The 64,820-nt window shown below is 33.9% G+C and overlaps 5 protein-coding genes across 7 annotated transcripts; 3 read left to right on the forward strand and 2 right to left on the reverse strand.

The window, feature by feature from the left end:
* Positions 1-342: 342 nt before the first annotated feature.
* LOC124536865 (tudor and KH domain-containing protein homolog) lies at positions 343-15,740 on the reverse strand. 3 transcript variants are annotated; one of them, XM_047113506.1, is made up of 13 exons: positions 15,572-15,740; positions 15,027-15,213; positions 13,550-13,768; positions 11,755-11,912; positions 11,056-11,197; positions 8,527-8,684; positions 7,742-7,855; positions 6,594-6,692; positions 4,970-5,062; positions 4,465-4,579; positions 3,760-3,877; positions 3,155-3,243; positions 343-1,239 (listed from the first exon to the last, which is right to left on the reverse strand). In XM_047113506.1, exons 2-13 carry the CDS (start codon positions 15,208-15,210, stop codon positions 995-997), a joined length of 1,734 nt encoding a protein of 577 aa, XP_046969462.1. In that variant the 5' UTR covers positions 15,211-15,213; positions 15,572-15,740; the 3' UTR covers positions 343-994. The 3 variants fall into 3 exon arrangements, with proteins under 3 accessions (XP_046969462.1, XP_046969461.1, XP_046969463.1); XM_047113505.1 differs by having other exon boundaries at positions 11,026-11,197; XM_047113507.1 differs by lacking the exon at positions 3,155-3,243 and having other exon boundaries at positions 1,009-1,239; positions 11,026-11,197; positions 15,572-15,739.
* A 1,287-nt stretch (positions 15,741-17,027) lies between these two features.
* LOC124536751 lies at positions 17,028-21,574 on the forward strand. Its single transcript, XM_047113336.1, has 6 exons — positions 17,028-17,117; positions 18,659-18,852; positions 19,301-19,470; positions 20,874-20,964; positions 21,041-21,214; positions 21,315-21,574. Exons 1-6 carry the CDS (start codon positions 17,096-17,098, stop codon positions 21,459-21,461), a joined length of 798 nt encoding a protein of 265 aa, XP_046969292.1. The 5' UTR covers positions 17,028-17,095; the 3' UTR covers positions 21,462-21,574.
* Positions 21,548-22,262, forward strand: LOC124536752. Its single transcript, XM_047113337.1, has one exon. It carries the CDS (start codon positions 21,653-21,655, stop codon positions 22,163-22,165), a length of 513 nt encoding a protein of 170 aa, XP_046969293.1. The 5' UTR covers positions 21,548-21,652; the 3' UTR covers positions 22,166-22,262.
* Positions 22,263-22,297: 35 nt separating this feature from the next.
* On the reverse strand, positions 22,298-25,154 carry LOC124536750 (X-ray repair cross-complementing protein 5-like). Its single transcript, XM_047113335.1, has 3 exons — positions 24,713-25,154; positions 24,485-24,640; positions 22,298-24,384 (listed from the first exon to the last, which is right to left on the reverse strand). The coding sequence occupies exons 1-3, from the start codon at positions 25,004-25,006 to the stop codon at positions 22,711-22,713; spliced, it is 2,124 nt and encodes a 707-aa protein (XP_046969291.1). The 5' UTR covers positions 25,007-25,154; the 3' UTR covers positions 22,298-22,710.
* A 651-nt stretch (positions 25,155-25,805) lies between these two features.
* On the forward strand, positions 25,806-32,293 carry LOC124537018 (2-phosphoxylose phosphatase 1). Its single transcript, XM_047113726.1, has 7 exons — positions 25,806-26,052; positions 26,735-26,881; positions 27,267-27,405; positions 27,699-27,859; positions 28,307-28,381; positions 29,173-29,329; positions 30,340-32,293. Exons 1-7 carry the CDS (start codon positions 25,974-25,976, stop codon positions 31,502-31,504), a joined length of 1,923 nt encoding a protein of 640 aa, XP_046969682.1. The 5' UTR covers positions 25,806-25,973; the 3' UTR covers positions 31,505-32,293.
* The last annotated feature ends 32,527 nt before the right edge of the window (positions 32,294-64,820 follow it).

The raw sequence follows: 64,820 nt of genomic DNA on the forward strand, positions 1-64,820 counted from the left end.
CTACTGACAATCACAGATTAAATATAGTTTCTATTTTAACTTACAGACAAAACACCTTATTATATAAATACACAATAGTGTTAAAAACATCGAAGAATATCCTTTAGGTGGGAGATTAGCCACAGATTATAAATACAAATATAATAAAATAAATATCAAAATTGTTAATTATGAATAAAGTTAAAAATAAGAGATATATTTATATATATTTTATTGTACTTTAAGCTTTTATAGGAACAAACAATAGAAGTTGTATAAAATATACATTCATAACAAAAAAAAAACTTGAAATATAATTCCATACTTTTAGTACCAAGAGTTTATTAATAAATAAACATTATGCTTTACGTTACACAACCACAATTATACATTTATACTACACTACATGTAAACATGTATTCATTTATTGTATAGCTCAGACATATATTAGGTCATATAACATACGAAAATCGAAAATAAATTATTCCTGTCCTAATCCTTATGTGTAACAGTTTTGTCGATCGAAACAGACGGTAAACTTATTTTTTAAACGATTGTTTGAGTTATGACCCTAATGGCACTTATTATTACTCTGTTGGTATATGAAAAGTGATAGCATGATCATGCTATCTCGCTCACATTATTCTCCTGTATCGGTTACGTATACGACGTGAAGAACGTTAACCAATCACGATTAAGAAATCGCTCCTTCATTCGTGAAGTGCGATTTTGGAGTAATTCTATTGGTTGACTATTTCCCATGTAACTAAAGAAAATTCTATAACTGGTCAGTGCGAATTATTGTGCAAGAATACGTATTTCCTGATCCTACTTACGTGTGCCTTATTTTCGTAAATTGGGGATATAATTTGACGAAAAAGATAATTATAGGTAAGGTCGATATTTGAAAAAAAAAATCCTAATTTCATTAAGACTACTAACAAAATGTTTACTTACTAAGTACTATCAATACATCTATAGTAAATACATAGCTTAGATTAAACTTAATTACCTCTTATTGTCGCCCTAACGCTTCTAAGTTACTATGGTGAGAATCGATTCTATTCATATTCGCTTTGAACTCTTCCCTCAGATGAGAGGCTTCGGTTTCGAGGTTCTGTCGTTCGGATGCGATGAAGTCGTCCGACCCGTTGAGGCGACGCGCCTCCGCGTCCGGGAGCGCCAGGTCGAAGTTTGAGATTGACTTTATCTTGTCCGCAGACTCCAGGCCAGAGGCCAGCGACCGCGATGTTGCGTTATCTGCCGATAATACATTTTTAATAAAGACTTAAGAAAACGGTGTATATATTTCAAATAGCAGCCACGGATTAATTGAAATTAATAAACACTAACAGTTAATGTTGTCTTAGATTTTCGCGATTATTACACATTGAAATAAAACTAGTTTTAACGGATTTAAGTTTGATTTAAGACATACGGTTCAGTCTCCCCGTGACCACGAACGCTGTAATGTGCTCGAAACATCGGGATGATAAAAATAATTAATATACGAGACTTAAATCCGTTAAAACTAGTTTTATTTCAACACTAACAGTTTTTGGACAGTGGTAATATGCAACAAATATCGTTTGTTACTACTGTCCATTGACAGGTGTAATAAAAAATTAGAACTAGCGCGCACTGGTAACTTTTGTCACGGTGACTTAAAGTGTTTGTGACTGTCACGTCACGTTTCCAAAGCGGAGTGCGCTCATTAATAGAGACAGTGACAAAACATTTTCGAAATTGAAGTGTCATTTGCCACTATGGATCTCGAAGAGATGGTTGTTCTCTGTGAACTCGTGAGACTCGGCAGAAAAAGACTTTAATTTTCACGTGAATATCTGAATACTCTTTCAATTTTTTATCATAAAGAACTGGGCTCTTTTCCACTTCTTCTATTAGAACAGCGTTATCAGTATCGTCTTCACGAATGATTACGTTTTGAATAGATGGTGACGCCATTTGCGCGTGCCAAAGTCAGCAGTCAAAGTGCAGATAGCGCAAGACTGACGCGAATGACAAATTTGTCGCTAACGGACACAAATGTCACGCAATTGTCACGTCGTAACGTGCGCGCACTTCCATACATATTTATGGACACGACGAAAGTGACAAAACAGTCACCGTGACAAAAGTTACCAGCGCGCGCTAGTTCTTACATACAAACATAAACACACGAAGCAAGTTTTAATTTCATACAGTTTCATTAAATTGTATGTAAATTGAAACTTCTTTGTGTGCGACTGCGGGACATGGGGATAAACACACAGAACAACTAGTTTTAGTGCACGCTGAAGAGTGTCCAATCTGTTCGTACCGTACCGTACTATCGGTACAACACATATTAATAAAGTTGCCCTCAAAACTTAACAATTATAGTTCTTTGGAAGTACTTTCATGTTAGTGTTTATAAGGTGTTTAGTATCAAATATGTACATATATTTTATCTATGGGAAGAGATAGTGAAATTTCTAGAGGATATTATGAATTAAAGTCATCTAGAGATACTTTTCCACCACCAAACATTTTTGAGTAAGATTGTTAATAAATTAAACAGGCGCTATTGATATCTGCAACCGATTTAGGCATTCCAATGAAAGGTTTTTCCGTCATCCCCGAGGCAAAATCTTCCATAGCCAAACATTTGATTGCACTAGTTAAATAAATAAATAATAAAAAAATATAAGACAACATCACATACATTGCTCTGAGCACTTGTGTTATGGAAAATCAGAAGCAGCGACGGTACCACAAACACCCAGATCCAAGACAACATAGAAAAATAATGATAATCTACATTCACTCAACCGGGAACCCAGAACCTCGGAATGGCGTACCCATGTCAACCGGTGTACACACCACTCGACCACAGAGGTCGTCATGAAATCACGCATTGACGAGCGGATCAGTTGCCCGTTTGCACATACGTTCGAGATAGACACTGACAGACGACAGTATTAGAGACGTGAGCGGGGAGCACACCAAGGGTATTAGTACAGTGCGCGGGGTGGGGGTAGTCGGGACGGGCGCCGACAGTATTAGTGAGGTAGTAAGTCATGCTAGACACTAGGCTTATCAGACACGCGGTCGGCACGACGGCGCGGGGTAGGGGGGGGGCATGTGTGCAGGCGAGCGTTACGCGCAGGGGGGGGTAGAAGTGGGCGGGCGTTACCCTTGAAGGCGTCCTGCGGCAGGGGCGTGGCGGGCTGCGCTCGCTCCTTGGGCAGCGACGCCGCGCGCGCTCCCAGCATGCCCAGCACCCTGACACACACACGCGCTCAGCCGAGCCGCGGGACCACACATTCCCACAGACTTCGAGCCAGCGGAACGGATCGAGCTTATTGCAGCTAAGTTGCTCGCTTTACATATACGATAACTTTGTAATGAGTACTAATATGGCGGCCCATGTTTTATGCTGTCGGTATTCGATAAAAATGGCACCCCTTTTTCTCATACTTTTCGTAGGTACGGTTTACCAAGTCTCGAATCCGACACTGACAGTGACGTCATCATTACTATAACGAACGATATAATAGACTATGACAGTATATTTATATCTATGTGACCATTTTTCTACGAGTGTTGTCGCTCGCGTGTATCGGCGGCGCCCGTTACCTTTACCAAGGCCTGAATCCGACACTGATAGTGACGTCATCATTGCTATAATGAACGATATAACAGACTATGATAGTATTTTTAATCTATGTGACCATTTTTCTACGAGTATTTATATTAGAACTGATGTTTCCGCTCGCGTGTAGCGGCGTCGCCCTTTACCTGGAGTGGCTGAGGTCGCCGAAGGGCGTGTGCGGCGTGGCGGGCACGCTGTGCGCCGTCTCGCAGGCCTCCGCCCAGCCCTCGCGCACCAGCACCTCGCCGATGTCCAACGAGCCGGCTACAAATAACACTTAGTTAAAATACAGGCACCCAATCTTTAACCATACATAATAGGAGGATTATGTTAAAGAAAAAAAGACAGAAAGACAGAAAGACAGAAAGAAAGAAAGAAAGAAAGAAAGAAATAAAGAAAGAAAGAAAGAAAGAAAGAAAGAATTTTTTATTTGTAAGCATCGTTTTGAGACATCAGTGACATAAACAAAAAAAAAACTTAAAATAAAAATACAATTAAATAATATCTAAGAAAGATTATAAAAAGAGGCATAAATAAATAAAAACAAAATGCTGCCCACACAGCAGTACGATGCCACAAAAAGGAAAATCACTCAGCATTTGCTGTCGTCCTAGGAATTTCACACAGAGAGAAAAAAAAGTTTTAGATTTCAATTATATAGTTTTTTTTCTCCTATACATAAATTAAAATACGATTCATACTATGTGTGAAATTCGCAAAGACGATATATATTGTTAAGGATATATGTATGTCGATGAAATTTGATTACCCATACATTCAGCATCATTCGCTTTACCTCCACAGATAAGTTAAGAAAGTCTTCTTATTCGTATATAACATATGTAGCTTACCATCACTGACGTCATACAGCTTTATACCGGGCACTTCCTTCCCCCGCTCCCCGACCGCGCCAGATGACTTCTTGTAAGTGCACGTACGAGACACTAGCGGTTTCCATCTCGCTACCTACAATGATATTCCATATTATTAATAAACATAAGATTATAAATTATTTTATAATTAATAATCTTGAAGTGGTCAGTTCTTTAAAAAAAATATTAATTTCCATGATTAATAGTATCTCAATAATAATATATTCTATCTAAAACCTATTAAACTTGCTGTCTCTTTAATTTTATTTGTGTGTTAATTAAGAAGTTCGTTCTTGGTGGTAGGGCTTTGTGCAAGCCCGCCTGGGTAGATCATTAGACCACCCACTCATCAGATATTCTACCACTAAACAACAATACGCAGTGTTGTTGTGTTAAGTTAGGCTCCAATTTTCTAAGTATAGATTTAACTCAAAACAAAAGAAGACTATGCTCTATTGGAAAGCTGAAAAGATAATAAAGGTACCTGCACGAGATCTTCGAACCGTTCAACCGCCTGAGAGTGCCAGCGAGTCTGTTGGTTCACCGGACGTACACCCGCCAGGAAACACTCCATCGCCTGTGATCACACCATGACATAGTACACTACACACCATGAGTCCTAGTCTAACATACAAAATACATACTGAACACCTCAGAAAAAATCACGCGTGGTCTTAGTTGGTGGTAGGGCTTTGTGCTAGCCCGTCTGGGTAGGTACCACCCACTCATCAGTTATTCTACCGCCAAATAACAGTACTCAGTATTGTTGTGTTCCGGTTTGAAGGGTGAGTGAGCCAGTGTAAGTACAGGCACAAGGGACATAACATCTTAGTTCCCAAGGTTGGTGGCACATTGACGATGTAAGGAATAGTTAATATTTCTTACAGCGTCATTGTCTATGTCGTCCTCGTCCGCCAACCTATAACATAAAAAATCGCGTCGTGTTAATCATACCAATTATATTTTTTCGTTAACATCGAAAATACTTTTACATATTTTTAATTTTTTATTTATTAGAATCCTATATTTATCCCACGACTGTACCTAGCATTTGGACACATCGGGATGATTTTAGTATTTATCATACCATGAGGGTTCTGAGTCATATGCATATGTATGAGGAATACACTGTGTAAAAAAACAGTAACATCAGCCTGTCAATTTCCCACAACTAGGCTAAAGCCTCCTCTCCCTTCTGAAGATACGGAACATATTCCGACACGCTGTTCTAATGCGGGTTGGTGGAATACACATGTGGCAGAATTTCTATGAAATTAGACACATGCAAGTTTCCTCACGATGTTTTCCTTCGCCGTCGAGTACGAAATGAATTATAAACATAAACGGGTTTGAACTCGCAAACATCGGTTAAGATGCACGCGTTCTAAAAACTGGGCCACGTCGGCCCTACTATGTATTATACGTCATTATTTAATTTCTGGCATGTGTGCCATTCTCACGGAAGGCTAGCTAACTGCGACAATTTTTGTGCAAAATGGCACATACACTTTCAGACAAATTCGGTTACAATTGACAGATGTCATTACTGACAGCAATGATTTCATTCTTCTCTCTTTTGAGGTCTTCTTTTTGATGAACTTCTCCTTTTTGAAGTCCGTTAAAAATTAAGTAACGACAACCTTTTGTATTTTTTTAAGCGCTTTGGTTATGTTATTTTATAACTTAGTATAGTACGACACAAATTAGATGTAGCATCGGAAAATGCAATGGAATGAAAATAAAACCGCTTACTGCCGATTTACACGACCAATATAAATAGCTCCCTATCCCGCCATTCGACGCTATTCGTCGCTATAGATTCTCACGTCAGAGAAAGCAAGTGCATGTAAATTGACGTGTCAAATTGACGAATATATTATGTCATATGATATTACAAGTTATTACGTTTGTGCAAAGATTATATTCGCGTGAGAAATAAATATTGATAATTTGGGATAGCGTACTCAATTCGGATGTGATCGGTTTTACGAATTTTGCCGACGCGACATCTAAGTTGTGTCGTACTATAACTGTTTACGAAATAGACTGTATTCGTTTATTTCCGCAAACATTTCAAGGCCCAATCATAATGATCATTATAGGAATACCTGAAACCGTAGACGCAGTAAGTCCGCTCGAAGCTCGCACAGTTCGTGCGTCGCTACGTACTCGCTGTCGCCGTAGTCCAAGAAAAACAGATCTGCGACCTGAAAAAAACAACAAGTCGTAAATATGCGGACAACACAATAAAATTTCCTGATGCATATGGAAACCGAAAAGACATACATTTCAGAAATACTAATTGATGTGATTACTGCCTTATATACATGTATATTTAATGTATTACCAATATTACAAAACGAATATGAAATATTGTAAAATAGAAAAAAAAGCGCAAAGATATTTAATATTAGAGTAATGAGTTTCGCTGCTGACTTGACATTCACAAAAAGCATTTCATAAATTTTATTAAGAAATCTAACTTGTGTTTTGTACAGAATTGTGATTATGATTAACATTAAGCATTCTAGTCCAGGAATTTTACATATATCTTGGAAACGGTAAATTTTACGTTAAAACTTACCGTTTCCGAGATATATGCAAAAAAACGTTTTACAAAATGGCGGCTAACGCTCGCGGTTTCGGGCGACAGAAACTCGGTTTTATACTTGAGGGGCACCCTACGACATAATCCAATCGAAAAATCACGTAGAATATGCAGAGCGGATATCTAAAAATCTTGGACATATTGTTATAATTACTTATGTTGCTACGCGATTTTAGTATTAGATTCAAATTACTGATATCCTCTTGTTTGTTGAAACACCGGCTCCCGGTATAAACACATTTTGGCCGCAACTGTTGACATACCGGGAGCCGGTATGGCTAAGTGTGTTCTGTTATTCGCTCTGAAGTACCCTTTGTTAAAAGTTTATACATTAGCTATGATTGAGTATTTATATAGAAATGGTTGAAAGTGAATAAAGATTATTCAATTTACAATAAGATTCATAACTTGAATTGACTTGATTCGTACTAAATACGGAGAAAATCTAGTTACAATAAAAGTCTGTCTCAAAATTGGGCTGTCTGTTGACCATACCGGCTCCCGGTATAACAGGTAACACAAGGTGGGCTAATGTCATTTAACATACGAAAGGATATGTATTAAGTAAACACGCGCACAGTAACCGCGCACGTGCAGTGCGCACGCTGCGTGCTGTGGGCGTGCGTGCGTGCGTGCGTGCGTGCGTACCTGTTGCGTGGCGTCGAACTCGTTGGGGCGCAGGTCCATGACGCGCGCGCGGTACCAGCGCCCGTCGTGGCGGAACACCGCCGCCACCACTTGCCCCACAGACACCTTCGCCAGCTGACACAGAACACAGATCATTACAAATTCAACATTATCCTAAAATTATCGTCAAAAACTATCTGACCGTCAAGTACATTGATCATTTTAAGTCTCTAAATACGTATATATCTATTCGTAAATTTAATTATACAACAGGCTATTTGACAATGCGAAAAATAAATTGTGAATTATTGTAATCATTGTATATTATGAGTTTATAAATGGTTACTAACTAACGAAACTTGAAAATAATACTTAATTTATTAAAAAATCAATAAATAAAAATGCATTTTTTTCAAACGTTTGTCACGTGACACAAAACGCTCCTGATTGGCTGGGCTTATGATGAAGTCACTTTGTTGTAAACATTGTTTTTCTACTATATGTACCACAGATTAAAATACAGCAAAGTGACGTCACCGACCCCATTGCAGCGTCATATTTTCCAAGTATCGTTTTCGCGTGTTATTTAAATATGCAATTTTTAATATGATATTTTTCGGCAAATATTTGCTAGAAATAAAAAAAATCAACTTTTACTGGGTTCCTTAACCTCTACTTAATAATATTAAATAGATTTTAAAAACCACTCCAATAGCTTATTATTACACTTTTTAAAATATATGGCGTTTATCGAAACGATATTGTAAACGGCATAGTTGAATATGTTTATGTTCCACGATACTCACGGCATGACTAGCGCGATTCTCTTTGTTTCCATAGTAATCCGTCATGTGGGCAACTAAGTCGTCGAGTTGAGCAACTTGCGGTCCGACGAATTGGACCCAGAAACGAGACGGCGACGACGACGCCGACACGTACACTTCAATCGACGCACTCGACGGCTCTGATGGGGACACTCAATATGCTTTAAATAGTTTATGACACTCTATTTTCAATTGATATTAGTCTACCAAAAAAAAAAAATTACTCCTTTGCAGTGGTATGGCGGCCATTGGGAACTGTCGGAAAAGTATGGCAAGGTGATTTTCGTGAATTGCCTGGTACAAATGATCGAATTGTTCCATTAAAATTAATGTATTCGCGGCGGTATTGCGGGCTGTAAGCCACACCCGAGAAGTATGGCAACTATTTTGACCAAATATTTTGTCATTATCATCTCCCGGTCTATGAATATTCGTTCGGAAACTTTCAATAGGCTATTTGACAGTGTAAAAATAAAGCGTCAATTATTGTAATCAGTGTATATTATGAGTTTAAAAATGAAAAACTTAATTTATTCAAAAACCTATAAACAAAAATGCATTTTTTCAAACGTTTGTCACGTGACACAAAACGCTCCTGATTGGCCGGGCTTATGATGAAGTCACTTACTTGTTAACCTTGCTTTTCTACTATATGTACCACAGATTATAATACAGGAAAGTGACGTCACCGACCCTATTGCAGCGCCATATTGTTTTTATATCGCCATAGCGTTTTCGCGCGTTATTTAAATATGGAATTTTTAATATGATATTTTTCGGCAAATTTATACTAGAAATAAAAGACTACTTTTACTGGGTTCCTTAACCTCTACTAAATAATATAAAATAGATTTTAAAAACCAGTCAAACAGCCTATTCGATATTGAGCTAAGTGTTTTATATTATTTAGGTGTCTCGCTTTCTGTGACTAATATTAAAGTTCTCTGATTCGTGGGTCATGATGTGATGTAAGTTCTATGGTTTGTAAACTCTGTCAATAGATGAGTTCATAAACTTTCTTAATATGTTGGTTCAAAAATTTCTCAATAGGTGGGTTATCTAAGCAGTTTTTTTATCGAATTCGCAGAATCAAATTAGCACGTTCAAACAAATGTCTTCCCGGATAAATTCCAATCTTTCAGGATACATTTTTTAATGGTCATTCGAAAAGTATTCATAAGACAACCACTGATTATGAAAAAAACCAGTACAACATACCTTAATATGTCTGAAATTGATAATGCCGAAAATTGCTAAAAAAATGTATTTGTATTTACTGCGCATCACACACATGAACACAAACAAAGACAACGCACTCAGACATTCAAAAAAACTACCGTCACCACAAAACTCCAATACAAATCAGCATTTCATAAATTATTATTCATATATTTATAATTTTGTATCTAAATCATCTATGATATCATAAATGAGATAATCATTTTAATTCAAATAGTTTATTATTTAATTCCACGTTTTTTTTTCTAAACATAAATCTAACCACTTATAACCACACACACACACACACACCCATAAATAAGAAAACAACACACAAATAATATTATAAATATCGATCTAATATAGTACAATTATTTGTAAAGTTCGTTAGTATACAAAAATCAAACCAACTATATTTCAAACTTGTGTTAGCAGTACTGGTACTAGCATTTTACATTCCAAAAAGTTATTTTTGGTCATCTTTTCACTGCACAGTTAAATAGTGAGAGAACTGCGGTATAAAAAAAACTTTATAAACGGATTACGGACGCCATATTGGCAAATTAAATAATATTTACAAAGCAAAAAAATGTCCTTATTTAAAATAGTATTTCAAAGTTTTTCTCGAATTAGCTCATCACAAACAACCATTATTTAATATTATATTCAAACTGTTTACTATAAAATAATGAAAGTAATAATCTTCACCTAGAAAACAAATAGCAAGTCTTGCCACGATTATGTCTGAACATACCTGTTTTATACATATTAAGGATTTTTTTCTAACGACATTAAATAAGATCAAACATTATCTTAGGTAGTTTTATGAATTTGTTTAATAAAATCAGTTCAAAGTTTTAGTTAATTTTCATAATATTGTATTTGTATTGTTGCATAAAGAATTATGTATACCCCGATCTATTTAAAGTAGCAGGTTCGATGTTGCACCTCTGAGTTTATTTTTTACTCAATTCTAGCGTAATATTTTATATTTTCACATGTTAACATCTATACTATCATCATCATCACTAGTTATAACGGATTTGAATCGCGTATATTAATTATTTTTAGCATCCCGACGTTTCGAGCACTTTACAGCGTTCGTGGTCACGGGTAGACTCAACTACTACTACTAGAACTATTTCATAAGGCTGTTTAAAAAAACCTTTTTATCGATAGTAAAAACGAGCTAGCTAGGTAATGATTAAAATGAATGTGTGCTATCGCAACGAGTACTCCTAAGCGTGCATGCTGTTAGCTTACCAGTCCTGCGCTTGGCATGCGTGACGTCACCTGTGGCGTCCGGCGTCTGCGGGGCGGGGGGCGTGAGGGGCGCGAGGGGAACGTGAGGGGGCGTGGCCATGTGTGGGGGCGTGGCCACGCGCGGACTGCGCTTGGCCTGTTCCACTTCACGGCGACACCTCTCTTGTTCCACCTGGGACAGTCAATCAAAAAAAGTATAGTACGACACAAATTAGATGTAGCATCGGAAAATGGAATGGAATGAAAATAAAACCGATTACAGCCGATTTACACGACCAATGGAAATAGCTCCCTATCGCGCGATTCGACGCTATTCGTCGCTATAGATTCACGCGTCAGAGAAAGCAAGTGCATGTAAATCGACGCGTCAAATTGACGAATATATTATGTCATATGATATTACAAGTTATTACGTTTGTGCAAAGATCATATTCGCGTGAGAAATAAATATTGATAATTTGGGATAGCGTACTCAATTCGGATGTGATCGGTTTTACGAATTTTGCCGATGCGACATCTAAGTTGTGTCGTACTATAAATAGATAACCTTAGCGTTAAAATAACAAGGATAAGGAAAGTACAATAAAACATTCTAAATCATGACATATCTTTGTACGATCTGAATCAAATCAATGAAAAATATTGGTAGCGCTTATAAATTAAATGGGCCAAACAGAGAAAGCGAGTGAAGAGAAGAAGAGGTATAAAATAAAAATATGTGAAACTCACGCATTCCTCAATGAGTCCTTTAGCGATATGTATCTGCTCTGCAGTTCCACGGAAGATAACCTTCCTCTGTGTGCTCAAATCTGCTCCCCTCTCACCTTCTAACTTAACTCTTGCGCCACTGCGGTGACTTATATCGTTTATATTCTCCCCACCGACACCTGAAAAAATATTTAAAGTATATCTAATTAAATTGAACTTAAATTAATTCAATGTTTCTCTCATTGTAAAGCGGATGAACACGAAACTAACCTTATAGTACTATAAGAAACACAAATCATATTTTTTAATATATATGTCGGCGCAGAGCCACGAATTTAAGAAAAACACGTGTTCAGAAATGATTATTTTAATAATTTAAAACTGTTTCATTGTTAAATGAATAATTTTTAGTGAATTTGGAAATGTTAAATTACTCTGAAATATTTTAATGTTTGTAAACAACTGTTATCTTGAGTGAATAAGTCTACCCACCTATTTTTGTTATAAAAGATCAAGCGCCCGTCGGTATCGACAGACTTGGTCGAGCCGTCGGAGCGATCGGACCGTCTCATATTGGAATAAATCAGAGAGGATTATTTCCTGAGTTTTATTTCATACCAACGGAGATGGTTAAAGATCGAAACTCTGACACTCGTGACGTCAGCTATGCTGACGTCATGTTTTTTAAAAACCTGCCCGGACGTGCTGCTCCATTATATAAATTTTAACTATATATTTGTAAACCTTCTCATTAATACACATTTTTTATTTAGATTTGTTACAATAACATGGATATTTTAAAATAATTCAACTTTCTTCTGAGAAATTTCGGCTACAGTGTCTAATCGGTGGTAGCTTCACTTAATTGTTAAATGACGATTCAAAAGTGCTTGTAAAAGCCCACTTGAATAAAGTTTATTTTGATTTTGATTTTTTGAATCTCAAAGTCTGCAAAACTAGTCAATTATGAAGTACAGTCAGGGTAACAAAAGGTCACCTTAAGATTTATTTTCGTGTGCTCAGTATGTGCGATAATCTGCTTTACCGATCGAGAATAACATATTGGGTCGCAATAATTTGATGTTTACATTCAAAAGGTACTAATATTGTTGTGTTGTTTTAGGTTATGGGTCTCCAATTCGTCTAGTGCTATTATGCCTTCAAAATTAATTTGAGCATGTAATCTCGACCGAACCGATCAATCTCCATCGTGTCTTCTCCATCGCACGTGACATTGGCGAACTAATCTGTGCCTTTTTGGCACAGATAAAAGCCACAAAAAAAAATAAAAAGGTACTAAGAGTTTAAGAATTAATAAAGGAATTAATTTGAAAACTGACAAAGGTTATCTTTCCCTGACTGTACATATAAGTGTGCGCATGAATACTAGGACAACAACAAACACAGAAACACGACACTAACGGAAAGAGTTCAGGCGTAAACGGCTTCATCTGCGCAATGAATAAACACTGCCGACTTACAGCCAGCAGACTGCTATTAAGAACTTTTGAAAAAAAAAGTTCAGTAATCGATCAGGATTCAGGATCGTTGTGTGAATGAAGGGCCTCAGTATTTATACCCTTATGCCTTAGCTTATACCTTAGGAGTTCGTGGCTAGGAATTTCGAGTCTGAGTAGTATTTCTAGTCAGTAGACTAACAAGTCACACAAAACTATGCAAAACAACCCATTTTGTAGGTTATCCTTTTAATATTTTGCAACTTATATTCTCATGTTTATAAATGAGGTTATTATCATTATAAGTTAAATTAGTAATTAGTAGTAATAAATATGAATGAAACTAAAAAATATCTCACCAATAATTCTGCCACAAGCCCATCCCGGCACAGATATAGAATTCTCCACAATGACTGGCTGCTGGTTTATGAAATCATGCACCATTGTCTCTGCAATCTGTGAAGCATTACTCGGACCTCGAATAATACAAACATCATAATCTTCTTCACTAAATTTCTTGAAGTGAATCGATGCACCAGATTTATCTTCTATTTGCTTTATATTTGATCCATTTCGACCTGTAAAACAAATATAAAATTAAAAAAAAAATACTATTATAAAAATAACACATATGTTTACAACAACAACAGCAGCCTGTAAATTCCCACTGCTGGGCTAAAGGCCTCCTCTCCTTTTGAGGAGAAACATTTAGGTTGCATTATACAATATGTACTCATAAGTGCATATGCTTTGTTAAAGATCTTGAATAGACAAATAACTATAACAGTCACTGTTAAGGTACCTAATTAATCTATTTTGTTTTGCTTATGTTACCATTGATTTAATTTTAAAGTATAGAGATATAAAATGTTTTAATTTATGTAATAACAATATAATTCAAAATTTATTTCCTTGTACACATAAAGCTTAAGCATAATAACATTTCATCAATGTTAGTGAATACTTAAATACATTAAATATATTTTGAAATCATGCTTAGTTACAGGTAAGATTGACACATTCAATTTACACTGATATTTAATATGGAAGGCCAACATAGAGTAGCATAAACAAATCAAATATAGAATAACATACAGTGACAGGTAAAATAGATACAGCCTTGGCATAATTTAAAAAAATAATTGTGTAAACATAATCTCGGATTTTAAGATGCTTTAAGATTATTTACACTAAATACTTTAAAATTATTCAAAATTTTAACTGATTTTATGTTCACTCACACACACAAAGGTGTGTCCTAACAAAATAAATTATTATAGGTGTGCGTTTATAGGAGAAAATGAAACTTGTGCTTACAAGATGTGTGAGACGAAAATTGCAAATAAAATTATAATTGTTAAGTTTATTTAAATAAATCACCCATAATTTCATGTGGCAGGCAAACACCTTCAAGAGCAAATAGATCTATGAATACTGTTACATAAATAGTAATACAAAATTATGCAAAATTTACATATATACATAGGCATGATGAATATGATATATTTATTCTTACAACATACCAAACACACATAAAACTTTTTATATTTAATAAAAGTGACAGCTTAAAATCAAGTTATGTCTAGGTATTGGAACAGTAAATTAAAACAAAGCCAATTTCAATGATGATTAATTAACTGAAATATTCATTATTGAGATATAAACAAAAAAGGTGGTGAAGTCTATCCCATCAATTCCGACCATGGTTTCCTTTTTTTAAGATAGGTCAATTTTGTAAGAGGTGTTATAAGTGTGTGCAAAAATACAGTTCTAGCCTATAATTCACTCTATAAAAATATATAAAACAATATGGAAAAAAAAAGTAAAGTATCTCACCAATTAAAGCTGGAACAATGCTCTTTGGTACTTGAACCTCAATCAAATTAAATTTTGTTGATCTCACTGGTTTGCTGTCATTTTCTTCCTCTTTCTTAAATACATAATACACCACAAATGCTGTAACAGTCACCAGAGAGAACCCGAGTGCCACCGGTACCAGCAACTTGTTATTGAATGGCATCTTCTGAAAATATTTTTGATATTTTAATAATTATTAAAAAAAATATTTTAATAATTTTATAATACACGTAATTTTTTTTTTAACATAGTTAAGGGATTAATTAGTACCTTAAGATCAGATTCAGAGTTCAAAGTTTAAATTTATAACAGAAAAGTCCTAGAAAAATTGGAAGAGACTATTCTCGCATAGAAATCCTAATAAAAATAATAGTAAAAATATCTTTTTATCGAATAATAGCAAATGTAAATAAATACAGTGAGTAAATGATATAATGATCTATTACCAGATATGACATAATGAAAGTTACTTCACATGTAATATGACACCTGCTATGTACAAAATATAACAAAATACAACTTACTTGAACCTTTAGTTGGTAAGCACTATGAAATAAAATAATTCGATATCGGTTAATTCAATTTTAAATATTTTTTTAAAAACAAAATATTATTTGCAATTCCGTATCTATTCAAAGATCACCACAATTTTTTAAAGCACAGATAATATTAAATGTCAAAGTGGACAGACAGCGGCGGTGTAAGTTGCAAGCTTGATCTGAATCTAAATACCTCGTCTACCTCCTGCTTTATAAACATTTAAAATTAATAATTTATAGAAAGGTAAATATCTTGCACGCTTACATAAAAAATAAATATCTCATTACTATTTTATTGTACTCCAACACAAATAGATAAAATTTTATTGTTTTATATATTCATTAGGTTACCTTTCTTTTGTCTACTTTTTTATTTTACCCGTGACCATGTACGCCTTTGAATATAACAAAAAAACATTATTGTACCCTAAGTTACTCCCTATTATTATATCAGTTGTCTGCCAGTGTCAAATCGAAATCCCGTCAAAATCGATCCAGCCGTTCCAGAGATTAGCCGGAACAAACAGACAGCCAACAAAAATTGTAAAAAATGTTATTTTGGTATATGTAGCATATGCATTGAGTAAAAAAGGGCTATAGTATAGATAAATAAGTTTAGTTCTTAAACCTGTCGTCATTGATCTTTTAATTATTACTATACTGACTACTGTACATATTTCTATTTTCGAATTTTATTTTTATTTTTTGTCAAATAAAGACATTTCTTGTATTTGTTACTACCCGTCCCAGCTTTGCATTGGTACATTTTTTTATGAAGAAAATGATATAAAATTCGTACAATTTAAAGTATACACACACACGTAAAAAATAAAATTATGTATAGCTGTTATTTACTTTTTATGTAGATAAAATAGTTCATTGGGGTACCTGTGTTTTATTTGATGTCACAAAGGTTGTACTTATTATAATAAATATTCATAGATTTAATGACAACTACTTTTTTCTTTTGATATGTAAATGTCAAAATAAAATCATAAAATAGTTACTGAGTTACTTTACGAGGTTTAAATGAAACTATTGATCTTTATTACTTTATTATTTACAAAACCCTTTCTAGAAAAAAAATTATAATATGGAAGGTATGTAATGGAAAAGTTACTTTTTTAACGGAACGGGACTAAATAGTGTTAATTTATGTTTTAATTTTCTTCCAAATTAGATAATTATATGTTTAATATTTTTAATTGAAATTCATTCAATTAAATCAATGTCTAAAGGATATAAGCAATGTGTGGTAGTCAATGAATTTGCCTTTCTACTATAAATTAAAGTTCGATTCTCACTTGTACTAGTTAATAACTTTTATTTTGCTTAATTATTTATAATTATTTCGAAACAGATGAATAATATGCTTCATAAAGCAGAATTAATTTTAAAACATGTAATTATATGAATTAAGACAAACGTAATTTATTTTTCAGATCTTTATTTCTTTTAATTCAAATCCTCAAATACTTTGATTGATTTACCGAAAAAAAAATAAGCAAAATGACCTGGGACGTAACGTTGGGTAAGGTCCCTTGTTTCGATTATTTTTCTTGACCTTCTATTTATTTTCATGACCTTCGCTGTTATTGATTTCATCCAATTAAATGTCATAACAAAAATTGTGAACTAAGTACATCTACACGGATTTGCGTTACATTAACCACACACAAAAATAAACAAGGACAACAAGTGGTGACTGTCAATGTACCACATAAATCGTTGGATCTAGTAGCATGAAAGAATAATGGTATTTCCGTAATTATTAAATAGGTACTTAGTCTTCTGTTTATAAATGAAAGGTAATTGGATCAATAACACGTGTGAAGCGGATGAAAATCCACTATGTGTATCCACCACCACCCATTTAAGTATACTCTAAACCTTCTCCTCAAAAACAAGAGTAAGACTTAGCACAACAAAACATCAACAGATTCTAAATGGTATTGATACTGCTGGAACAAATAACAATATATATATTTTTTAAATCTTACTTTCATTTTACAAAAGACGTAGAGCAGGTCATCAAACAAGATAGATATTAGAATAGAATTAGTTAGTATAGTTTCCGGGTTATATATAAATATGTGTATGATAATCTTTTACGGAAAATCATGAATGTCTTGAATGAAATTCTATCACATCTGTATCCACCGATCATTCTCAAAGGGAGAGTTTTGCCTAGTAATGGAAAATTTACTGGCTTTACTTAATTTTCGTTCATCTTTACCAAAATAAATTAAATAATAATATATAAATAAATATGATACAACATCACATACATTACTCTGATCACAATGTAAGTAGCTAAAGCACTTGTGTTATGGAAAATCAGAAGTAACGACGGTACCACAAACACCCAGACCCATGACAACATAGAAAACAAATGATAATCTACATTGACTCGGCTGGGAATCGAACCCAGGACCTCATGAATACCGTACACACCAATCGACCACGGTAGTCGTCAAGATTTTAGAAATTAGATGATTATTAACGTATAAAACCATATTGAATATTTTTGTCCTGGTCGAAAAAGCATACATCCTATTGAAACGAGCGTGCGACCCAATAAACCGTAATAGTCAGATTTGTCATATTTTTTTATTGTCGCTAACATCACGAAAGCCTTTACCGATTCATTCGACTGTCAGTTGTTCAGTGAACTTTAAGCGATCATGCAGCGACCTTACCGACGTCGGTATCTGCGACCGAATAATATGCACGAAGCTTTTCATGGCGGTAAAAAATATACCAATTATTTAAATGATTATATGATTAAAAATTCATAATTTTGAAATTTATATTTTTCTATATCAACTATTTTATGACCTATTTAGATATATTCGTTACTATAAGGAAGGTCTTGTAGTTTATGAAAATCGCATTCATACGAGCATACAGAGAATTACTTTCTTCTAGTCAATATGCCTCATATTTGGACTACTTATGTAGAAATAAACAATTTAAAATACAAACTTTAAATATGTATGTGTGTTATATCTAAAACTTAATTACATTATGATTTCTGGATATAAAACTTTCTGAACTTGAATTTATTAATAGATTTTGAGTATGTGGTAACTAAGAAGATACCACCTCGTATATGTTTTGGCACGGGGCTCGATCGTGAAGTGTTACCAATAAAAGGACCTTTGATGAGTCCTTTTATGAGGCGTAATGCGCCCGAAGTGAAACCGAACTTGGGTCCTGGCACTTACGACAATAAACGTGACGCCTTCTACGACCTCACGCACAGGGTAGGGTTAATAAATCAAATCAATTTTCTTATCATTTAAAATAACAAAACCAATAGTCCAAGAGCCAGTAATCGGTAGACTTACGTTATAGTAGCAAGCTCCATATTACTGCCAGGCATACTGCTTGCACCTGCTGTTGGTGAAATGGAACCTCCATTAAATTAATACATTTTAAGATATCAAAAGGGCAGACTTGCTGCGAACACGTTTTGGAAGTCGATTTGCTTTTCGACTCCATGTTACTCTCAGAGGAACCCACGATGGCAATAGTAAACCCCCATTTCACCTGCTGCTATAGAGCTTGCTACTATAACGTAAGTCTGCCGATCACAGTCTATACGTAGTAGTTATAGTGTGTTGCTAGACATATTCATACAAATTGGTCTTTTACTTTTTGTGTAAGGTAATCTCTTAAGATTAAGTAATTTTCCTTTGTTCATTTATATAGATTTACAGCAAATGTTATTATGGACCTAAATCACCCAGATGGAAGGTTAAACATGAGTATCAGCCACCTCCACGGGAACCTGAGAAATTGAAGGCTGTACCTCTAAATTGTGCACCTTTTAATTCCACTTCAAGAAGGAAACCGTTGTTTAAAGCTGGCGAGTTTCCGGCGTAAGTTATGTTATATGTTACTCATGTAACAAAGTCCATCAGCAATAAAAATTATAATTATTGAATATATATAGTAGCCATCAAAAAATATTCAATTTATAATACATATATGTAGTAGATATTGATTTCCTCCACTTTTTTTTTGGTAGTAGGGCTTTGTGCAAGCCCGCGTGGTATGGTAGGTACCTGGTAGTATATTCTACCGCTAAACAACAATACGCAGTATTGTTGTGTTCCGGTTTGAAGGGTGAGTGAGCCAGTGTAAGATTCACCATTAATATTATTCTCCCGTATGTAATGCAAAATGGACAGGCGTTAGGAATAAAAAGTACTATATTGCTATTTAAAACTGTAATCTATCTCTATGCCATCAATAATTATAATTCCATTAAGATATTTAGATACGTTCAACCTTTCTTTCGTGATTCAGTTACAAACATCCATCCATCGAATGTAAGTAAATTTAAAACCCTACCCTTTGGAACTAATTTGAATCAATTCTTAATTTCCTTCAATCCTTCATCATTTTCATAGCTTTGTAAAGAAATGTGTGGGTTGAATGACTCACTTTGCCCCTCGGCGATTTTTTCTCTAAAGACGAGATGATGGTTTGGGTGAAGCAATTTTATAAAGATGTAAATTGTAAACTGATCATAATAAGAAAATAAAATTATGGTATTAGTTGGCGAAGTGGTCACAACGTCGATTGAATTGTCGTTACGAGAAATATTAACCAATCCTTGAATCGTCAACGCCAACCAACATTAGCTAAAATGTTATGTCTTCTGAGACTGGAGTTGCACTCACCCTTCAAACTGAAACGAAAGTGCTAAGTATTACTTATTGGCGGAAGAATGTCTGGGTAAGTAGACCCATTTGTTCGTACCTACCCAGACAAGTCTGCACATAGTCCTACCACTAATAAAATTAAATTTGTTTTCATAGTCGTAACAGTAGTAGTAGTGACAGTCCTTATAAACTCACGATTACTATACTACGGACATTTATAGATTTGCCAGTATGTATCTTGGTATGTCAAACTATTAATATAAAATTACATTATACTCTTCTGTAGTTGGGGATTAACCTATGATAGAGCTTTGTGCAAGCTTGCAAAAACCTATACATTACACTTTGTCTTAGGCTTTTACGGTTTTTATACCAGGTTGGCGGCCCGTTGACTGTGTATGTCATTATCACTAATGAAGAATATATTTGCACATTAGCTTGAAAACCAAAAACAATATAAAAAATCCTTATTTTACCATACCCACATATTCGATAATATTTACAATGCTGGCTTTCACATTGGGGCTTCTATAGACAGATAATATATGACACTAAATATTTACCAACTACATGAAGTCATACTTAATAAAAACTAACTAGATATTTATTTATAGCCCATGTGACTATTGTCCAGAATATAAAAAGAGACAGATGAAATTCGCCTATAGCTTTACTGGTAAAAAGGTTTTAAGATGCGCCGTCGAGGTAAGGATCAAGATTATAGAGAATGACTTAAAATAAAACTGGGTAAATCTTTAATATTTTATTCACTTTTTCACAGATAAAATGTGTTCCGTATAATCTGGATGCCTGTGGTTATTGCGGGTGCTCCTGTTCGGCACAGGGAGACTATTGGCATTACGAAAACAGAATATTCCTGTGTAGAAAACACTATACAAGATTGTTTAAGAATTGTTTAACTAAATTTCAAGGCGCAAAATTAGCTGAATTTAAGGTAATTTTAATAATGATTCAATAAAGTATGTATTTATTTTTTATGTATATAATATTATACACCAGAGATATCTAATAATATAAATTATAATTTATTTCAGTCGGTGAGAGATTGTTTCTTTGCACATGCGCACAATAGTTGCAAAGCTGCTTTGAAAATTATGAAAGTTGAAGAAATCGAAAAGAAACTTCGAAAGGAAGCCTATCTTGACTTATATTTTCCACAACGCAGATTTTGTAACAATTAATTATTTTAATACATTTTTAGATTATGATACATTTTTTGTACTAGCAATTGTATTGTTTTCTTTTCTATTTCAATTTTGATATTAGCTTGCAACATTGTAATCATCAATCATCTGACTGCGACAACAAGTGCCCTCTGTCCTTATTTATTATTTATTTTGATAACGAATCAATATTTTCATAAATTGCAATCATGAAACTAGATTCGAACAATAAGATGATTAACGGTGATAGTGGTGCTGAAACGCCCGACGATGTTGTCGATCCGCGGCAAAACGCTGAAGATATTATTGATGAGATACTCGCAGAGTTCACAGATTCAAGATCACCTGATGCTATCCGGAACGGGATGAATGGAAACGGTATACCAGAGAATCTTTTTAACATAATACAGCCGCCACGGACTCGAACACCGGCGAACTCTTTCTCGGAAAACGCTACGATCGACGACATCGATCCGTCGTCGGACCTCGGTACTTCCATCCGCAATAAATGCCTAGAGCTTGAGGAAATCCTTCAAAGCCTCAAATCACGGCTCAACCACGTCGTACTTGATGAAAATATCGTGCTTAGCCCGGAAGCAAACTCGATGGAAGCCGAACTCGAACATGATCTAGATACAGACTGCCAGGAGGATCTTTCTTTGCAAGAGTTCCTCGAACTTTTACATTCACAAAACAAAATAGCCCCCAGTGGCGTACAATGATTATTGAGACCATTTTTAACTGTAAGATAAAAAGAATTTATTGTGTGCAAATTTGAGATTAGACCATATTATGAAATTATTAAATGTTTAGACTTAATTGGTTGTTTTGTTTTTAAAACAATAAAAAAACAGTAAAAGTAGTATAAATTATTTATTTAAACTTAACAGTACTTAGTGTCTAGCAAGGTTAATTATGTATTGGGTTATACCTGTTACATCAATAACAAATACTTTATTAAGTTGTGTCAGACTAATAATCATAAATGAGCATAACAGAAGAATATATAATAATTAAAATATTAAACAGTAATTCCTTTATTTATAAAAAAAAATTTATCAATACTTTGAAATATTTCGAAGTATTGTTTAGATGCTTTTGTTTCACCACTTGCTAATCAGAGTGATGATAGGTTTACAGATGAAAACATGAATTTATTGGACAATGTTATCATTTTTTATTTGAGATTAAATACACCATGAAGTTTAATATGATAATAAAAATAAAAAACTCACAAAGAAAACAAATTATAAAAATAATAACAACTTTACATATTATCAAAAAGATCGTTAACTTCTGAACTTATAGTGACTTCAGTTAAATCTGGTACTGTATCATTTTCATACAGTTGACTGTCATCAAATGTATCAGTATCCATATTACTCAAACTATTCTCACTTTTTACAATATAATTAAGTTTCTTTTCATTTATCATATTGATAATATCATTTCTATTACGATCTATTAATTCCACTCGGAAATTTTTAAGCCAGTTATTGTAATGTGAAGGTTCTGTATTGACACACTTGTGTCTAAAATGAGATATTACATCCAATGCCTTTGAATAGTTACCATCAATGTTACCATATATCATACTTTCAATAGCTTCTATCATTTGAGGAACAAGATCTTTTATATCAATGCCTTCTCTTTTAAGGGCATTAAAATCATTTATTGCATTCTGAGTCCCAATTCGTGGTATCGGACTAGATTTCTTTAAACTATTTATATCTATTATTGGAAGATTGTCCATAGCTGCATCAGTTGTTGTAGATGTGGAAGGTTTATCAGAGTGATCTATATCCATTGCTTGATAATTTTTCTTTTTTTCTCTCTTCTTAATTTCAACTTTATTTAAGACAAATAAGCTTTTTAATTTCTCTAATTGATTTTTCCTTCTCTTTTCTATCAATGGAGGTACTTTGAAGAGCATTGTTATATCGTCTCTTGGTGGTGGTAGAGGTTTGTCTGGGTTCATGGCTCTAAAGGCAATGCAATCTAAAACATATTGTGCAGATGGACTGACCATCTTAGCAATTGGAAATGCCTCGGTATCATCAAATTCTGTGTCCTCATATGCTTTGGTCAGATCCATATTTCTAATTAATTCTTTAAAGGCATTAACTTGTTCATCAGTGCATGTATACTTTTTTAATTCCGTATTTGGGAATGCCATATTTTTTATTTCCTCTTTAAAACAAATTCCAATCATGGAAAGACAAACATAGTTGTCAGAATCAATAACAGGCATGAGAGCATACATTTTAGGTGCATTTCCATTATTATAAACTCTTCTTACTATACCTACTAGTTTCAATTCCAATAGACACTCAACTAAACATCTGACGGCATATTGTGCTTTTTTATCACCTTTACGTCCAAAAACATATGACAAACCATCACCATTTAAACATTGCCAAGTTATATTTGACGCATTTGTGAATCCATATACTGTTAAAGATTTTGGTCCAGAATCGTAGAGCATACCCTTATCAAAATCAGAGAATGGAATAACTTGTTGCCCATATTGATAGCCTTTGATGTTTTTGTCTGAATCAACTACCATTTGGTTTTCTGTGTTTATGAAAACCTTGCTTTTGTCTACATACTCTGTATTGCTTATTGAATTTGTAACTGGATCTTTTACAGCAGTATTCCATTTTTTAATGACTGATTCATCTTTGATTCTTATGTATGCGGAGACTGGAATTTTTATATTCGATCCAATACTTAAATCCACATTCCATGGAGTAGCATTGACAGCTTTTTTTTTGTGAAAAAGTAAGTACCTCATAGTGAATTCGAATGTAGCTGTGACCCCATTAGTACCTTCTACAAATTGTTTTGCTAATTCAAATTCACTGTTTTTGCTTTCATCATCATATATATCTGGGCCAATGATGTCAACTTGAAATCCCTCCTCTCGAAAACCACTTACAGCCTGTAAACAGTTTCTTATTAGAATAAGTAATTTATAATTCAATTATATTTAGTATTAATAGGTTTTGCATGTATGAATTATAAATTAAGAATTATTGTACCTGTTCCACTTCACCCATTTCAACGTCAGATGGTTCCAGGAAGTTAGTCATTAACATTATCTGTTTATTAACAATTTTGAGAGCGGTAACGGCATTTTTAAAATGATCGACAGCTACTAATAGTGCATCAAACCAGTTTCCCTTAGATTTGGACGGCTGTAAATGATAGAAAAAGATAAAAGTAGTATTAAATGTTAGTAGTGAATGTGATGGTCAGCAATAGCAAACCTTATCTGGTAAGTCTCGTATCATTTGCCAAGTTGGATGCTGTAAATCTGAATGCACTTCTATATGTCGACAACTTCCTGACTCTGATAAATTATTTTTCGTTTTCTTCGATCCTAATAAGATAATACCAAGCAAATTCTTCCCTTGGCTTATTACTTTTCTTTCTATAATACGTATGGCACATTCTCTCGCTTTTTCAAAGAAACTTTTCCCGTTCTTCTCTTCTGGATCAGAAACATTTTTACCTATGTCTATAATAATCACTGTGCCATTATCTATTTTTGAAGGAGCCATTATTTATTCATGTGTATCCTTATCTTATTCAATAAAACAAAACAAATAACAATAACAATATACTCTTAAACAAGTTCGAACAAGTTTTGAATTTATGACGTTCGACGCGGTAAGAAGTGAGTCAACTGTCAAAAAGATATATTTTTTTCCAATGTCCTAAAGGACAGCCTAAGTATTAGTCATAGAAAATTTTTGTTGTACGCTTTTTATAATATTATTTTTTTTAATTGTAATTGCGTTTTACCTGTTTTTTTGATTAATAATTAAATTGGACCTGGGAAACAAACTTTTCCTTCTATATATTTCGTAATTCATAGTCTAAAATTGCAGAAAATCTAAAAATATAAATATTAAAAAATTAAATTATTTTGCCATTGTTTAAAATAAAAAGTTTACATCACTTATATTATAATAGTTCAGTACTCTTTTAGTGTGCTATTTAATTTATCTATTAGTACATTAAAATTATATTGTATGACCTATACGACACACTTTTTTTCAGTATTCATCAGAAAAAGTGACTAAGAAATATAAAAAGTAAGGTAGCGCCGCTGTGGCTAAAGAGTATTTTTTTTAAATTAATATTTCGATTTATTTCAATAAAATTTAAGGGCGAATACCTAACATTGCCTATTTAGCTACAGTTTAGTCTATTAAGTTTAGACGTATTCCGTTGAAATTTCTAGCTTCGCCAGAGCTATTTTATTTCATACATTTTGAGGGCCCCTTTTCTACATGTAGATAATACTAATCTCAATTACCTCGCATCTATACAGTAACAGTACCATTTTTGACAGTGACATAGTGACAAATGACAGTATGACAACGATTTGTTGATCAATATTGCCGTGAAATGTTTTATAAAGCTTAAATTAAAATGTTCAATTATAAAACTCTAAGTATTTGCTATCTCCGAATAAAATAGAAATGTTTCTTTGTCATATGAGGACTGAGCTCTATATATGAAATGATGAAGTTTTCATTTCAACACAGAGCCTTTTATTGTTACCTTGGTATGAGTGTGTGGATCTTTTTCCTGATAACTGGTAAGTAGAATCAAATAAGATTTTTTTAAAAAGTTATTTCCATTTTAAATTTAGAATGGAATATATTTAAAAGAAGTCTCATTTATTAACGACTCCCTATACTCTGCGAAAATTAAACTTTAATAAGGATATTTTTGGAATATAAATTAATTGAAAAAATATGCATATAGCATATATTCGCAATTGTGCTATTGTTTATTTATATTACTGTGTTTTTTTGTACGTATCTATAATAAAATTGGGGCATCTGTTGTTATAAAAAATAACCACTTTTTAATAAAATCGTGAACCAAAATTTTGTACAATTTTCGTCAGTCTGTTTGTTCCTGCTAATCTTTGAAATGGCTGAACCGATTTTAATGGGACCTTTACTGGCAGATACTTTTATTTTAAAATGATTAATAAAATAATAAAAAAGTCACACTGCAATGACTAAATACTATTCACACACAGCCCCTGCATCTGCCACCACTCTGCTATCATGCAGATGTCCCAATGACTTAATATCACAAAAGCTGCCTAGCACAGAATGAATAAGTTATAGTAAAATCTGTGAACTAAACAATAACTTTTTTGTTAACTTCAAATGCCTACAAATGGTCACAGCTAGTGCTGTTATAAAAGAGTATAGTACAACTAGCTTTTATATGACTTTACATTAATTTGCTTATTTTCATTGCAGTTGTTTACAAGTATATGTCAGTGGGGGAAGAAACTGTTGCATTGAAGGTTACACAAAACGAGTATGTGTCAAAAACTGACTCAAAATATAGGAAACTATTTCTCCGTGCATGCAATCCACCAGACAGCATTGTTAGAGGCTCAGAAGGTAAGTTGTATATATGCCTTTAATAGACCATTTCCTCTGCCCCAAGGTTGCCTGGAAGAGATCGCTCTTCAGCGATAAGGCCGCCTTTTGTGCCATGCTTTATTTTGTTATATTTATTTCCTGTGTGTTATACTTATCTTGGTGTACAATAAAGAATATATATATTATTATTATTGTATATTCTGTTTTCAGAATACTTTAAATATGTTACTGTTTTTATTATATCTTGAACTCCAGTCATCTATTCATTTAGTTATATGATCTACAAAATAAAACAATAAGGCATATTTTTGGTGTAATCTGCCTCGGTCTCTAGTTGTGTCGGCATTATTATTATTGTTTTTTTAAGAAATTGCAATGTGTAATTTTATAAATATATTTTTAGCTGCTGTGGATACTGACACATGGTTATTACAAGGTGTGCTGGTTGTGACCAGACATGGAGACCGAGGTCCCCTCACACATCTCAGGGGAGGTGATAAATTACCTTGTGATATGGTCCCTGTGTCTCCAATGCTCAAAAGGTATTTTTTTTTAAGAATCAATACATTTTTTTCCTAAATCATAAATGTGTTACATCATGGATTCTATATTCAATTCAATGTGTCCATTGTTTAATACTGTTGTTACTTATTGGATTTTATCGGGAAAGAGAAAATAGCATTGTTATATGTGCACAAATTTATAATTTTCTCCTGTGCAGTTGTTAATTTTTCATTGAGATGGACGACTAGGAATGAAATCATTTAGAAAGACAATAGTATAACAATTATAACAACCTGTGTACCAATATATGTCTGGTTAATGTATATTTCAGTTACGAAGAGTTTGTGTTGAATGCAAGTGCGTCTGGTCGAGCGTGGTGGGTCGCGGGCCCGGGGCCCTTCCATAACTTCCCCTCGCTGCCGCGAGCCGCCGCCACGCACTGCGCTCTCGGTCAGCTCACTCCGACTGGTGTACTGCAGATGATCACCGTTGGTAAGAAAAAGAATAAATGTAAAATAGATTGATAAAATATTTTAACAATTAAATACCTAATAGACTTTAAATACTCATACAAACATAAATTTATTTTCCTTATGTGTAAATTAATACTCAAATACGGGGATCTGAGGTAACATCATAGAAAAAATTGGTAACCTCCTTTTTGGAGAACTCTTTAAAAAAGATGCTTATGAAACGATTTTGCGATAAACAATATGAACGTATTCTTACACATAAAAATGTCGCTTGAGCCCAATAGTTAAAGAAGTATCTAAAGTACACTATCTCATATTCTGACTGCACTCTCAACGTATTAGGTATGGTAATAAGAAATTACGAACAAATATAACATACCATATCTGTGCATTTATGTCCTTGTGAATTAATACCAATCAAAATTTGTTTAGGTTTAAATTGTAAGAAAATTATAATTATTTATAGGTAATATACTCAGAGAGGCGTATGGTGATAAATTAGGCTCGGAATACATGGATTTGACAGGAAAACGTGACACAGGTGAGTTAGGATTAGTTAATATATAACATGTATAAGTTTCCTTAATATTTTAAAAATAAATTATCCTGAATCAGTTTTCTCTGTTAGTCTGTTAGTCTGGATTGCCTGTTATACATTTACGAATACAAAAATAAATAAATAGGTACACTAACATTTGTATCACTATACATTATTAAGAGTTTGTTTTAAAGCAGAGACTACGATTCCCTTTTACGAATTGTAACGATTATTATATAATCGAAGCTTCTTATTCCCTTCTGTTGTAAGTTAAGATGAGAAGCATATTGTTATTAAAAGTAAACTCAGATAACTAGAAAAAAAATGTGACCAAAACATTGACAAAAATACAAATTCGATTATATTTGTATTTTGCTTGATTTCAAAATCAAAATCAAAATAAACTTTATTCAAGTAGGCTTTTATAACTTTTGAATCGTCATTTTACAATTAAGTGAAGCTACCACCGGTTCGGAAAGTAGATTCTATCGATTTAGTTGATTATTATCAAAACGTCGATAATTTAAAATGGATCGGTGCTCGCGAGTTACTAGATTTTTTTTTTTTTGTGTTTGTGTATTGCTGTTGGCCCTACTGGCCTTCACAGCGTCACCTGACTTTCGGGCGAGAACTAATGTCCCCTGCCCTGAGGTTGAGCGCGGGGCTCTAAATTAAAACTAAAGTTCGTCCTGAGGGTCTCCTATGAGATCGCACCTCGGCTCAGAACGAAATCGGTGGGGGGGGGGGGGTGACTAGATCGATAGGAACGTTGTATAAGGCCCCGTATGGCGCAGGCGGGTTAGTGCTGAGCACGCGCTACCGGCGCACGTTCCAGTCGGCGCAGGCGCTGGCTTGGGGTGCCACGCGCGCGGCGGGCGCGGCCCGCGAGGCGCACAGCGTGGCCTTCTGCTTCCGCCACTGCGCATGCGCAGCGCTGCACAAGCTCGACAAGTACGCCTCACGCATGCCCCGTACCTAGCCAGACGAACCGATCTGTATAGTACGACACAAATTAGATGTAGCATCGGAAAATGCAATGGAATGAAAATAAAAACGATTCCTGCCGATTAACACAACTAATAGAAATAGCTCCCTATCGCGCCATTCGACGCTATTCGTCGCTATAGCTTCACGCGTCAGAGAAAGCAAGTGCATGTAAATCGACGTGTCAAATTGACGAATATATTATGTCGTATGATATTAGAAGTTATAACGATCGTGTAAAGATCATATTCGTATGAGAAGTAAATATTGATAATTTGGGATAGCGTACTCAATTCGGATGCGATCGGTTTTACGAATTTTGCCGATGCGACATCTAAGTTGTGTCGTACTATACGCCAGTGGTATACAAAATTGGAACGAAGTTAATTTTCGCAAAAATTCGCAAAAGCAAAAAGCGCTATGCCTCAAGGCGAACTCTCCGCCCCTTTCCATCTATTGTTATTATGCTTTTGTTATTGTTTTATTTAGTACATAATATATAGCGAAAACAACTTCATTCCAACCGAAACGAAACCTCTGTGAAACTGCTCTCATAATTCCATCTAAAGCAAAAATATTGTCTGTGTTGGATTTTTACACCAAACAACAAATCATACGATTCTTATGCGGTACAGCTATAGGCACTTCCTTTGACTTGACACGCACGACCTCGTACATTTTGTCTTTATTCTTATATCATAGCCCTAATTCCTGGCATCTTTTGACCCTCTTGTTTTCCTGGATAATCAAAACTAAAAGTAATTCTGTAATTTTGAGTATATCTATATGTATAAAACTACACTTGATACTACGATGCAAGACTGACCGCAAATGTAGGCGTAGCAGAGACCAGAGACTAAGAGAGGAAAAAAAGATGAAAAGACAAACGAAGATATACCTTTTTTTAACTAGTTTAACTACCAAAATCTTGATTAATTCGAGCTTCATTCATAAATAATATATTTTTTTATTTACAGAAAAATAAGTTTGCAAGCGAAAAGTCGCCTGGAATCTCATCCAGCCGTGAAGGAATTGATCAATAAATTATCCAAAGTTTTATTCGAATCTCAAGAGTACATAGACGCCGACGTCGTCAGGGACGCGCTTTTGGCGTACATGTGCCACGACGCGCCTTTGCCGTGCACCGAGAAGGTTAACAGATTGAAACCCAAGCGATCACTTACGAGGGGAAAGAGGAAACTGCGGTCCGAAACTCTCCCTAACAGACACCTATTAGACGTCGATATAGATACGCTGAATATGGAACTGGACTACATAAACAACCAACTCGATTTCAACAACGAGATCGGGAGGAAAGCAAGAGATATTATTGGGAGGTACGATAAACAAAAGGCGCCCCTAGATTTCGACGCCCAAATGGAAAGAGAGAAGCTACTTTACTATCAACAGAGATACATGGACAATGCAGACTCATACGATGACGTTGTTATAGTCAAGAAGAATTTAGACGCTGATTTCAATTTCCCAAACGACGCTCGAGAAACTGACTTCGATGAGGATTACAAGGAACCGACGGCCGAAAGCAAGGAGGAATTTTGCATAAAGAAGGAACACGTTATGTCCGTATTCGCTTACCTCGAATGGAGTTACAAGCAAGAAGTTAAGAACATACATAACAGACGACGAGGCCTCCTGATAGCGTACGGCTTGATACACAACGTCGTTCAGAACATGATAAGGATAATATCAGAGAATCGGCCGAAGTTCGTACTGTACTCCGGTCACGATAAGACGTTGCAAGCGTTAATACTAGCGCTGGGCCTCAATAGCTACCAGCACTACAACGTACAGTACGCCTCGAGGATGATATTCGAAGTGTACAGGAAGAAGGATTTGCGCGATGAGTTCAAGTTCACAAAGAGAAAAGCCGTCGCCCAAGACTTTTACTTCCGCGTTGTCTACAACGGCGATGACGTCACGAATAAACTTAGTTTCTGCAGGAGCCGGCAGAACGTTGTGATGAAAGTCAACGATCCCATCGATGACGTCAAAACGTACAATACATATCTGTGTCCAATCGAAAATATCGTACGTTTTATACACGATGATTTTTTTTCAGGTTTCAATGTTAGTAATTTTAAAGACGCATGCGCAACGTACGGCAGTTCGAAGCACGTTTGATGACGCGTAGATTTTGTAACGGTTTTTATTTATCTACAAGTATTCATATCATCTAAAATTTATATAGATAATAGTGTAAAAAAACCAGCTGAAACTTAGATATTATTTATTATAATCTGTAAATCATAGCAAAGATCTGATTCGGGGATATAAGAACCAAAGAGTACTTAATATGAATATTTTAGGCTGAATCAATAATCCCTTTACATCCCAAGAAATGTCAGTCATTCCGTATCCACATCGTTAGGGCGCCATCAAACTTTATGAATTAAGATGTTACGTCCCTTGCGACTCTAGACACACTAAACGCACTCTGTTACACTGGCTCACTCACCATTCAAACGAGAACGTAACGATACTAATTATTGCGGTTTGATGGTAAAATAAGTGATCAGTTTGTGGTATTTACAGGTGACTTTGCATAAGGTCGTACAACTTTTTAACTTAACTTTAAGGGCTATTACTAGGGATGGGCTTTCGATTTACTGACCTCACAATCGGCCCATTGACCAACGAGGTAATTAAATATTATATCACATTTACAATTAATATTAATATGATTTAAAATATTTTAGTTTCGTAAATAATAATTTTATTGAGAAATAATTTTTAAAATACATATCGAATTAAAAAAAAAAGAATCGTAATTAGCTACATTTTGGATCGTACTTATGTATTCTTTATTGAGATTGTATAGACTGATCGTGTTTTGAAATTTCATTTCAATATTTAATTTTTTAACTAGAGATAATACTACAGACATATCTATCAAAAATTTTTCTTTATTCACTTAATTTTTTGGGTGAAAAAATGTTGCCATTTAAAAATATCATCAGCTATTTAGAATAGGATTTACAAGAAGCAACTTTAAATTTTTAATAATTAAATTAATTTATTTATTATGTACTTAAGTGGTCTACTGATTTTTGATAACGACTAGATCTCAAATCTTGATGTATTTTATTTATTTAAACGTACAAATATATTTTATTTTGATATGAAAAATGTATTTCGTTTGTTCCGTCGGCAGGAGAAGATAAAAAAATGTCAGATATATATTTGTTGATAGCTCATTATATTATACACTACAAATAAGTCTTGCTGAATTATTAAAGTTTTTTTTTTTAAATTCAAACGCGAAGTCGCGCGCACATCTTGTGTGTGTAATATAAGTCCAAGGTCAAAATTGTTTAACTTTATTTCTGCCATTGGAATGGGCCATACAATGGTATTTAATGAAAAATATTGACAATGCAACTTGACATAGCTATATACCTCTTTTGATCTCAAATACCATTTATTGTTTTTATGTAATTTATTTTATATGTATTATGTAACATACTGAGTTTATAATAATGTATTTATGTTACTTATAAATTCAGGAAATTTTGTAAGTAAATATAATCATAATTGTAACTTACTATTAATGTGAAAATGAGTTTATTTGTTACAGTTTAACGTTTTAACTATTCAATCGAACATCATGAAATTTTGCACATTGTCAGTTGAATGAGAAAAGGTTATAACTTAACTTGCCCCGACCATATACTCTTGCAGGTGAAAGCTATTTAAAAAAAATAGAATGTAAATCCCACCGATGGGCTTTGAAACCCACTCGATTTTCAAGAGAAGGCTTATTGCAATCCAATTCCACAGTGCTCTTATATCAGTTGGTACAGTCAGCGTAAGAAAAGGTTCGTCACCTTAAGATCGATCGAGATTTTCGTATGCTCGTTATGAGCGACAATCTGCTTTACCGATAGAGAATGACATATCGCCCGCTGGAGTTTAAGACTTGATAAAGGAATTACTTTGAAAACTGACAGAGATTTTCTTACTCTGACTGTACATGAGTCAGCTTTACATCCGACACGTGTAATTTTAAGTCGAGATGTGTTTATAATAACACAAATTTAGCACGTGAATTCCGAATGGAACATAATCTGTTAAGATTTATGTAAAGGGGCATGTGTGGTTTAAAAATACGTATTTTTTGGCATTATTAATTTTTTGTATTAATTTGTCATTAATAGGTTAATAAAATTATATTAAAAGACTGCACGAAAGTATTTTCTCACAAATGTTATAAAATGTGTTAGACTAAGATAAGTAATAAGTAGTTTTATATTCAGTTTATTTATTGGAGCGATTTTTTTTGGCGCGAAGAGATTAAAATTTAAATTTCAAATTTTAAATTTCGAATTCAAGTGCATTGTTGTTATATGGAAACTTTCTGATGTAAAGAGGTTTCAGGTAAAGAGGTTTGGGTCATGTGTTTTGAGTTACTCGCCCTGATATTTGTATCTGTTTACATATCATTGTATTCATGTATTAATAAATAACGCACATTGTACATTCATTCGACATATCATTTTTTTTTAAATTAACGAGTTTATAATAATTTATTGTATTAAAACCTCATTTTAAATGTAACTCTTAATAAATCGTTGACTTTAATGGTTGTTTTTTTTTTCAATAAGTAGTTTACATTTTTCGTTTTCAATTCGCGTCGCATTTTTCTTACGGACGGAAACAAACATAATAATAATACATAATTTGTTTTTACATTTATCATTAGTCATAGACGCCATTAAAGTATCCACTTATACTTAATATGTTATTTGAAATTGCATTGTTATCACACTTAAGATGTTTGTTGGGATTTCTATTTATTCTTTATTCTATTGTTAATCGAATAAGTAATGGAGATAAACAAACCTTTTTTTATTTTGTACGTATTTTGCGATTTGCAGATGCAATGAATAGTTCTTGATTAATGTATAATTATGTATATTGTGTCTTCAATTTTACATTTTCGCCAAAGTTGAAAACGCCATTTTTATTTGCTTCGTAAATTCAGGCTCTTGATCAAAGATATCGCGTCATTTTTATGTTAAATGGATTTTATTTGGATTTTGTCCTGTGGTTGCAATATACCATGCATTACTATATTATTGTTTATTTAATTAGGTTAGTTGTCGAATAAAGTACTTAAAAAATACTTTTTTTAGGAACATAACAATTACTAAAAAGTAGAAAAAATTTCTATAATTAAGTCTATAGGTATTCCTATTTCTTTTGATGTTAATAAAGTCATATTGTATTTTCGTCTAATTCATAAAAAAACTAAAATAATTATTGTATAAATGGGTATATTCTAAGGTAGTAAAAGTCAATTTTCCTAAAAGTGCAACAATAACTCTAATCTAATAATCTATATATAATAGGTTGGGGAAAAAGTTTCTTCGTATTTTATATGAAAATTCAAAAAGTTTTTTTTTATAGTTTATTTACATTTGACTAAAGTATGTAGGTGCCATTTTGTTCCATAACTTTTTGCCATCTTGTTGGTAGTGACATGATCCCATTGCTGTAAAAATTTTGGGGCTTCTGATCGAAAAACTGCGACAAGTGGTTTTGGCAGTCCTCTCGTGATGTTAACCTGACACTGCCTAAGGAATTCTGCAGAGACCGAAACAGATGAAAATCTGAAGGTGCAAGGTCAGGACTATACGGCGGATGCATTAATACCTCCCAGCCAAACTCTCGTAATTTTTGTTGAGTGGCTAAAGATGTGTGAGGTCTAGCGTTGTCATGGTGAATTCTGGCCGCTTTCTCTCAATTTCTTGCTTCAATCTCATCAATTTTTCGCAATACAGTTCTGAATCGATGGTCCTGCCGGGCGGTAACAGCTCATAATGAATGAAATGATGCCCTTCCAATCCCACCATACACACAGCAATACCTTGTTGCGAGTTAATCCAAGTTTTGCCACAGTCTGTGAAGCTTGACCGGCCTTTGACCACGATCTTGTTCGCACGTTCTTGTCGTATGTGATCCACTTTTCATCACCAGTTATCAGCTTCTTCAAAAATGGTTCGGTTTCATTACGTCGTAATAAAGAATCACAAATGAGTACACGGTTCATTAGGTTTCTTTCAGTGAGTTCATGAGGCACCCATATATCGAGCTTTTTTGTGTACCCAGCTTTATTCAAATGAGTCAAAACCGTTTTGTGGTCCATTGCCAGTTCTTCAGCTACATCGTAACTACTAATATGCCGATCTTGCTCCACTTTTTCAAAAATGGCATCAATTTTGTCCGTAACAGGGCGACCAGAGCGAGATGCATCTTTGATATCAAAACTTCCGGCTTGAAAATGCTTAAACCAAACTTGCGCTACTCTCACAGATACTGCATTAGGTCCATAAACATCACATTCGCAACATCATTTTTTTCGCGGCTTGAGTTGCATTTTTACCTTTTTATAGTAAAATTTTAAAAATGTATCGAATTTCTTCTTTAGATTCACTCATTTTAACAACAACAAAAACAAATGAAAATCATACAAATTCCTAATTTGAATTTGGAAGTGCCTTCTTTAAAATTAAAACTTTTTAATGATACCAAAACCAGCCAGGTACAAATGGTATAGCCAAAGAGATTTTATTACAAGTTCATACATACTATATGCGAAAAGACTTTTTCCCCAACCTAATACATAAAAGTTCACTTTTACCTACTTTTAAGTTTGTGATAAATCAGTGAGTGTTATCGAAATATCACTCAATGATTTATCACAACATTTCAGAAACTATAATATCTACAAACTTGAAACATGGCAGGTACATAGGTTTCTTATAGGGAGTCGACACTCGTTAAGGATTTTATGAAACTCCCCCCTAAAGGGGCAGAAGTTTGTTTACTTAAAAGCCGCAGGAGCAGCTAGTTAAACTATAAAATTAACACAACATAGCTTTATTGATCTCACTTTAAACGTACCGAAACAAAACAATTATAATCATATGAAATATTATTCCGTAATACGCGGGCAAGTCGGTGGTATTTTTAAAGATTGTTATTGTGTCTTAGTAGTAACCTTGGCAGTGACCAAGTTTGTGATCATTCGCCCCGCATTGCTGATGCGTCATGCATTAACCGTGAATTGATAACATTGAAAGTATGTGGTTACCGTGATATTTTGTCACATGTTCGATGTAATTTGATGGCAATTTTTTTCTTATTTAACTACATCACATACTGTGATCCCTAATTAAGCTAAAACACTTGTGTTATGGACAATCAGAAGTAATTACGGTACCACAAACACACAGACACAAGACAACATAGAAAACGAATGAACTTTTTGAATGACTCGGCCGGGAAACGAATCCAGAAGCCGGAGCGGGGTGCCCATTTAAACTGGTGTATACACTAGTCTGTTAAATTATTTAAAAGTAATAAAGTAATATTTTGGAAATGGTTGAATTTTATTTGGTAAATATGTAGTCTTTTCCAATCTAAGAAGGAACGAAGATAAAAAAAAAAACCTTAAATTAACATATTCCACGCGATTTTCTAATAGCTCAGTTATATTGTGCACTGAAAACAATTATTTTCTAATATATATTTACTTATAATACTTCAATAATTATGTTAACTTTTCCAAACAGAATTGTTGTTGTTAAAACGCCATAATGAATATCTTAGATTATTCAAGCTTTGGAAAATGATGTTGTGTTAATGCGTTATCAAATGTTGTTTATTTGCCTTTTGTTCTCTTTTTGTTATAATTGGTAAACTATAGGTAGGTATTTATTTTTATTAGAAATTAACGGTAATTATGTTTGGCAGGAGAATCCTTTTTGTGTTTATGTAAATTCTTTAGGTTTAAGCTTTAGAAAAATGTAGGCTCTGTGATTGGCGGAAAAAAATCGACAAATGAGCATTCAACTCGGGTCTTAATGTAAAAATTAAATTAAACATCTTCTTGTTTATAAAAAGAAAGATTTGATGATCAGTTTCTGCGAAAATAAACATGAACACGGTATTTATATTAAAGTAAGCTATTAAATAAATTATAGTAAGTAATACAAGTACTTTTGGATATTCATTTTACAAGAAAAGTTAAGTGTCAACTGTCAAGTTACAGCAGGTTCGAATTATAAATTAAGTATATTAAAAAAACAAAAATACCAATCCTGCATGAAAAGAAACAAATAGTCACTTTACATTTTTTATGATTTATACAATTTCGTAAAGAATAACCTCTAATCGCTGCGTCGTACTGGTCTTTTACTGGTTAAATACTTATTTGTTACGAAAATATTTTTGTATACAAAACGTAACTGTATAAAATAAATCTTCCACAATAGCATTGAGTTAGTAGAGTTAGAACACGTGCATCGGAACCAATGATTATGGGGCAAGTCCATTCAAGCACTGTTGAATTTAACAGTTCATAATTTATCTCGTACTCCATGAAGGAAAGCATCACGAGGAAATTGGCATGTGTCCAATTTAAATGAAATTCTACCTCAAGAATATTCATCAATTTATTTTGAAGTAACTTGGTGGTATGAGGTCTTTACCCAGCTTTGGTACATTTTCAGAATCGATTCTTAAAGGCTGACTAAGCACGTAAGACCTTGGTGATGCAGCTGGTTTGTAAAGACACTTTCCATCAAGTCAGCTTGTCGCTCTTATAATAAAAATGCCATAAAAAAACTTAAAATAAAGTTTGTACCGTATTTTTTTTTATACTATTTATCTGATGGAACTGAAACTTTGTACGATCATTGTTGACATTTGCTTGAACATTTCTAGCATAGACTACAAGTTTCTATCATTAACGTAAAAAGGTTAGGGCGTGTCTAATAATCATAACTTCAAAAAAAAAAATACCAATCGAATATTAGATATTTTATAATAAATATAATTAATTACCAGTTAATATCATGTGCGTGTCTTATATATAACGGTTCTCGTAACTAATATACGTACATACATTGATTAATAGCCTTGTTTACGCAAGAGGTGTGACTGACTTGCGCTGGCGCATCTGAATACCTACATATTAATAGATAGAAAATGTAAACAGGTAGATCACGCCACTCGTTCTATCTCGTTTTAAATATGTTTGTGCCTTGTCATTCTTGACTTACAATACTGTTTTGAAATCATAATCAACGTCTGTTAATTGTGAGTTTAATAACTCTACTTAATAGCTTATTGTTATTAGGAATATATTGTTAACTATTACTATTTAGTTCTTATACAAATTTAAATATATGTGTATTCTATCTGAAACTGTATGTAATTATTAGAAATATTCAATAAAATACTTTACTCTTACATTGATATCGCCGTAAAAAAGGCACATTATTCGATACAAGATTTTGTAGATGATAAAAAAGCGTGGAATTAATACCTGTTGGCTTCCAGGCAGAATACATTACATATACATATAATTGTATTTAACTATTATGATTGTATGTTTTAAATGTTGAAAAAGAGTAACTACTGAGATATTTGCCAGTGCTTCTCGTGGTAGCTTCACATAATTGTTAAATGACGATTCAAAAGTGCTTGTAAAGGCCCACTTGAATAAAGTTTATTTTGATTTAGATTTTTTTGATTTTGGTATACATACAAACGAAGGTCAAAATCGGGATACATTTTAATAAGACAATCTGATGTATTTATAGCGTAAGACGATCATTGTGCCAGTGATTATGGGACATAAAATATCGGTTATGGTCCTTTGAATATTCAGTAGGTGAGCAAATCTTTTAGAGGATTCTTGATTGCAATACGATTACAACAATTGAGTTGTTACAATATAACAAATAATTAAATTTATAAAGGAAAGGAGGTACGAAATTCCAAAAAAATCTTTTGAATATTTTATTATTAAATAACTATTTTTTTACGCTTACGTATACTAAAAGTTAACTACTTTTCCAACCAACCCCTAAAACACGAGTATAGCCACGGGACATCTAGTTATAATAAATGGCGTCATGTATTGTTCTTCACACATTCATTAATGCCAGCAAATGTATTGAAATATCCATTAAAGGGCATGAAATACAATTAGCATTTAATTAGCGTATACGTTACATAGATAAAATAATTCTCGTTGTTTGCTGAGTCGGTTTCGTAATAATAATGTTCGCTTAGAAAACGTGTTTTCAAATTGGAGGTGTGTCGGCTGCGTATGCGTTGAGTCAGAGCGCCGTCAGTAAAAGTAAACACATTCAAGGTTAAAGTATAATTAATGGTTTAATTATTGTTACAGAAACGTGACCGTTTGAATAAAGCTTTGTAGTTATAATATATATTCTTTACTCGTAATAAATGGTAAAGAAAATCGGGATCTAAGGGAATATAGCCTCTCTCTTTCTCTATATCTCTGTCTCTATCATATGTAGTTTTATGTTTTATATCTACAGGATACTTTTAATAAAAGGTTTATTCCTTGTCATTTAATAAACAAACGTCAATTTCTTTCATTTTTTCTGTAGCTTAAAACATAATAGGTACCTATATCTCGAAAATAGGTAACAATTAAACAATGTACTTATGTAAATTGTTATATGAAGTATAAGTGAATGATTTTAAATTAATATGTTTATATTTATTACTACAAGTTTTATAAAATCACCAAATAATAATAAGAAAACATGGTAAATACCTCTTTTCAAATCGTTGTATTTGTAATAGAATGAGTATGTATTTACCTACTTAACTATTCGTTATTTTAATTCTGTTTTTTTTTTATTAATTCTAATTATAGTAAATATAAAAGCAACAAACGCACGAGTAATTAGATAAGTATCTACATCTAACATGGTAATAAAAAAAAACTAATAATAGGTACACATGCATCAACGACTTTATTGTCTTTTTACTCTCGAGTTTTAACAAACGCGATTCGATACGTGGAACTTGTTTTGAATTCAACAAATCTAAATACGGAGAACAATTGACATAATGTATTATGAATATAAAATGGGCGAACGCTTGGTATTGCTGCGATGTATACAAATTGTTGTAGACTTCCCGGAATTTATTAGGGACACATAATACAATACAAATATGCTTTAATGTCAACCAATATAACTACGTATTGGACTTATCGCTATAACAGAGCGAGACAACCTTTCAAAGGACATAATTATATTGTATATGTATTAAATATAATTATAGAATTTATCTACTATTATCGTATTGGTATTATATAATAACATCAAATAGACAAAATGTATAGACGCTGTACTTAAAACGTTTTAAAATTATTAAATAAATACTAATCCATTCAAATTTACTACAGATTAAATATAAAATAACGTGATCATTTTTTAATAAATAATTTTAGGCTTGAGAAGAACAGCCAAAACTGAAATAATTGAAAAAAAATAACATTTTAATTCGTAGTACTATGCTAAATAAAATACGTCGGTTTTTATTGTTTTATTCATCAAATCAGACAAAGAAAAACAACAATATAATATTTTGTTGTTTTTATTTATTATGTCAAAATAGGTACCTATTATCGGCTGTAATTGTGTTACTATGAGTGACATAACATTACACACGGTACTTTATTACTATGTATATAAATATGAATACAATATATGCGTCTCTAGCGGAATAATACACGACATGGCGATGATAAAATACCCACCAGGTTCGATTCGGAACCTTTGGGTCACCACAAGCTTAAGGTAAATTGATGAGGTTAATAGGATTACTTATTCCTTAAAAAGGTCATTGGTACTATTCTGAAAAGATTTAGATTAATTTGTAAGACAAAGAAATTTTAGAAACAATCGTATAACTACCTAATTCTTAATATTATTGCTAATCCAATTGTTATCTTGTTTTATCGTCGATATACGTTTAATTATCGATGACTTTTCGCTACAGACAAAGAAAATCCAATAATAATACGATTCTTATTCTTATTAAATACATTTTCCGTATTTCTTTTCTATAAGATAGTAGATTTTTTACTTGTTTTGTTTATATATTAGGTATAGGCTCACTACCGCCCCCAGACTTTATTTTTATTGTGCTCTAAGGTTTGGGTAAAAAGGAGAGGTTCGCTTCTTAAAAAAAAAATCGACAATTAAATACTTTAAGAGACTATCATAGAAAATACTAAATTGACAATCAAGTGATATTACTGGCCAGTAGTAAGCAACTCTTTTTTAAGTAAAAGTGATATAAAAAAACTATTTACAAGAGGTTAAATTTTGTATACAAAAAATAATTAATAATTCGACATGCTCAGTTTTTGACTGTGGACTATATCGTGTTATATTTTAAATATGAATAATATATGATGCAACATCACATACATTACTCTAATCCTAATGTAAGTAGCTAAAGCACTTGTGTTATGGAAAATCAGAAGTAACGACGGTACCACAGACACCCAGACCCAAGACAACATAGAATACTAATTATAATCTATATCGACTCGGCCGGAAATCGAACCCGGGACCTCTGAGTGGCGTACCCATGAAAACCAGTGTACACACTACTCGACCACGGAGGTCGTCAAAATCAAATTTTGGTCTTTGTTGACTCAATATTAATTCAGAGGATAGATAATAAACGAGCAAAGATGTTATGTCTCTTGTCTGTAATTACACTGATTAACTCACCCTTACACCGAACCACAACAATAAAAAACTGTCTGGCTCTTGAATAACTCATGAGTGGGAATAACCTATCCAGACGAGCTTCCACAAAGGCATAGAGGGAGACACACGACAACTGTATACATCGAATACGATTTCATAAACAATTCCACTGATTAATTTTATGAAGTTACATTTCATTCAATACTAGTTTGGATTTGATTTAAAATAATACACACACAGTCATACATACTCTTAGTTTTAGTCAAATCTGTTTGTACTTATTTTAATTCTTAAAGTATTTTAATATATAATATATACATACTACGGCTAAGGAGAAGATTTGGAACATATTCCACCACGCTGCTCCAGTGCGGGTAGGTGGAATATATACATAATTTTCTTTTTTTTTAATTTGGAATCTGGGTACTTGACACAGTATTAGTAACCGGTTTTAGTCCTAAACAGTTATAGATTGAACGCTTGTTATGTAGTTATGTAACACATTTTATTATTAATTATTTTTAAATATTTCATTTCAAATAGTCTATGTAGTCGAAAGGGAGTTCGGTTCAGTAGTTTCGCCATGTAAGCGTAACAGACAGAGAATTTGGCATTTATTAATATAGATAGCTGATATCTGTTCTATAATTTAGAAAAATATTATTATATAGAAACATTTTTGTATTCATATTTAATTTAAAATATGAAAAACTTTAATTATTTAATTAAATTCAAACATGCTTAATTATATAATTATATAGTATATTTTACTTTTTAGGAATATATTATTTTTGAATGTAGCGTCACATTGCTATAATGGCTTGTTTTCGTAAAGTCAAGGGCGACTCAGTCTACTGAATTACGAATGTTATGAATTAAGATATGAACACACGGCATGAAAAGATCGCGCGGTTTAGATCATATTTGAAATGTACGGCATGTGTTATGTTTGCTTTGATATTTTAGTGCTAATAAGTTTATATAGACATTTGTATAGACGATAAAAAAAAGTAAAGTAACAGCCTATAAATTTCCCACTGCTGGGTTAATGGCCTCCTTTCATTAAGGAGAGGGCTTGGAACATATTCCACCACGCTGTTCCAATGCGGGTTGGTGGAATGCACATGTGGCTTTCAATGAAATTAGACACATGCAGGTTTCCTCACGATGTTTTCCTTCACCGCCGAGCACGAGATGAATTATAAACACAAATTAAGCATACATATAGAGGTGCTTGGGTTTGAACCCGAAATCATCGGTTAAGATGCACGTGTTCTAACCACTGGGCCATCTCGGTTATGTATATACGATATAGACGATATTGCGGATAAAAACAGGTTAGGCATCACGGAATTATAGCGGTTTTTAATTCACGTCAGGCTCATTGGAAAGTTAGGAACATGTTGAGGAAACCTGCATGAGGTTGCCAGATATCCAGATGCTCTTCTTCAAAAATAAAACATGCTTAAGCCCATAAGTGGACATTTTGGAACGAAGTTTTTTTTTTTCGGTTTATAGCACAGTGAACTGGCAGACATTGTCATGTAAGGAAAACCATTAAGCCCTCTGTAGGCAAGCTATCCTACTCTTTCTAATTTATGCGATTTAATACGTAAATGATAATTTAATCTTATGTTGGTCATGATTTGTTAATAAAGTTTTGTAGTTAGAAGGAAAGTCATAAGTGATTTGGAACGTAGTTCTTTTATGCGCATTACATTGCAATAGAATGAAATGGCAGATATTATTATATAGAGGAAAATAATCTCTGTCTTTCTCTTTCTCTCTGTCCCTTTCTAATATATGTGGCTTTATGTAACTCTGTTAATTTTTTACATTTTGTTATTTTTTTAATCCACGTGATATTTTTAAATACAATTTTAACTCACTATCAAATGTTGAATTATTTAATTTTTTCTGTTATTTAATACAACCTCGCTCCGACTGGGGCTGCCACGATACATATATTACTAATTATTATATTTGAATACAAACAGTGTGTCCTCATGTTTAATATAATTATATGTATACAGCTTACATTGCCGCGCCGCGCCGGTGACTGGGCGCTAAGAAAGTGATAATAATAAAATTTTAATAGCTTCATACTTTGATAAAAATAATTTTGACTATGAGACTCTTGTTTTAGTCTTGAATATTCCTAACGGTATGAACAATCTCCCCTCATGTAAATTTGGATTTGGATACATAGTACGTGACTAAGACTGAGGCAAGTTGAGCCATTTGAAGTTGTACGAAAAAATAGAAATATTATGTATAGAATGTATATGTACATACTCGAATAGGTTATTTGACTGGTTTTTAAAATCCATTTTAAATTATTAAAGTAGAAGTTAAGGAACCCAGTAAAAGTTGATTTTTTTTTATTTCTAGTACATATTTGCTGAAAAACATCAAATTAAAAGTTCCATATTTAAATAGTGCGCAAAAACGCTACTTGGACAATATGGCGCTGCAATGGGGTCGGTGACGTCACTTTCTTGTATTTTAATCTATGGTACATATAGTAGAAAAGCAAGGTTAACAAGATAGTGACTTCATCATAAGCCCGGCCAATCAGGAGCGTTTTGTGTCACGTGACAAACGTTTGAAAAAATGCATTTTTATTGATAGAATTTTGAATAAATTAAGTATTCTTTTCAATTTTCGTTACTAAATAACCATTTTTAAACTCATAATATACCTACACTGGTTACAATAATTCACAATTTATTTTTCGCATTGTCAAATAGCCTATTGTATTAAAACTATTACGGCCAGTCAGTACATAATATCGCTCTGTTCCACGTGACAATGGGTGTGTCTGCGTTTTTAAATTCATGTTTACTCGTTTCTTTACATTACAATCGTGTGGTATTTAATTGGCAAACGGAAATTTAAAGTAAAGCCGAATACACTAGGAATTTAAGACGTGTACTATACCAACGCATAATATATCCGTATCATAGCCATCGTCAATAAATTTGGTTATTTTAAACGACTAGCTTGTAGAAATTTAGACCTTATTTGATAACTTCATATGGTCCAAAATTAATTTTCTGACAAAAACTATCAACGCTTTATGAGTTGACATCTCCATAATATATTTTGGTACAGCCAGGTTATCGTAGCACTCGCCAATGTTATCATAATACAGAGAAACATTGATAATATCAGAGATATTATAATCTGTTAGGACCGTTTCGGAGACCGCTAAACATTGGATGAAGAATACAATAAAACTCAGCATAATTATCAGTAATAATTAGCGTCGCAGTGTACAGTTGTAAATAGTTTTCTTTTACACGTGCAATAATTAATAAGCCAGTAATATACAATAATAAAAAATATTTTTAAATTTCAGACACCTCATTTCATTAATTTAATGACTATGTTTAAAACATAAAAGAAATTATAAGGATTAAATATATTATCAGTTAAAAATGAATGCATCGTATTTTAAATATAATATTATTAACAAAACAAAATTACTTTTATAACAAATTTATTGCAAGGATATAAAATAATAATAAGTAACAACAAAATACTTCAATCAATTTCTGGTTTTCTAATAATATTACAAAACAGTAAAACAATGATACGCCTGACCGTATTTCGCGCCACCTCTCGCCAGTCCCGCCAAAAAGAGAAAGAATTTTAAAAGACATCTGTCAGCTTGACGCGTGACGTTCGGAAAGTCACACTAATTCTCCTTATACGGCCTCTCCTGACGTCCTGGCGTCCTCGCCAGTCTGAAGTCCATCTTCTTTATTAACTCCATCATTTTTGCTCGAAGGGGTCAGTTCATCTATTTGGTCTACACCTGTGAAATGTATTATTAGAGCATGTAAATGTCAATAAGGTCTAGTAGACATTTTAGCCAGTCTAGACATAGCAACTTGAAGTTCTACAATTCATATATGACTAGACATACAAAAGTAGGGTCCAGTAAGTATTCACATAAGACTAGACATAACACAGCAAGGTCTAGTAGGTATTCACATAAGACTAGACATAACACAGCAAGGTCTAGTAGGTATTCACATAAGACTAGACATAACACAGCAAGGTCTAGTAGTTATTCACATAAGACTAGACATAACACAGCAAGGTCTAGTAGGTATTTACATAAGACTAGACATAACACAGTAAGGTCTAGTAGGTATTCACATAAGACTAGACATAACACAGCAAGGTCTAGTAGTTATTCACATAAGACTAGACATAACACAGCAAGGTCTAGTAGGTATTTACATAAGACTAGACATAACACAGCAAGGTCTAGTAGTTATTCACATAAGACTAGACATAACACAGCAAGGTCTAGTAGGTATTTACATAAGACTAGACATAACACAGTAAGGTCTAGTAGGTATTCACATAAGACTAGACATACAAAAGCAAGGTCTAGTAGTTATTCACATAAGACTAGACAACACAGCAAGGTCTAGTAGGTATTTACATAAGACTAGACATACAAAAGCAAGGTCTAGTATCAAAAAGAAGGAATAACTTACTATCAAAGAAAGCGGCACACTCATCAGGTGTCCATTCTCCTCTCCAAGGCACCATATACTGAGCAGCAGCATAAGTCAGCTTGCCATAGTCTCCAGCCACAAGTCTTAACTCATATCGTCCATTTTCAAGAACCCTTGTCACCTTGTAAGGACCACGCATTCCGGGATCTAATTTTCCTTTAGATTGAGAGTACTTAATGACAAATACGAAATCATTAACTTGAAATGCGCGAGTTGATTCACGTCCCTTATTGATATATTCATTTTGTTGCTTTTCATTTTCTTTGAGACGTTCGGCCGTCCTTTGCCTAGCTAACTCCCGTAAAGACTGGCGATTTGATCCCGAATAATCAGTAGCCACATCACGAACTAAAGCTTGTATCACAGGAGTAGTCCCTTCAGAACCAATTAAAAGATTCAATGGAGACATTTGTGTCGTCTTTTGCTTAGTAATGTTGAGCACCAACTGCAGGCGCCATAACTCTTCAGACCACTTATTCTTTTTATGACTGACCTCTATGCGTAGCATATTAAGTACAGTACGCACGTATCGCTCCACCTGACCGTTAGCGTGGTGCATCTCGGGTGTTATATGATGTATGTTACACCCGGAACTATTCATCCACTTTATGAACTCTGAGGACTCAAACATTCGACCCCTATCAGTGACGACAAGACGTGGCGTACCAAATAACGAAATAACATTTTTAAACACACGCTTTAGTTCATCTAGATCTTGTTTGTAGAGAGCGTACATAAGACAATACTTAGAAAAAGCGTCGATCACTATCATTACATGTTTATAGCGATTTGATTCTGGCAAAGGCTAGGGCCTTATAATCTAAAAAATATCTACATGAAGCGTGTGGAAAACAGTATCCGGCTTAGGCCATGATGAGATAGGTTGTAATGGTGCTCGCGGGATTCTCTTATGGGATATACAAGTTAGACAATGACTTATGTATTTCTTCACGAATGTGTAAAGACCAGGGAACCAGAAGTGATTTAAAATTAACCCAATCGTTTTCTCAACGCCTACATGACAATTTTCGTCATGAAAAATTCTAAGCAAACTTAATCGATAACCTTTGGGTATGTAGCACAATAAACGCGGTTGTTCACCCACAGGCGTATATTTGTAATAAAGGATGTCATTCTTTATTTGATATCGACTAGCATCTAACTGACCTTCACCTAACTGTTCCATAAGTTTTTGCGTCTCTTCATCACCTGATTGCGCTATCCGTGCCCAGTTGCGTGGCCTATCGATGCTATTTACTACACGGATGGGATTGCGACTCAAGTAGTCGGCATGAGGCATTAAAACACCTTTTCGATAAACAATCGTAAAAGAAAAATCCTGTAAGTAAACCCACCATCTTGCGACGCGGGGTAGGAGATCCTTTTTATTTTGTGTTGCTTTTAGAGCGTTACAGTCAGTAATAACCTTAAATTCAATACCTATGAGATAATGACGAAAATGACGAAGAGCTTTGAATACCGCTAAGGTTTCTAATTCATAGCAGGGCCGCCGTAAGCGGGGGTGCACCGCACGCGGGCGGCACGTCCAGGGGGCGGCAAATTGAGCATACATCACGTACCTAATTCAAGTTATTATTATAATTCCCACAAATCCTTAAGTAGGATAAATTATTCAAAGCATCGAAAAATATCGCACTCAGTAAAGTTTAAAGTACGTCGTCTGTTATCCTCTGAAAAACAATACTGTCGAAGTTAGGAGAATCCCCTTTAGCTTCCTTATCAATCGGTAGATTAGGTATCCGTTACTTGTAGTAGGGCGTTGTCGTAGGGCGGCTTGAAGGGTATCACGCCGTAAGTTATATTGGTGGTCGCTCGAAATAGCAGAGCTATGGGCACCGTTAAACCGGGCGCGGAGGGCATACGTTCGCTGTCGCAGGCGCAACGTGCTCAACGCAAACTTAGAGGTACACCTGTAGGCTGCACATCGTCAGTTGTAAAAAGAGTTAGAAAAGGCGTTAAGTAAACAGAGAGCAAAGGGGCGCCCTATCGTGGTTTGCGAGAGAAGCTCCGAACATACGGCGCTCCTGTTACGGAATAACTACCGCCAGATCTCCTGCGACTGATCGGGGAGCTATTTCCGGGGAAAAGGGCGGGTCATTCAACCATCGATGCCCTAAACGCCCTGAAGACCCGGACAATGGAGGCGGTGGTCCAAGGGAACGTAGTCCTAACGGTATCACCGGACGTGGCGAACGACTTCAATAGTCTTCCTTTCTTTTTTTCTTAATTTAATTTACGGCATCCACGGGCTCATAGGCTCATGCCTTTTTTATATTTTACATTTATACACTTTGGCGTTTTATACTTTATATTTTTACTTAACATTAGCAGATATTCGCTAGACTTCAAGCTCGCCGTCTTCCTTTCGAGACCATAGGACCATTTCGATATCACGAGTGATCCTTTGGGAGGGGGCGATGGACGACTTGTCCAGCGTTTGAAGTTGGTTTGACTGGCTCCTGCGGGCACCGACCTCACCCGGGATTGGTGTGTTGTGTCACGGTGACGGGGCGAACCTTTCAGATGGCGGCCCTAACGTCGGAGTGTCGCTCACGGTGGATCAAATCGAGATTCTGGTCTTGATGGTTTCTCTAACTAAAACGGAGGGCCTCCTAATCCATGGTCCTTGCTGAGGTCTCCTCGAGGAGCGTCTACCGCCCTCCAAGAGACGGCAATTAAGGCGCAGACACATATGAAGGATCAGGGCCTCATCCTGGATGGAGCTTCCTACAACATTTTGTCCAACTCAGCTTAAAGCTCATCAATGCCAACATAGGAGGACCTCCTAAACCAAACACCTTGCCTGCGTGCGCTCTATGGCATTGTATTTTTTTATTTATTGTAAATAAATAATTAATCTAATCCAATCCAGCCCATTTCCGGTCACTGCTGGATATGTCCAGTCCTATCCAATTGTACGCTACTGAGATCGTTCTTGGGCTCCTCGCATCCAGCTCCTACCAGCCGTCTTGCGTAAGTCGTCACTCCACCGTACCCGAGGACGTCCTACAGTACGTTTGCCGAGACGCGGTCTCCACTCTAGAACACGTTTTCCCCAACGGTTATCGGTTCTGCGACAAATATGGCCCGCCCACTGCCACTTCAGCTTATTAATCCGGTGGGCTATGTCGATGACTTTGGTTCTCTGGCGGGTCGCCTCATTTCTTCTGATGCGATCCCGCAGAGAAACGCCGAGCATAGCCCTTGCCATAGCACGCTGAGCGACTTTAAACTGGTGGACCAGCCTTGCCGTGAGTTTCCACGTTTTGGCTCCGTATGTCATGACGGGTAGGACGCACTGGTTGAAGACTTTCGTCTTAAGGCACTGTGGGATCGACAATGTAAAGATTCGACATAATTTTCCAAAATGCCCAACCCAGCTGAATTATTTTATTCACCTCGTCCTCAAGGTTGTTTCTACCTAATCGCAAAGTCTGCCCATGGTAGATATATTTTTGAACAACTTCGAGGACGGTACCGTGTATCGCAATCGGTTCCGGTAGAACATGTTCATTGAACATGACCTTGATTTTATCCAAGTTCATCCGTAGGCCGATACGCACAGAAGAATCAGCAAGCGTCTGCAAATCTTAAATGAGAGTTGTATTCGCCATTGATGTTGATGCCATGTCCTTTCCAGTTCAGCGTCTTGAACATATCCTCCATTGAATTAGTAAACAATTTGGGGGAAGTAACGACCCCTCGTCTCACACCTTGATGCAATGGTATGGGATTTGTTTGCTGATTCTGTACTTGGACGGAAAATACACCTATTTGGTTGGACTCCCTTAATGCTCGTAACAAGGTTCTTATCTTACGGGACCGTGGGAACAGTGCTGCTGACCCGCTTCGCCGAAGAAGACCAGTGGAAGGGGTCTTCGCTATGGATGTCTTCTCCTCCCGCCATAAGTGTCCCGGGGTTAAGGGTTTCTGTACCCTGAGAACTCCCTAGGATGTGGAACTCCGCAGAGGTGAGCCTACCGTTAGGACGTCACGGTAGTATGCACAAAAGATTTCGTAACATCCTCCAAAAAGACAGAGTGGGTCGCTAACGTTGGTTTTTTAGCAGGTATACACCCCGCCCCCCACCTCATGTGGAGGAATAGTGGTATGCGTTTTTGCAGCGAAAAAAGGGCGGCATAATAGGTATTGCACGCGGGCGACAAAACAGCTAGCGGCGGGCCTGATTCATAGGAATGATAACGTATCTCTGCCCCCTGCGTGACCTGACTATAATATGCGACTACGGACTTGCTGCCATTTTCACGAATCTGAAGTAAAACAGCACCATATCCAAGACTGCTAGCGTCTGTGTGAACTTCAGTTACTCGCTTAGGGTCAAAGATAGTGAGCACTGGTTCACTTGTCAAACATTTAATAAGATTTTGTCGTACTTGTTCCTGTTCTATACCCCATTTAAATTCAACATTTTTCTTTGTTAAACGAGCTATACACGCTGTTTTAAGGGCGTAGTTTTCTATGTATTTTCGAAAATATCCAGCTAATCCTAGAAACTGTCTAACCTGTCGTACATTTTCAGGCACCGGAGATTTGACTAAAGCAGTTATTTTTGACTTTGATGGTCGTACTTCACCATTCGATATAACACGACCTAAATATTCAATTTGAGTGCTTAAAAACGAACACTTTAATAAATTTAAAGAAAACCCAGCATTAGTTAAGGTACGCAAAACGTCGTGCAAAAGCTTTAACCCTTCTTCAATGGTATCACTTACTAATAAAATATCGTCGATATATACCATCACCTTATTATCGTTAATAAATGAACGCAGCGTGTTATTAATAATACGCTGAAAAACTACTGGTGCATTAGCAAGTCCGAAAGGCATTTTTAAGTACTCATAATGGCCCTCGGGCGTGACAAAACCTGTTAACGGAATTGACGCATCATCTAAACGAATCTGGTGAAAGCCAGACGCCATATCTAAAGTTGTAAAATAACGTCCTTTACCTAAACGATCTATATGATCCTCGATTAACGGTAGAGGATACCTATCCTTAATCGTCACCCTATTTAATGCGCGGAAGTCTACACACATTCGATCTGTTCCGTCTTTTTTCTTAATTAAAAGAATTGGGCTGGCATACGCAGATTCGGATTCACGAATTATACCTTTTGATAAAAGGTCTTGTATTATTTCTCGGACTTTGAGTTTTTCATTAATTGACAATTTATAAGGTCTATAATATACAGGCGTATCACTGTTCAAGCGAATGTGCATGCTACCTGTAGTTACAGTAGAAGTAGCAGTTCCAACAATCATAAATTTTGAAAATTCCTTTAAAATTTTATTAAGATTTTCATAATCTTTACCAACCAACGGAGTTTTAATAGATTGCTCATTCGCTTTTACATTTGAAACATTTGTGGAGGCAGGACTGTAAGATAAGCGCTGAAAATATTTTGTACGCACGTATGTTACGCCTTCACGGTTGAGGACATCGGTACCAATTATAATAGGTGCGTTCATACTGTCACTTGGCACAACCAATAAATCAACTTCAAGAGTGATGTCTTCAAATTCAATAAAGAGAGTAACATAAGAATACACTCTAGTGATACCTTGTCCGACACCTTTCAATTCAAGATAAATCGGCTTCATAGCGCATGCTAAATGACTAACCACGGAGGACGAAATAAGTGACACGTCTAAAGCACCGCTGTCTATGAGGATATCAATAGGTATACCTTGAACCACTCCAACCATTACATCCCTAGAATTATTTAATTTAGGCAAAGAACAAAAATTAACGTGACCTTTTCTCTGATCGGAACGTTGCTTAGCAAAACAAATACTAATATGATGACCGAGTTTCTTACAATATGCACAAGTTATTTTTGTATTCGGTTTTACATCGTTATTGTTTATTGGTGACTTTTTATTCGTCGGACAAACGGCTTGTTTGTGGCCCGTTTGACCACATGTAAAACACTTATATGATGTAATAAGGGGCATACGCTTAGTTGAATGTGATTTTATTATGTGTTTGCGCGTTGAAGAGTTGTTTGACAAGAAATTCTCATTTTTAACTAATACTGGTTTAACGAAAGTTGACAAGAAATTAACTAAATCACAGGGCATAAGTTTTCCATTGCTAGCTGAGGCTTTTACATGTGGTTCATTAATTCCCCGTATCACAATTGCGCTAATAAGTTCCTCGCTTAAACCTTTTACCATACGCAAACGTAGTAAAGATCGACGAGCATATTCGGCATATGTAGGATAATCATCCGAATTTGTACTCATGACGTCATACAATATATTAGCCACATCAACATTTTTAACACATAAGGATTTAAAATCATTTTTAAAATTACTCCATGAACGATCCGTGGTGACCCAATCGTCTAACCAAGACTTTGCGTCACCTTTTAGACAGTTCCCTACGCGTGACAAACGTTCTATATCACTCCATTTATTAATACTTTGTGCACGATCGACTTCATCAAACCAAGAATCAATATTGTGCACATTTGGATCAAAATTAGAAACGTAATAGTCGCGAGAACTACTTTTTAAATTATGAATAGCTTCAACTATCTTAGTAGCAGTATCACTTGCCGTATTATTATTTTCAACATTAAAATTAGATGATACGGGCACTGAGGATCTATCCTCTAGCGCATTAAGTCGAGTAATAATTGTATTCAATGACTCACGTAATTCCGAGTTATTAGAAATACTTCTAGATCGTGAACGGTGCGTAGAACGACTACGGGAACGATGACGACGCTTCGGAACGTTATAATCTTTAGAACGGCTACACTTGCGTTTTCCCATAGTTACAATTTAAATAAATACAACAAAACAAAAACTCAAATTATGTTTAAAAATAAAAGCTATTAAGAATTATTAGAACCAGAAATCAATTAAAGAAAAAGTGAGTTTGAAATCCCACTTCTGATATTAACAAAACAAAATTACTTTTATAACAAATTTATTGCAAGGATATAAAATAATAATAAGTAACAACAAAATACTTCAATCAATTTCTGGTTTTCTAATAATATTACAAAACAGTAAAACAATGATACGCCTGACCGTATTTCGCGCCACCTCTCGCCAGTCCCGCCAAAAAGAGAAAGAATTTTAAAAGACATCTGTCAGCTTGACGCGTGACGTTCGGAAAGTCACACTAATTCTCCTTATAATATTTTTATTTTCCACGTGACGTTTGTTCGATTTTTAAATATCTACATCTCTTTTTGCTGATGACGGAAATGACACGACGCATAGCATTTAGAATATTAATTATAATAATGTACATAGATTACAGATTATACAAAATGTCACGAATTATAATACGAAAGCGCTATTAGTTTAAATATTAGTAATTGGCATTTTAACAAAAAAAGACACGCTTTAATTCTGTATAAGAAATTTTGTTTTCGCTTTCGTACTTCAACGTCCAAGCATGTTATGTATTATGTAAACACTATTACTATTCTTAATTCATTACTGTCTGACATTTCTTGCTATAAACAAAAAACAAAGGAAGTAGGTTAGACCTTGACTTGAATGACATCATAATTTGTACAACGCCGTCGTCCGTAGTTACGTGTAGTAAAATTGGTATCCAAACATTAGTTTGGATTCCAATTTTAATATTTTTCCAAGAGTAACCCGCGTTACTGTTTTATCTTTAAGTGGTCGAAATAAGTCATAATCACTATTGATTTATTAATTAATCAACAGGAAATGAAATTATTCAAAATTAGTAAAATGAAATTGAGTAAATAATAAATATGGATCTTTCGACCATTTTTTCTACTCTTGTCTCCTTATTTTTCTTTATCCTATAGATAAAAGTAAAAAGAGTAAGTAAACAAACTTTGTTCATTATAAATATATAGATTATTACATAGGCTATTTCAAATGTTATAAGTCATTCATTGAAACGATTGTTAAACCATTAAATTTAATTAACTAATTTTTGATTGTAACTGTCAGTACAATTTCATTTCTTTGTTTTTTTTTTGTAAACCTGAAAGTTCTGAAACTCCGATCAAGGTCGGATTAGCTATTTTGACTTTAATTTGTACGCTTATTGGTCGCCCTTTTCTGATTCCGGTTGCTACCGACCAATGGCTAATCAGATTCAATGTAAATTATTTAATCTGACTTTGATCAGTAGTTTAACTAGACAGCATATAGATTATCTTTGTAAGTCGTAATGCTACCTAACAGTATAAACTGTACATTTGAAGATTTTTTACGTCTTATAATATATTAAGCTTTATATATTCAAACAGACAAGTTTCAAAAGTATTTTAATGTAGAGGAAAAGAAATATTAAATGCTAGCACGTGGCAAAGCCGGCACACTGGCACCGAAAATTGTCCCAATTTTTTTAATGAGTTTTTGCTATGATTCTTTATGGTGATGGAATTTTTAATAAGCAGCATTTTCCTCTACGTACCGAAAAATATATTATAAAACAAATTATTGTCATAAAGATGTTTGTATGTATGATATGTGTATGTTTCAAATGTAAAAACCTTTATTACTAGTAGTCGCGTTTTAGGGTGTTGGTTGTCATTTGTTAGGAGGAGGTTATCAATTCGTCTGTATTTTTTTGGAGTACTAGTTTGCTTCATACCAAATTTTATCAAATTCAGTTCAGCGGTTTGGTCAGACAGACAGACAGAGTTACTTTCACTTTTATAATATTAATATAGATTAACATTGCATTCATCTAGAACGATTTTTACGATTTTTTTTTGTCTGTAACAAATATTAATTTTTTTTTTTACATAAAACCTTTTTTTAGACTATCTATTTTTAAGGACTTTACACGTTACACTCTTGCTAGTAATTACACTTAATTTGTCGCCTGATACGATAATCATCTTTCGCTCAAAAACTAGTTCTTAAGGCAGACAGTGTAAACCGGAAAATTATCTTTTTCATCGCTAGACTCACTTGTATGTTTTTCATTTACTGCGCAATTGAATTAAGTGGTATGTAAAATAAATATCAAAACAGGACGCAACATTGAGATTAAAGCGTTTTAGCAATAATAAAAATAGCCACTAACAATGTATGCAGTATCACCAATAAATAAAGCTGAAAGGTCAAGTGAAGAGTAGTATACAAACCTTAATAAAAAGGTTATTGGGAATAGAAGGTTTATATAATACATTTATTTCATTATTTTATGACGTCCCCTTGACCGATTTTGCCATCTCGAAGGATACTATCCATTTACATTAAATATATTGAATTATATTTGCACCAGTGTGTACGTGAAACTCCAGAAGCTACCTGCCAAAAATAACCTACCTTCTTTCAAAGGCACGCGTGTCACTACAAACTAAGAAAGTCTTAGCTGTTATTGATGTATCGATGACACTATTACTTTCTACTGGGCCGGATTAAGAGCGGGGGCAACTGCCTTCAGGATCTCACGAAAAATCCGAAGAGTTAATAGTTTTAATGTAATTTATATTTAGATAATTAAATATGGTCAAATTATAAGAATATTAAGTATGACTGTTTTACAAGTTACTGACATAATGAGCAAATAAATTATTGAGAAAACTCAATAACAGAAATGACGTCACTTCTGTTTTGCCCCAGGGCCTCCCCTCCTTCGTGGTTCCACTTTTAAATCCGATCCTGAATTTGTACGTACGTACTATATACGTACACTTTATAAGATAGTCCTCCGGCAGACCATACTTCTATGTAGGTGTGCTGTATGAGCGCACTGTTAAAAATTATAAAAACGATATGGACTAATCAAATAACGAGATTAACAAAAAGATATACTCATAAATGTTTTGTAGTTCCGCCATAGAACCTCGGCATTTTATCTCATTAGGTAGTCATTATATCAACGAGGCAGTCGCGTTTGTTAATTAATAAACAAAATAAAAACATTGACGAAATATCATAAAAAATATACATTAATATTATTTAGAAAGTGTTGTATTAATTGTATACATTTACCTATACAAATATTATTTATTTTTGTATATTAGTGCAAGATAAATCGGCGACATATGTCTATACTCCTTTTAAATTAAATATTTATATTGGTTGGTTCGAGTGATTGTTAACAGAAAATAAGCAAAAAAATTCAACCTCGCGTAGTTGTATTTTTTTTTTAATTTCGCTATAATCTTGTTTACGCCAATGTTCAACTGCGTAGTTGCAGATGAAAATAAAAACAATACAACGTAATGCATTGATCGTTTGTGAACAGTTTTTTTTTAATTTACATGCGATTAACGTTTATAATTTTTATTTTTCGCGAATCTTGATTCTCATAATGTTTTGAAACAAAAGACAAATAACTTTAATTTGATACACCATTTAGTTTTAATTTCCTTTTTTTTTAAAGATTGCCTGTGTCCAGTGGTACGTCAAAGTTTTGACGAATAAAAACAATTAGATATGGTTATAAAAAAAAACATGAAATTATAATCTATTATTTATTTTTTTAATTTATTATCTAAAATAAACTCTACTTTAAATAATGTTAATTAGATTAACGCTAGTGCTTGTGGTCTAGACTCTAGATTGGAAATAAACTGTAATCTACATTATCAGACGTCGCGCAAGACACGTGACTAACAAGATAAAAATATATACTATGACACCCTGACATACATATATTACGTGTACCAAAACACGTTTAGCTTGTTACAGCAACTTATATTATGGAAATGAACAGCGATACTTTTAGGTTAAGAGTCGCATGCCTATTTACACACGTGGTGTTAATGGAATGAAAATAAGACAAATATTTGGTCAGTTTTTTCCATATTATGATTTAATCTTGTATGGCATTATGAAGTAATACCTTTGCTAAATGTCGGCGGCCATCTTTGAATAGATGCAAAAATGTGTCTTTAACGAAAGTGTGTCAAAATTTGATCATTGTTTTAGATGTCATTAGTAATAATTATTATGTGCCAGAATAGAAGTAACAATAATATATAATTAAAAATTATTAACACTATGTTGAGAGATGATTTAAATTATTTTAATACAAACTGTATTAAATAACAATGTTAATCATTTTTTGTCAGCGAATGATATAATTATAATAATTATAATTTGAAAACAATCATTGTCATAAAAAATTGCAATTTAGGTTTCGCCAAAACACGATTGAATATTTTACAAAAATAAAAATATTCTTAGAAATATCCCATATCCTAATCGCATTACTCAACATTCAAATCGTATATAAAAGTGTTTTATCAAACAAAATAACAAGTATTATCATATTATCAATGTCAGAAAACATTGCCTTTCCTGCTTGATAACAGAATATTTTTTGTTTTTGTTTACATTTTTGATGGCTTTAAATTTCTTTACGACGGAAAAATGCTCTTACCTGTATTCCCCGGGGATATGTAGGACTCGTTGTGCTGAAAATGCCTAGTGAGCGGGGGTTCTCCAGAGTACCCACTATAAAAGCAGCGGTACCCACTCTTCAGGGATCACGGGTTCATTTTCACTTGCACATGCTACTGTGACGGCTTGACGGGTGGTGGACCTTTTCGGGTCTCGAACCTGGAAAAGCTCCCGGGGTACAGAGAACCTTATTCTCTCGGCCACACTTACAGCTGGGGAGAAAGTTTGCATAGTGATGGCTTTAACCTAGTACTTATGTTAGACTCTGAATTAATTATTATAATGAAATTTTATTATAATTATGATTATGAAGTTTGTAATTACTTTACGAAGAAAACAAACGGTAGTAAAAAGCCATAAAAGACAGAGATATTTAATCATGAATTTTATAATATCAAAAGTGTAGACAGTTTTTATACATCCATATGTCTGTTCATTATCTTAGTTCGGTATATATAAATAATAGTAAATTTTTGGACTGGCGTAAATTATAATGTAATATATTTTTAATGGTTATCTGGTCTATAAAACTATGATTAATAATTGAGCAATTACAGTGTATAATTTCTTGCTATTCTTAATTTTACGATCGAAATTATGACGTTTTACAAAAACTTATAATTATATCATTCGCTGATAAAAAAATGATCAGTCTGATAAGGTTTTATCAAACCTTCAATAAAATATATGTCTCGTTATAATACGCATATGCTTACGGTTGCAGTTTCGCTACTTTTGACGATCAGGTGTACTGTATGACTTTTTCTGATAAAGTATATTTCAAAATTATTCGCATTTAGAATATTCGTTAAGACTACGTATTATGTATTGTTTCATATATCAATGTGATTTAAATGAACAAACTTTTTGCTATATAACGCTTGCATAGAAGTAGTTTGATAACAAAATAAATAACGATGATTTCGTACAAATAATTGTTGACATAAGATTAAACATGATTCATGACTGTGTACCTGTTTGAGTACATGTTTTGCATATTTCAAGGTCGAGAAAAACAAATATACATCTTATATAATAGATAACTATAAAATATTTTTTTTATATAATAAGTTTGAATCATAAAAAGTTTAACGAATGTATGACAGTTAGAAAATATTTATTACAGTTTTAGAACAGATAAAAAAAATATCAATATCGATAATATTGAAATTAAGAATTTTTGTGAACGTGTAAATATAATATGTATATTTTATCCAATACGACCACAGCGCATTGTAGCACAAAGTGACAACTGTCCTATGTTTATCTCTAAGTAGAGAATGCTCATGTTCTTATATATCGATAGTTTATCGAGATTTGATAATAATATTGATGATTGAAAAATCAATATTTATAATTAAAGTGTATATAGTATCTAACAGTATAGGTTAACGCTTGATTGAAATCGTAAAAAACGGCTTATTATCGATTTTTTTGTCCATAGCAAGAATAGAAGAATCGAGGATTTACTTGGTGCGCAAGGGTGGGCATCACCCACTCATCATATACTTTATCATGCAACAATACTAATATAATATTTTTTTGGAATAGGTACGTTAGTACAAATAATTATAAAATCGATAACAAACAAGCAAATCTTCCCCTAATATCATTCTATGGCATTCTCTGAATACTAAACAACCACTATTCAAAAAATATGGCGATTCGTTGCTATATTGAAAACAATAACAAAACTATACAACGGGAACCGTTCACGAAGATTCGTTCAGACGTTTTATTTGGACGTTTGAGTAAAAATCATCCATACTTTATAGTATTAAGAAAAATGAATAATAAGAACCATCCTAACTTCATAGTATTATTATATAAATATTGATGACTGAATACGACCTCCGTGGTCGAGTGGTGTGTACACCGGTTTTCATGGGTACGCCACTCTGAGGTCCCGGGTTCGATTCCCGGCCGAGTCGATGTAGATTACCATGAGTTTTCTATGTTGTCTTGGGTCTGGGTGTTTGTGGTACCGTCGTTACTTCTGATTTCCATAACACAAGTGCTTTAGCTACTTACATTGGGATCAGAGTAATGTATGTGATGTTGTCTCATATTTATTAATATTACGCGAGTTTTTTTTCTTATCGGAGTTATAAAGAAAGCCATTCATGTCAAGATAAGTGTAGATCTCGTTCTGACAATAGATTTCAGTTCAAGGAAGTTCTGTGTAAAGTAGGTTGATAAATTTTGCCGGAATGTTTTTATTTTCCATCTCATTCCAAGGTTGAATTATTTTAAAAACAATTGAATAACGAAACACTTAAAAACTGTTTTGTTTATTTTAACAAAAGCGATGCCTTGTTCGTTGACATTTCAGTTATTGAATATTATTAATTTGGCAAATTAATGCTTACTTGGTACTTGTTACTAAGCAATCATTTACCAAAAATCACCGATGATTTAATGTTTAAATTAAGCACTTGAAAACCAAGCAGTGCTTACTAAGATTCAATCCCCGATCTTCAGATAAGATTCACTTACTATTTTTACTTGTTCAGTCCGTACACCGTGTATCTTGGTGGTAGGGCTTTGTGCAAGCCCGTCTGGGTAGGTACCACCCACTCATCAGTTATTCTTCCGGTTTGAAGGGTGAGTGAGCCAGTGTAACTACAGGCACAAGGGACATAACATCTTAGTTCCCAAGGTTGGTGGCACATTGACGATGTAAAGAATAGTTAATATTTCTTACAGCGTCATTGTCTATGTGTGATGGTGACCACTTACCATCAGGAGGCCCATATGCTCGTCCGCCAACCTATACCAAAAAATAAAACCATTCACCACTGACCACTAGATCACCAATTCTTAAATGACACGTACTTTAATTGCTTAAACAATAATTCTATACTTCTGTGATAGGTCACGTTTCCTGACGGCTACACTTCAGGAGTTTCAAGTTAGAGTAGGCACTTGTGAATTTTCAAGGAGATGCCAACCGAAAGTGACCCTAAAGTCATTTTGCGTGTTATAACATTTACGCACGCAATTGACATCTGATTATATATCTCCTTAAAAAAAAGTTTTAAGTGTTTCATAAGAAAATCAAATGACTAGCTCCTAATTTGCATGAGTAGAATTAGTTCAGTGCTAAAAATATTCATCGTAATACATATGTAGCTTAGTAAAACATTATTTGAATATCAATAATATTTTAATTACAAACGTTATATTACTTGCGACTTCTAGCACTTGTTCTTTACATGATATAACGTAAATAAATAGAGCGCTTAATCATTATAATAATTATATGACATTTCAGAAATAAAAATAAATTAAGTGATTAGTTTTAAAAAGGGCGTATCTCCTGAAAATAACGGACGAAAGAACACCGGGATTTCTTTTTTAATAATAATCTATAGTTTTCATTCCTATTAAACTTTTACTCGACAAGAGTTTTATTAAATCTAATATTATACATGAAAACTTTTTATCAAGAATCATATCTTTACATTTATCGTGTTATAGCAGATAGACAGAGAGACAGACGCGGAGACTTTGTTTTGTAATGTAGAGTGAATAAAATATTATATAGATATTTGTTAAAATACTAGCAACCGCTTTTGACTCCAACATCAGGTTACATATAACGTTTGTATTGCAAAAAAGTAAGATAACGTCATTTTTTGGGTCAGGAAACATCTCGGATATATGCGAAACAATTCACCAAAGTTTCATCACTATTGGAATAAAGGATAAATAAAATGAATCCATAGTGGACACACATATATAGATTATTTTTTATTTATACATATAGTATTTTTTAAATAAGAAATCTTGTCCACTGTACTTTATACTTGTCTCGCGAAACAGTCTGAATGTAAATATAAGGTTTGTTTACTTTTAAAAGATCAAGGTTATCTAAAATACGCGAATATACTCGCTAAGTTGATAATACGTACTCGAAATAAAACATAATCCTAAAGATTGTATAAAGATGGATTACAATTTATAAACAAATTAACAGTTTGTAATTTAATCAGTTAAGTCCACCAAGCTGCTCAATTAGTCGATATCATCCCATATTTACATCACATTATTTTTTGCTTTGCAGCATCGTGATTATATATAAACACAAATTAAGCACACGAAAATTCAGTGGAGCTTACATCATTCTCAGTTTTCGTCTGTGATTCACGCGTTCTATCACTGGACCATTTCGGCTTAATAGATCTTATGAACTAGATGATGAATAAAATAATCTATCTAACTTAATTGATTTTTATACGATGTTCGCTAACGGACGAAAAGGCGATGTAAGGAATAGTTAATATCTTTTACAACGTCATTGTCTATGCGTGATGGTGACCACACTTACCATCAGGTGGCCCATATGCTCGTCCGTAAACATAATCCATAAAAAAAGACTGTGCACGTTGGTTGAGAAATGATGATGATTTAAATTTTCGGTAAAAATTATGCCAACCTATAGAGTTGTAAATGCATATATGGTGTAAACGTTTTGTATAGATTATTGTTACTGTGTGAGGGTCTGACAGCCAGTTGAAGTATAAAAGGGCTATGAAAACGAAAGTGATATGTAGTTTATAATAAGTTTGCTCAGAGGATGATGCTCTACTTTTTCTTTTACAGGGTTGCCAAGCTATTATAAATACCCTTGCGGCAGTGTGCGTAGCCTTAAAGTTGGGATACCTTGTGGGTAATACAGCTTATTACAAGCTAGTGGTATACTTATATGAATTTCTAATATTATGCGCTTTGAATATAATATTTCTAGTTCCCATAGGTTCGCCTGTGTGTCAGATGGGGAAGGTCAGGTGTTAGGTTAGATTTTTTGGTGTTGGAAAAACGATCTTACGCATTTTCTGCACATGAAGTGTTGGGGTATGCGGACCTCGCTGGTGTCGAGAGGCCTAGTGTACCTCACTAGCCATGTATATAGGGAGATAGGTTGCTAAACTTGCCAGCTTACCATAATACCCGCTGAAAAATCAATTCTATCTCTTTGTGGCCATCACAAAATTGCTTGCGCGCTACCGTGACGCGGTTGGCTGTTAAATACCCGATGCTACTTCTCTGTGTCCTAGACAATTGATTGATATATCTATCTGTATGACATCCGCAGGTACCTACGGGTCAATGCCAACTGATAGTAAGTTATTTTCATAAAAGCATAATCATTTCCTACATAACCAATAGGCTACTGAACTTGTGAGATGAGATGTTACGTCCCTTTTGTTTGTATATAGCGGCTCTCACCATTTAAACCGAAACAAAATAATACGAAGTATTGCTGCTTGATGATAAAACCTACCCAGATGGCTGCCAAGTAACGGTTCGATGTACGTCAATCGAAACCTAAAATTAATTTCAGAACTTCTATCGTTAAAATAAATTTCTGATTAATAAAATGTATAGTACGACAGAACTTAGGCTACTAGCGCGGTAGGGAGCTAATTCTATTGGTTGTGTAAATCGACAGTAATCGGTTTTATTGAATTTGCCGACGCTACATCTTAGTTGTGTCGTACTATATATACCTTTTTTAAATAGCGCCTTGATTATAAATATCTTTCAATGTTTTCAAAGCGAAAATACGATGAGTACATTATAATTATTTCAAGGTTTGCATTGGTCTTCATTTGGGTTTTTTAAATCAATTGAAATTGGAATTCGTGGTATTTTTTTAAATTTATGTGCTAGTTTAATGGAATGTTTTCTTTTTTTTAATCAGTTCACACGAGTTGCTTTTATCGATTTTATTGTTGTTTTAACTCCGTATTTATGTTAAGCGATTTGATTCGTATGACGAAATAATTTGAACTATTTCGTGGTTTCGAAACTAGCAAAACTATGATTAAAAAATATTATTACCCATAATGTGCAATTAAAAATGACTTGTTATGACTAATTCGGTAAGTTTTATTGATAATGAGACCTTCTTGGATAGGTTATTGAGTAAACAAATATGTCAAAATTACTTTACTATTTTTAAACATGCAATTTTTATTTAACTTAACTGGTTAGTATGTTATATATGGATTAAATGTTTCAACTGAATTTCAACTAGTTTCAGACTACTTCTGAGCTGAATTGTTGTACACATTTTTGGTGCAAATACAACTTGAAAGATTTTTTTTTCACTTTGAAACTTTCATCTCAATATTTTCTGACATCTTCAACAACACAAACCATAACATTAAATTATATTTAACTATTTTACATTGTTATAATAGTTATAATAATTAGTACAAAAACTAATTATTTATTCATTTTCATTCATTGAATACAATTATTTTTTACTTGAATTTTGTTTGGTTTTGTTTCTCCTTAAATATTTCTTCTCATAAGCAAATTGGGGAAAATATTGATTAAGACACTAGCAACGTTTGAAATATGAACGAATTTTCAGATAAAACATTCATCATTCATCAGTAATGCGGTCAACTTCAAGAACTACCCAACTGCGGAGATATAATAACTTTGCTTTTGTCTGGAAAATCTGTGGCTTCTTACAGTGGCACCTGAATGTTATACTAGCACTATAACTTTTTACTATTCTAGGATGTTATCTTCTAAGGTAGCCTCTAAACGGACTACGCACTTTATTTATTGACTACCAGCTTAGAAGCTTAAAAGGCCACATTTCGTTAGGGTTACAATTTAGTGTGAAATTTTGTCATCCAATGAATTGAAGCTCCATTAAGTGCTATAAGGTACATACTACATGCATACTAAAATTTGTAATAGGTATATGTAATATGTTCGAATATAATATTGTACGCTGGATTTTTGAATGCGAGAATTATAGGAAGTAATACTGATGATTGTCAATTTACAAGAGTTTAGTTCTTTATAAATATATATGCATATTATTAATAATATTTTAATAAATATGTATTTATCGAAATTAAAATATATTATAATATTTAGACAATGTTTATACATTTTTAATGCGATCGTC

This window comes from Vanessa cardui, chromosome 17, assembly GCF_905220365.1.
Source record: "Vanessa cardui chromosome 17, ilVanCard2.1, whole genome shotgun sequence".
Taxonomy (NCBI): Eukaryota; Metazoa; Arthropoda; class Insecta; order Lepidoptera; family Nymphalidae; genus Vanessa; species Vanessa cardui.

Bases quoted from the DNA above. Each gene is read 5' to 3' on its own strand.
- LOC124536865 (XM_047113505.1), bottom strand. From the start codon at position 15,210: ATGCCATTCAATAACAAGTTGCTGGTACCGGTGGCACTCGGGTTCTCT. The intron at 7,856-8,526 runs GTGAGTATCGTG...GTTCTGTGTCAG, and splicing joins AGAATCGCGCTAGTCATGCC to CTGGCGAAGGTGTCTGTGGG. The intron at 1,240-3,154 runs GTAACGCCCGCC...TATTATCGGCAG, and splicing joins GCCGCAGGACGCCTTCAAGG to ATAACGCAACATCGCGGTCG.
- LOC124536751 (XM_047113336.1), top strand. From the start codon at position 17,096: ATGACCTGGGACGTAACGTTGG. The intron at 18,853-19,300 runs GTAGGGTTAATA...TCATTTATATAG, and splicing joins TCTACGACCTCACGCACAGG to ATTTACAGCAAATGTTATTA. The intron at 21,215-21,314 runs GTAATTTTAATA...AATTTATTTCAG, and splicing joins CAAAATTAGCTGAATTTAAG to TCGGTGAGAGATTGTTTCTT.
- LOC124536752 (XM_047113337.1), top strand. From the start codon at position 21,653: ATGAAACTAGATTCGAACAATAAGATGATTAACGGTGATAGTGGTGCT.
- LOC124536750 (XM_047113335.1), bottom strand. From the start codon at position 25,006: ATGGCTCCTTCAAAAATAGATAATGGCACAGTGATTATTATAGACATA. The intron at 24,641-24,712 runs GTTTGCTATTGC...TATCATTTACAG, and splicing joins TACGAGACTTACCAGATAAG to CCGTCCAAATCTAAGGGAAA. The intron at 24,385-24,484 runs GTACAATAATTC...AACTGTTTACAG, and splicing joins AAATGGGTGAAGTGGAACAG to GCTGTAAGTGGTTTTCGAGA.
- LOC124537018 (XM_047113726.1), top strand. From the start codon at position 25,974: ATGATGAAGTTTTCATTTCAACACAGAGCCTTTTATTGTTACCTTGGT. The intron at 27,406-27,698 runs GTATTTTTTTTT...TGTATATTTCAG, and splicing joins GTGTCTCCAATGCTCAAAAG to TTACGAAGAGTTTGTGTTGA. The intron at 28,382-29,172 runs GTGAGTTAGGAT...CGTATGGCGCAG, and splicing joins GACAGGAAAACGTGACACAG to GCGGGTTAGTGCTGAGCACG.